The sequence below is a fragment of the Sander vitreus genome, chromosome 20 (assembly GCF_031162955.1).
Source record: "Sander vitreus isolate 19-12246 chromosome 20, sanVit1, whole genome shotgun sequence".
NCBI lineage: Eukaryota > Metazoa > Chordata > Actinopteri > Perciformes > Percidae > Sander > Sander vitreus.
Window position 1 is genome coordinate 19913638 of NC_135874.1, and position 69729 is coordinate 19983366.

Sequence of the window (69729 nt, forward strand, 5' to 3'; positions counted from 1 at the left end):
AGGTTTGCTTTCACAGCTGCATTCATGTCCACTCACGGATGATGATTATTACGGTATTGTTCCAGTAATGTGCGTCTCATATCATATCTATTATCAAACACAAAAAAATACAAAGGCAGCTGTGGTTGTCTGATCAAAAGGTGCTGAGCTAATTCAAAAGAGTCACTGGAGTCTAAAAACACTATGACTCATGAAAAGGGTTACACACATAGTGCAGCCCAGTCTTTTGTTCAAGCATGCACCCTTGCACTCATAGTCCGATACCAGATCAACATGTTTGATCCTGAATGTCTACGATGTGCCACTGCCTATAAAACACTTACTTTGTCTTTGCTCCAGGCGCTGATCTTACCCTGATGACACTGCCTTTGGTGTTAAGGGCAACGGGGCAGGAGATTAAGAAAATTATAGTTTCAGACAGGCTTAGACAAATTCCAGGTGAATAAACTGAACTGAAAGGAGCTGGTATGATTAAAGAAGGATTTGTTTCATTTCATAGTTTTCCTTTTCTTTTGATGCTTTCAGTGATATCTGAAATCTTGATGGTTGGTGTTATCAGTAAAATGCCTCAGGCTGTGACACAGAATATTTCTACCCACCATTTTCCATGTACTCTGTGACAATATAGATTGGCTCCTGGGTAACAACAGCGAAGAGGCGGACAAGGTGTTGATGTTGCAAGTTCTTCATCATGTTGGCTTCTGCCAGGAAGGCTTCCACCGACATTGTGCCCATCTTCAGGTTCTTAATTGCCACTGTTCTTTCATTATTGTAGATACCTGACAAAACACATTTAGACATCAGTGGGTTTCTGAAAGGCATTGATTTAATCAAGATGAAGAGTGTACAGCTATGCTAGCAGCTCTGTGAGGCTGTACTTAGGTTACAATGTTAACATGCTGATGTTAAAATGTTATAATGTTGTAACAATGCTAACATGCTGATGTTAAGCAGGTATAATGTCAACCCTGTCTCCTAAAAATTACATTCCCATACAACGAAACTGAATTCTTCTTCCGACTGAAACATGTTTTCCAGTAAAACGGTCACAGTTTTAAACATGTGGTAATGTTGTGAATTGAAACAAAACTACTTGGTTAAGTTTAGGAATATATATCATGGTTTGTGTTAAAATTTGTGTTTGTTACTTAATTGTAGTTAGTACATATGTAAAGTACGTTACATATGTGACGTAGGTTAAGTGGAATTCAATTAAATAAGTATTTCTGATTTGTCGAAGACAAATGTCATCCAGAACAAAATGCGTTTCTCTCATAACGGAATTGAGAATGCCCTTATGTGTATGAGAACATCATTGTTAGGGGACATTATCACTATTTTAGTTTAGCGTGTTAGCATATTGACATTTTGCTAAGTAGCAGTAAACACAAAGTATAGCAGAGGCTGATGGGAATGGCATTAGTTTTGCAGGTATTTTGTCATAAACTAAAGAATCGAACTGATTGGAATTTTGACCTGATGATGGAACTGGAAGCAAAGTCAGAGAAAGCCCAAAGTCATTGGGATTCATCCTTTTGGGACCATTAATATTGGTACCAATTTAAACATAACATCCAGTAGTTGTTGAGCTATTTCACTCAATACTAAAACTGTCAACCTCCTGTTGGTGCTAGAATAAAAGTCATGCTGCTATAGCTAAAATATATGTTGTACACATGAACTACTACACTGTGTTGAAAGTAAAAGTAAACCTTTCATCTCAGCTCAGGTCATTAATACAGTTGGTTATGAGTTGTGATCAAATATGTGCTAAACTAACAGTTCCACATGACTCTCATGCAAACAGGATCTCATTCCAGATCTGGTACACTAACCAAACTAAGACATGTCAATCAAACCCAGAGCCAACCAGTTCCATCTTCAGTCATCTAACATGTTTAACATCTTAAACCATGCATGAAGCGTAGCAATGGGAAAAGATTACATTCACTATTTAAAGCAGTCCTTCACCTCTTTGTTATCTACAGCGGAAATCTTGGATGGTTATTATCACATATTTTCATGTAAGCTAACGAGAATAAACACTTCAAAGCAAGTGACAGTCACTCCCATTATTCAAGTATGTCCTTGAAGCAATGCTTGGATGAAGACAGAGAAACAAATACAGTGCCCAGACTACATGCAAGAATATACTGTCAATAGAAAGTGGATGTGAAATGGTGACTAGTTCCATGGTTGGCAATGTTTATCTCTAGTACAGTGGTTTGTTTGGGATGTTGAATTGTGCTGGCAAATTAGGATGGAAAATAGAGGGGAAATACCCATTTAATTGAATAATAAGCACAATAATAAGCACTTTAGATAGATTATTTCAGCTGATACTGTTCTAGTTTACTCCACAATGACAATAGACTCAATTCATTCATTCAAGTATTGGTAAGAGACCATTCCTCCAATCCCTGAGCTCTTTGGAAATTTTGATTTATGTTGTTTAAGTGATGTTACATAACAGGGATAATACCTCTCATCATTCTCCAGTTAACCAGCTCATACAGGCCTAAAATTAAGACTGTGTTGAGGAAACTGTTTTGCATACTCTGCAGGAAAAAAAAACCTGGCTAAAGGCTTTCTAGCAGCCCACAACTTGATTGAGCAGCCAGGCTTTGTACATGTGATGTATCTGTGCAAAATGGTGCAAGCTCCTATGTACAAAATAGACACTTTTAATTTAAGAAATCAGTCATAAGCCCCATATCATCTCCTCTGTCACTCACCCATCCAGACTTCTCCAAACTGTCCTGCTCCAAGCCTGCGCTCCAGCTTCAGGGACTCGCGCGGAATCTCCCACTCATCCTGCCACCAGGGCTTCTGTGGTGCCCTTGACTGGCACGGCTTCCCTAACTTTGTGCACAACCCATCTGCGTCACCTGGACGATAGAGAGAAGAGGGGCAGGTTTAGAATCATTCAGATAAAGACCCCACAGCAGTCTTTATTAATCCCTCAAGAGGCTGCACGCACGTGAGTGATGCTGGACGAGCTCTTTCAGCGAGTTGAAGGATATCTTGGCTGTGATGTAGAAGCCACCGCTGTCCATGTTGCGGATTCTGTAGTGCTTGACTCCTTCACCAGTGTCTTGGTCCAAGTCCCTGATTGAAAGGGCGAATGACCCTGGAACAAAGAGGAAGCATAATCTATTGTGAGATGATGCAGATTTCACCTGAAATATTAAAAATCAGAAATCAAATTAGGTTTAAACGTCAGTGTGGGGATCTTATGTGTAGCATATGTATACAGCTTTACAGTACAAAAGAATATTTATTTATTACGCATCTAGTGGGGTTAGCAGTGTTTGTGCTGCATTTCCAACACAAATATGTTCATGTCTAAAAATAAGCAAATGTGGCCAACAGTGGAAGGCCATACTTCTGAGAAACTACCTTGTAAAATAGAAACTTTGTTGAGTGCATAATGAGTCAATGCCATGATGAAAAAAGATCACCTTTGTTTGTTTCACTCTCTCGAATCAAGAAGGAGCCCAATGTATTCCCAGGAGCGAGCAGGATCCTCATGGCTTCGTTTCTAGAAAGATTCTTGAAGAACCACCTGCAGCAAAAACACACAATATGCTTCACACTTTGAGCTAACCACTTCCCTTCCCTTAGGGACACAGCATGCATGATATGAGATATGACATGACGTTGAGAGCAGTTATGTTTCCTGTATGACATACGGTTCAGTCTCCACTGTGGTCATTGCAACAAAGTTGTGTGGGATGAAGCCCTGCTGGCCTGTGGTGAGAGACTCCGCCATATACCACTCTGGATCATCCCTGGATGTCAAAAGACACAGCAATGAGTGAGTTAACAAACCAGAGACTCCTCACAGCAGTCTAGACTTTCTGGGATGAATGTGTTTCAATGAACCCCCCACAGGCAAAAAGGATCTTTGTGATGTACATGTACCACACTTAGCTGCCAGGTACTGAATGTCTTGTTTTACATATTAGCAGAAGAGACAGATGAGAGATGCTCACTATAAGTTACATACAATATTTAATCACATTGAATATTGCTTGTTAAACCTTTGACATTCATCAGAAGAGTAGTCCTCCCTAAAATCAAAATTAATTATCATATTTTCACAGAAATCTTTGTCCAGCCACCAACCAAAAAAAAGATGTTATTTATTAATTTAACTATTCAATTACATATTTTATACTTTTTGTCTTCCTACATTATAGTCTGGTTTAGTTTTGCACAAAAAAACTAACTAGAAGATGTTATAATCTACCTTAGGAAAAAAAAACTGTTATGTGTGTAATCATTACTCCTCTTCATGTAATTGTAACCCCCAAACATTTCCAGACAAACATATTACTGAGGACATTATTGTCGTCAATGGTAACAACCCTGATCAATTGAAAGTAAACTCCAGTAGAGTTTGCTGGACCACCAAATAAAGCAAATATATATATATATATATATATATGTATATATACAGCGAAACGTTTTTGACATGTTTTCGTTTATTGTTGACAGTAGAGAGAGACAGGAAACATTGGGCGAGAGCAAGGGGGATTAACATGCAACAAGTCTCCAGTCGCAACGGTTAATATGTGATATGTGCCTTAGCTCACAAGACCACCGTGAAGACCCAGGTTTGAGTTTTTGGAGCTGTAAATAATACTTAACATGCATTAGGTGGCAAGGATGCACATGGGTTATGTTGCTGCATGTAGTGGTCCGACACTTACAATAAATTCAAATTTCAGGTGGGTGTAAGTTGATAGTATACAAATTAATGTCTGGGGCTGGAATTTTGTTAGAAATCTTTTTTTACCAAGCTTTACTATGTGCTAAACCAGCCACTCTTACTTGTTGATGATCTTGAGTTTGTCTCCCTTCTCAAATCCCAGGTCATGATCATGTGCGGGTTCATAACTGTATATGGCCACCACAAGGTTGTCTGCAAGAGGAAAATTGTAATTTTTAGAAAAATATCAAATGCATACACTAAAATGATTTAAGGAGAAATTAATTAGAAAAGTGAGAAATTGAAAAGATGTGAACGATACATGCAGATGTAAAATAAATGTGTAATTTTCAATTTAATTGGGGATAAAGGAAAAAATAAAAAGCTTTTTTCTTCTTTTTTTCTTTCTTATGTATTCAATTATACATGTAATAATACTTTAACACTTTGAAACTTGTAAATGTCTCACACACTTACTTATATTTTCTATTTGTACTACTACTGCCATTCTGTTTTTCCACACTACTTTACTTTACCACCACTACTTGCACCTGTAGATAATGAAACACACACAGGAAAAATGTTCTGTATCTTATCACCTGGTAAAGGAGATGTAGGAGGCGAATGCTGTGATGGGTAATTGTATGGAATCAGCTGGTCTGTGTACTGGTGAGGGAAAAACAAGGTTAGACTTGCATCTTAAATTCAGCTTGCTGAATAACGATAGAAGATTCATGCAGTAAAACAACGAACTATCACATGTCACATTTGCCGTAAAAAGATATGAACATTTCTGGTTTATGACGCAGATGTCATCGGTTATTTTCCCAGACAAAATGTCTTGTGTATTGTGGCACGCACAGGTGTTTTTCTCTTTTATTTCTTATCTAATGAGACATCTAAGTCATGTAGAGAAACATTGAGGTAATAATTACTCTCCCATTTAATCACACACAAAAGACAACTTCCCTCGCAGTTATTTAAGTTATAACCCTTTTCTTGGAAATGGTTACATAATCTACACAAAATGAAAAGTATGGTGGGACTCCATAGATTATGATATGAGAAGGTGCGAACATAACATGGGCTCTCACCGTGGGAGACCATTTGCACCTTCACACTTGTACGGCAGTCACACTTATATGTCCATGTCCTCCAAGTGGCCATTCACATTCAACCACACTAACAACCAAAAGCCATTCATGTCAAACTCACTTACACACAGACTCATTCATACACTACAATGTATGATGTACTGACACAAGTACATGCCTGCACATACAAAATGTCCATATACACTTACTGGATTGCATGACTGGGGAGGTAAGGGGCAGTTGCAGTGTTCGCAGATTTCATCCAGGTTCTCAATCCACTCGCTGTCTGAATAGTCCGAACTACAGTTACATCCCATCTTTTCTGCAATTTAGAGGTTCAAGTTATTTTTTTGAAGGTATAATGGGCATCAGCGTGTTCATAAAATAATGAATACTCCGTTTTTTTAATAGCTAATGAAAGTATTTTCTTTTTGGCCAGCATCTTAGATAGCTGGTGTCCCCAAATAAATGTAGTAAAAGTATCATGCACTGCGTTTTGAATTATATATAACACTTAATAATTAACAAATACTGTTAACAAAAAAAAAAAAATAATTCAAATAAAATAGCCTTTTAAAGATTTGTAGGTGGAGGACAATAACAGAAGACACAAAAGGTTTTTGTTTCTGAAAACTGCTTCAATCGGATGTGACTGAGAGCCTTGTCTCAAAATGGAGGCTCAGTAATTAATCAGGTTGAAAATTAAGAACCTATCATCTTTAAAAGCTGTTATTTAAGGCACTCTTTTGACACCGTACAAAAGTCAAATGAAATCACATCCAGAACTGTGACAAACAGCTACATTATTATCAACACCTTCAGCATTTTCATGTTCTAATTCTTCTTCAGACTTGAATAGTAGGCTCTATAAAACTCTACAAATACTCATCGTATGTAATCCAATGTGGCATGTTCTGTACTGTGTTTTACACTGGTACACTGTATGAACTGGCTTTCTCAAGTTTACTTAGCTCCCATTGGGCCACTCATGGAATCGGGTCAGTGGGCTAATCGCAGCAGCCATAGTGACCCAAAGGCTCAGAGCCGTGAGAAGAATCTGGAAAGGATTGACCTGGCAGTAACAACCCACCACTGTACAGAACGAATCACAGGAGGACGGAATCACAGGAGGATCACCAGAGTTTTCTTGACTAATCGGCACTCCTACTCCTACTGGCCGGCACTCAGGGAGTCACACAAACAAAGTCAGCATTTTCCACTGAGGGGCTACCCTCTTCTTTTTATGATCTGCGGCTGAAAGCCTTTCCAAACAAATACTGATGATTGTTATTGTTTGCAAAGTATTATGGGTATGTAGAAGGTCGTGTGGACCTGTAAAAATGTTTTGACAATTGTCAGTGAAGATTATTGACTAATAAACTACACCTTTCCAAAATGCAATTGAGAACACCATAAACAAAGAAACTACATTTACAAATAAAAATACATTTTCATGAGGATTTGCTTGTTGTTTTACCTATTTTGTTCCAATTTCAACGTTTCATACTCAAATTTGTTTTTGTGCTTCACATCCAGTCATCATCACCTACATTATCTCTCGCATATAGTCACATTTGTGAGACAGCTTTGTCTTTACAAACACATAAATGCCTGAAGTTTATATTTGATTTTGGATTAATAAGATACAGATTCATATTTTATTTTTTATTTTTTTTGTAATACTGATTTTTATCAACAGTGACGATGACACAACCAGTTGCTGAATATGTTTTGTTATTAGCCTAAACGTTAATATCATGCAACAACTAAATATGGATTTTAGCTAGTTGGCCATACCTTCTGGGTGTGGACATTTTTATTACTCTCTATATGTAAAATTCTTTTTTATATTACATAAAAGTCAAAAGACTCTACCAACTGTGAACAACCCCTGTGATCAATATAACATATTGTATATGATAATTACAGAGAACCGATAATGATAATGGCTGTATCTTAGTCAAAGTATTTTCTTTCTCTATATTCTAAACCTATGTAACACTGATAAACGCACAACTTTGAAACTCACCTCTTGAAATATATGTCTCTTCAAGTGTCCAACAATATCAGATTTCACGTGCCGCCATAGAGATAGTCTTTGTTAAATAGTTATCTTTTTTTTTAAAAGAGCTACTTAGCAATGAGTGAGTTTTTCACCCCTGGAGCCCGGGTGTGAAAATGAAATCGTCCGCTTCTCTTATTATAACTAACTCGATAGAAGTGCTGATGTGTGTCACACACTTTGGAGGAGTGGAGGAGAGCGACTCAGAGAGTTTCCTGTCGTTGAAAGGTTGAGGGTTGCTCTGCAGGCTTCTAACAGGTGCTTTACCATGCAGCTGTGTGTGAGCAGGGGGAACATTATAGGGGTCAGGACTGCTCCTTTCCCAAAGATGTTTCCAATACAGGTAAAAAAAAAAAAAAGAATAAAAAGGAGGCTATGGTAGACTGTGAGACAGTGGTGAGGTTATATTTATATATTTTACTTTTGTGTGTAACAGCTGTGTGTCAGTGAACTTTAAGGTGAGGTGGTGGTCCAGTTAATCAAAAGAACTTACCCTGCAAGAGAGTATTTGATAAGATAGAGGATTTCAAACAGCATCAGGCTGATCTGAGCAGTATAATAATTAATTACAATGTTTACAGTATTATGTATTTATAGTAACACTGCACAAAATACCATTCGTCCTGGTGTACCATTTTTTAGCCAATGTGGACAGTCATGTTTCCTGTGTATTAGTTTCAAGCCTCAGGTTTAGTATCACAACAACAAGGCTAACTTTGCCGATCACACATGTGGTTTGTGTTTGTTGTGTGTGTGGCCAGCGAGCCATTTAAAAATAGACTTTGGCCTTGATTTGCACAACCAAGTCAAAAATTGAATGGAGGCCACACCATGGTCCCATTTAGAAAGGAGACATAAATGAACAAGTCTCTCACAGTACACTTTTCTACACCTTTCAGACAACTCTGCTGTGGGCCGCATCTCTTCTCTTGTGGTGAACGGCTGCTGCTGCTACAGAGCACACACCGGCAGGAAGTCAGTCCAAGCATTTACAGGAAGTGCACAGACATATGTGCTTAGAAGACTGCCACAGCATAGATTGAGTCTCACTTGATGAAACCACCTGAGCTCACTCTTTTTCCGTTAAAGCACATAACTGAGAGAGTGTCAATCTAGGAGGTTGGATGAACTACAAAGTCTTTTAGTAAGCTGGTTTCAAACATTTTATCCGTTTCTGAAGGCAGAATCTCATCATAAAAACAAATTCCTCATTCATATGAATATCATGAATAATACCGTGGATCAACAGGTACATACCTAAAAGAGCCTCACTATTTTTGGAGATCAGCTTTTAGGAGGCCTTATGAGCCTTTAAGGGTATTCCTAGTTTCCCGTTGACCACAGTTGTCGCTACTTCTAAATGTGGTTGGAAATCACATTCTGTTACGCAATCAAATCGAGATACTATCAATATGCAGAAAGTTTTCCGACCCTTCTACCACCCCGCTTCACGATGCAGGTGCTGGCCTCTTTCATTTGAGCGGGTGCTGCTTTTGTTTTGCTTCTAATGCTTACTCATATGCACTCATGTCTTTAACTAATTCAAATATCTTACATTTTTAAGTTTGTTTAGTTTCAATAAATACAGTCTAAAACCAGCGTCTGCTCATATGATGGCAAGTGGTATGATATGGGGGGGAAAGGTCAAGTGAAACTATGTGCAGGGCAGAGCTGAGTGGCATGAGAAACTCTGCAGAGCTTTATTGTAAAAGCATTCACTGACGAATGAGGCCTCAAGGTACAATACCTTGAGCTGTGCATTTTCCATATGATATTCATTTCTACTATTGGGGCCTAACGTCGCACGTGAGGTCATCCGTGTCCTGACGTATGCCACATTAGGATCATGTCAACAGTCCCAGTTGTGCTCTAATTTCACGCAGCAGCTGCACTCCGCCAAGGCATATTTGTTTTTCTGTTTGACTAATTACTGTATGTCCAACAATGTCTGTGGTTCTGCACATCCCTCTGGGGCCCCTTTCTTATGTTTGGATACACCAGGTCATGAATGTATAGTGGCAGGAAAGAAGGGACTATTGTACAGGATGGCTTTAAGACCTAGGATGGATGACGGGGATGGATCTGATTGATAGTAGATTGTGCATAGACACATGCACAGAACCCAAAGTTAGAACCATGAAAAGTTAGAACCATGTAATAAACAAATTTTAAATGCTAATAAAACATAATTCACAAGTGACATATAAATGGCAAAGTCTCTTTAATATTATGCTGTATGTGCATGAAAAAAAAATTACATTTTAAGGCATTTCTCTTTTACACTCATTTGTCAAATACATTCATATTACAATAGCATGATTTAAAAATAAAGCTAATAGTTAGTTTTTTTACATGTTACAGTTGCAACCAAAATATCACTCAACAATAATATCTTATTCTTCCTAGTTGTTACTAATAATATTAAGCTACATAATATGCATTTAACTTGCCCTAAACCAAATACAGTTGGTCACTGTCCAGCCATATATAGTTTCCAATTCGTGCTCTGCAAACAAAATGCTTTAGGCACAGCCTACTGGGTCCTGCCACTGCAGTGGTGAGGCTAAGGAGATATATTTGGTTTGTAAAGAAGAGGGGTAAAATTGCTGGAGGGTGACCTCCCACTTCCTTTGAAGGTAGTGGTAGGGACAGACAGTGCCCCAATGAAGGCTTCAACAGCTGGAATACGTTGCTGTTTAAAAGGACTCTGTTTAGTGTTGTTGAACATTTCCTTTTATCAGACCAGACTGGACCAGACAAGCCATCTTCATACTTTTTTTAATCCATAAAAAATGTTAGTGATGTAGGTAGTGGTTCCCAACCGTTTTTACTTGTGACCTCTTGAAAATGAAACAATGTTTACTTGCAACCCCTCATCACTGGATGTAACCAGTTCAACCAGAGGGCGGAAGAGATGAAATAATTCAGTAATTTGCTTTAAAAAGAAAAAAAGAAGAAAAAAAAGAGGTAAAGACTAGAGAAAATCAGTTTTTTTGTGGTTCCTTCTGATTTAGTTTGCGACCCCTTGTCTGGGCTCTGAACCCTAGATTGAGAACCACTGATGTAAAGTTATCTGACCTGTCTAAAAAAGCTCCCTCCTGTACTGTGACCATCAAGCTTCTTTTCTAAAGTGAGCTTCTTCTATAGCAATTTTTTTAGCAAGTCATTACTCTCCCTGTAACTGTTTTGCACTTCTTTGGCACAAGTAAAACTTTTTGTTTACAATACCAAATCACTGGGCATAAGATATAATGCTCATTCCTTCCTGTATATTTCAGTCTACCTCTAAGCCTTCATCTAGCTACTGTGATTAACATGACATGTAGCAAAGAACAGTCAACAGTAGAGCAGCCCGGGCTCCGTCCAGCAGGAAGGTGTGTCTGCATTAAGGGTATGTGCCCCTACAGGTCTGCACACTGAGGCTTCCTCATGCATGACCAAGGTGCACATTCATTTTCATTTCCACCCAGGGCGCCAATAGCTGGCAGCCACTCTTCACTCTATCAACAGCTCCTGATGAGGAAATAAGCCTAATATCTAGCCAACACAACACAGAGGAGGCCAATGGAACATCCTCAGAAACACGAATAAAGGGTTTTTAACACAGTGAGAAACGTCTGGAGTTGATGTTCATCTTGGTGAGGCCCAGGTGTTTGAGCGGGGTGGACAGGGCGAAGGCAGCCTTCATGGGGATGTCACACAGCAGGTCCGACTCCTCGCCACACTCCTCCAACTCGTATGTGGCATCGTCCAGCATCTCCTTATGACGGCCACACACCTGCTCCACTTTCAGCCTGTGGATCTCCACACGCAGACGGATCAGCTGGCGGGCCAGACGGTTGTCCTGAACCTGCATCTCCCTCTGAGGAGCAAGCGAGGAAGGGAGGTTGAAGAGAAAAGTGAGCATCAGTGAGATATCAGGAAATATGTGGAAGTCTGGATTTGGATTGCTCTTTATCCTCTTATCAAGGTGTGTAAATCACAGTCATGTGGAATGTATAGGGGCTGCAGCCTGAGTGTGAGAAAACACACATCATATTGTTTGTTTAGGCTGTCAGCACTGCTTACAGGCTGTCATGCTATCCCCTAATTTAAGTCAGGCATTCATGCCGAGCAGATCACTGACACCTGAAGAGGTGACTATACCTTAGAGGAGTAGTAGGAAGATAGACATCTGTTTCACAAATATGCATAGGGAACTGTCCACTTTTTGCCACATTATCTTATAAATAGATGGTTGGATAAAATAAAATGCTCACTCACCAGCTCTTTTCTGAGAAACACCAAAGCATCATCAATGGTATCAAAGCCACATATATTGCGCACAACCAGCTCTGAGTTCTCATTTCTCAGAATTGCAGGCATGGAAACGACTTGTCCTCCCGAGTCCGGGCTGTCTGCTGGGTAACTTTCCTTCCACGGTCGACTCTCAACTCTCTCTTGCCACTCCAGATAGGACGGTCTGCGAGTCTGCAACTTCAGCTTTTCTGTTAGTGCTTTCACTCTGTCCAGATCTTCGGTGTCCCCCTCGGAGGACTCTCCTCCAAACTTTTTAAAATCCATCGGCGCAATGATGAACGCAGTCTTTGGGGATTCACGTGATGTTCGCTTTCTGGATTAGCAGTTTGGCGATTGGAGCGCAACAGCTCATTACCTCCTTTTATAGGGAGATAAGCGCCAGTGACCGCCCATACCGCAGAGGACAGAGAGGCTGGGGTTGCCTAACAAGTAACAATAGTGTGGAAATGCTCCATTAGGCTACATGTAAAGGTCCTGCAGAGGTATTATCACCAAAACGTTTTTTTTTTTAAAGTAGCCTATCAAAAGTAAGCTGCATAAGATAGATAAACATGCTACATACAAAACTTACAAAATATGATGCAAAAAATAAACTACACAAGAACAGTAGGCCTATAAAAATAGTTAAATGTAGATACACTGAAATGCTGCTTGCACTCTTGTACATCAGTAATACCAATACAATAACATATTAGCCCATAACCTAGGCTATATCATACTATAGCCTAATACTTTGAAATGGGACATACTGCACGTGAGTGCTTTTACTTTAAAAAGGCTAGCCTACTAGCACATTGTGCTGATGATAATATGTAGGCTACAATTACTAAGTAAACTAACTACTAAGTAAAGTAGTGTCTTTACTTGTATTTAAGTATTTTTACATTGTGGTATTATAAGTCAAATAATACCCCTAAACTATGCAAATTGCTTGGGTCGTGATTTAAGACCAGCTTTCTACGTTTGAGTAGGCTATGCCGCCATCTAGTGGTCATGTATTATATGACAAGCACATTCTTGTCATGTGTCTCTCCCACTCTCCCCCACGATGTGCAAAACTTTTACCAGCAAACTATGTGACACATTTCAGCTCTGCTGCTATCTCTCAGGAAACGTGCACTTCCGTCTTGTGTAGCCTCAAGCAACACATCTTCGTTTCCAGAGCATTCTCGTGCCCAGCCACTTGTGTGAGGGGAAGGTGTAGCAACACAAAGAGTCTGACTATGTTCAGACAAAAAAATGAATCTATTTATATACTCCTTATCGTCGAGTACAACTGCTCTGCTACCCAACTAACTGAGTGAAGAGAGGAGGAAGCTTTCACTTTATTACAAGAGAGACGAGGAAGTGATTTGGCCCTAATTGTGCAGTAAAAGAAGTTCAGCAGCGGAGGGTTTTTGCTTTGTGACGTGACGTGGAGCTGATGGAGTTTTCTGAGCATATCAAGACCGCGAATGTGGAGGATGTTGTGCTCCGACAGCCGCTACACCCGCCGAGCAGAGGCACCCTGTGCATCACCGGCCACCACCTGCTCTTCTCGGACAGGGAGGAGGGCAGCTCTCGGCAGGTTCTGCTGCTCCTCAGGAACATCGATGCCATTGAGAAAAGGTGACCGCAACAAACATCTTATTATCAAGTAGTTTAATTGAGCAGTGCATCATAAAATCAAGATATAAAACAGCAGTTATTTGCTTCCATTTGTTTCCAAATTGCCAAAAACATAACATTTGATTCAACAGAATTCAATTAACATCCTTAATGATGTATTTGATTGCTTAATTAGAGCACTTAATATGGGTTTATAGATCTTTCTAGCACTCACAAACTTGGTCAAACAAAATCACACTACTCAACATGACCAATCAACATGACTGTCAGTGAATGTCTAATTAATGTTTAATTCCATCATCCTCTTCAAATCTTTTTAACCAGTGTGGAAAACCTTTTGGGCTACTCCTGCGTCTTCGCTAATGCAGGCAACAGTCAAAAAAGGTTGGACATCATTTGTGTTGCCATGTATCTGCTGCTCTTATTGCCCACAGTGCTGAAGGAGGACATTTGCTAACAAGATTACAGCATCCTCTCTTTCCTCACCCCCTGCCACACATGTCGTGTTGTGTGTTGCTTGCCACTTACAGCTTTTTTTTAGCTTTGTGAGAGCCTAAGCATTGCTGAAATCCCCTCCATGTATATTTTCGGTCAGCAGCAGAGAATAGGGGTTGCACACCCATTTCTCAGCAAGAGAAAGCCCCATTGACTGGGTTTGCCTTCCTTTTCAGTCAAACTTTCTACACAGCTAGTCAAAACACGGGCTGGTGAGAGGGGAAGTAGACACAGGGGTATTGTTTCAATTGTTTTGCCTCAGAATCATAGTGATGTGTGTGTGTGTGTGTGTGTGTGTGTGTGTGTGTGTGTGTGTGTGTGTGTGTGTGTGTGTGTGTGTAGAATATCTGTATCTTCAGGGACGATTACTATCAAGTGTAAAGATCTGCACGTGCTCCAGCTTGACATCCCAGGCATGGAGCAGTGTCTCAACATTGCACGCTCTATCGAGGTATAAGGAAATCTGTATTTTCTGTCTTACAATGCGATCTTTCATACTTTCTTTGAATACAGCGTTTCTTATTTGTGCTTCACACCTGATAACATTCTCTTTAATCCCTCTGTCTCATTCTCCAGACCCTGTCCTGTCTGGACAGTGTGTCAGAGATGTACCCTTTCTTTTACAGACCTTGTGATGCCAACCTGCCAGACCAGTGGGGTCTCTCGTCCCCTGAAAAGCACTACAGTCAAATGAAGGAACTTGTAAGCAACATATAAGACTCTGTATTTTACAAACTTGTTTCTGCTGCACATGGATGTAATTACACATGGACAAAACATATACACACAGTATCCCAACAGTGATCCAACAACCCCATGACAGGAAAATGCCAGAGAAACTGAATGCAGGGGTCAAGATTCAGGATATCCCTGTTGCTTAGCTTTCATTTGTTTTCCCTTAACTTCAGAATGTGCTGCACACAGCTTGAATTCGTGCTTAATGGACAGACGTCTTCCGCTGGGAATAGCATGTTGCTATAGTGAGGGGTGGAACTTGAGGGCAGCATTGTTGGATATGTTTTATAGGCACAATGTTCCCAGAACATGTAGGATATCTTTAGTTTTCAAACAGAAGAAAATGGTTGGAGCTTGCATGTCTGCGCACATCCGTCCAGCTGATTCCTACCACTTCCATGAGAGTTGAGCTTTGTATAATGTGGTTTGTCAAATAGAGTTTAAAGGCAACAGCTTAACATTTTGGGAAATACACCTATTTACTTTCTAGAGTTAGATGAGAAGATTGATCACCACAATATCTGTCTGTTAAATATGAGGCTACAGCCAAGACATGGTTAGCTTAGCTTAGCATAAAGACTAGAAACAGGGGAAACAGCTAGCCTGGCTTTGTCCAAAGGTAAAACATCTGCATATCAGCACCTTAGCTCACTTACACACTATATCTCATTTGTTTATTCCAAACAAAAATCATATACACAACAAGTTTTATAGGACTCCAACTGGTCCAGAACGCAGCCGCCCGACTCATCACCCGCACCAAATGCTGGCACCACATCACTCCAATCCTAAAACAACTCCACTGGCTTCCCATCTCCCACCGGATCACCTACAAAATCCTGGTCCTACCCTACAAAGCCCTCCACCATCTGGCCCCCTCATACCTCACTGACCTCCTCTCTCCCTACCAACCCTCACGGTCCCTCAGATCCACCTCAGCCAGTCTCCTCTCCATCCACAAGTCCAACCTCTGCAGTTTTGGGGACAGAGCCTTCTCCAGGGCAGCTCCCAGGCCCTGGAACCCCCTCCTCCCAAGAGAGCCACACCTCTGAGTCCCTCACCATCTTCCAGTCCCGCCTCAAGACCCATCTCTTCACCTCTGCCTATCCGTAGCCCCACGCCCCCCCCTCCCTTTTCATCTGTGCCTGAATCTTTTGTTTTGTTTTGTTTTGTTTTGTTCTGATTCGTTTTGTTTTGTTTTGTTTTGTTCTGCTTCATTTTGTTTTGTTTTGTACCCTGCCCTGTAAAGTGACTTTGAGTCCATGAAAAGCGCTATACAAATTCAGTTTATTATTATTATTATTATTATTATTATTGTTAGATTATTTGCCGCACGATTTCTTGGCAGATAACTGTGGCCTCCTGGAGTCTTGTCGTTATTGTGAGGTTGCCAGGCAACAATCAGAGACTCCAGAAAACCACAACTTGTAATTTTTACAGTTCAGTTTTTACATGGGTTGAACCAACACAATATCACATGTTCATTAGTGAGCTTTAGCGTTTTTGCTGGTCGGCAGATTTTGTTTACCTTTACAAAGACACTTGAAAAGCGAGCTGTTTCCTTCTGTTTCCAGTATTTATGCTAAGCTAAGCTAAGATAACTGCCACCTGGCTGTAGCTTTATATGTATTCTACAGATGTAAGAAGGGTGTCGTTTTTCCGATGCTGCATGTTCTCATTCTGGGTGAAAATGTAATATTGCTGTTAGGTTTGGCCTCTTCTTTTATTTGCCCTCTAGGGTTTAAGAGTGAACAAATCAGCAGTGACCAAGTGCTATATGCAATAGAAGGTGGACCCACCCACGTTAGAGCTGTTTTCCTGTTTCCCTTTGGTAACCTTTGACATAAAGCTGTTAGAGTCCGCGCTGGGTCGTAAACATGAATGTGCTGTGTGCAGGTTACATGACTTATGTGTATTAAAGTTCACATTTTCAAAACCGTCAGTGTGACCAGACTTCATTGTCCTCTCTCTCCTCTGTTTGCAGCATGATCGGTGGAGACTAAGCACCGTGAACAGAGAATACTTAGTGTGTCCCTCTTACCCTCCAGCTGTCATCGTCCCTAAGAACATAGACGATGACATGCTGGAGAAGGTGGCCAAATTCAGACAGGGAGGACGCTTCCCTGTCCTCTGCTACTACCATAGGAAGAATGGCATGGTGAGGGGCTTTCATTTGTCTCCACTGCTAGACTGAAATTCATATATGCAACTAAACAATTGTAATCTAACTTGTCAGGTAATTATGCGCAGCAGTCAGCTGCTGACGGGAGCCAATAGGAAGCGCTGCAGGGAAGATGAGCAACTCCTCCAGGCTGCGATTGAAGGCTCAGACAAAGGTTACATTATTGACACACGCTCCAGTCAGCAGGCGCTGCAGGCAAGCATGACAGGCGGAGGGTTTGAGTCCAAATCGTGTTATAGCAGCTGGAAGAGACTGCACAGACAAATGGAGAGGTTTGTGAAAAGTATGGATGAGGCTGTTCACCATTTTATGATGTCCCATTAAACTAACCTACTTCAACTTATTGTCTTTCTATGCGTGTACAGGGGTAAAGCACTGCAGGAGAGTCTAATTAAACTGGTGGAGGCCTGCGGTGACGAGTACCATAATATGGACCGTTGGCTCAGTAAGCTTGAAAATTCAAAGTGGCTGTCTCACGTCCAAACTGCCCTGTCAACTGCTGGTCTGCTGGCGGAGTGTGTGGAGAGGTAGGACTACACCCACGCTGTGTCTCTGTGGTGGGATCATTACAGTCAGTGTCAATTTTATTCATATAGCACTTTTCGTTACACGTAAGCCCAAAGTGCTTTACTTTTTTTTTTGGGGGGCTTTTTTCCCTTTATTTCAGAGTGACAGTGGATAGATAGGAAAGGTGGGAGAGAGATGGGGGATGACACGCAGCAAAGGCCAGCAGGTCGGATTCAAACCTGGGCCGCTGCAAAGGCCTCAGCCTACATGGGGTGCACGCTCTTACTGGGTGAGCTAGAGGTCACCCCAAAGTGCTTTACATTTAAAACAGCATACACATTCAAACAAAGCAGGAATAGAAATAAGAATACACAACAAGTCAATCAACAAAAACAACAAAAAACAAGCTATACAAGTGTGACCATACAAATTCATACACACATACTGTAATTAAACAAATGCCTGAGAAAATAAAAAAGGTTTTGAGTTTGCTTTTGAATGTGCACACAGTTGTGACTGACCTCAGGTCATCAGGCAGCTTGTTCCAGAGAGCAGGACCAAAGTAACTGAAGGCTCCCCCACCGGACCTGGATCTTATTCTGGGTACAGCTAAAAGGCCTCTGCCTGATGACCGGAGTGTGCACTTATCTCTTGTCAAAAACATATTCGGTAACACTTTACTTGAAGGTATCTACATAAGAGTGACATGACACTGTCATGAACACATGACACTGTCGTGACACAGTCATGACACATGAACCCTAACCCTAATCATAACTTGTCATGACAAAAACCGAATGACACTTACTAAAAGAAGCGTTATGTCATAAATAGAGCTGGGCGATATATAGATATTATATTGATATCGTGATATGAGACTAGATATCATCTTAGATTTTGGATATCGTAATATGTCTTTTCCTGGTTTTAAAGGCTGCATTACAGTAAAGTTATGTCATTTTCTGAACTTACCAGACTGTTGTAACTGTTATTATTATTTATTATTATTATTTATCAAAAATCTCATTGTGTAAATATTTTGTGAAAGAACCAGTAGTCAACACTACAATATCGTTGCGGTATCGATATCGAGGTATTTGGTCAACAATATCATGATATTTGATATTCTCCATATCGCCCAGCCCTAGTCATAAACATTTATGACTTGTTTATAATGTTTATGACATGTTCATGACAGTGTCATGTCACTCTTATGTAGATACCTTCCAATAAAGTGTAACCACATATTCTTGTCTAAAGGGACAGTTTGGCACAAGACTTTTTGTCACTTACTGTAAAATTGAAGGGGAAGGAAAGCAAAGTTAAAAAAATAATCAAATATCAAAGACACATCTTACTGATATAAAACCTGTTATCAGCGCTAATAGAGAACTTGTAAATGCTTGAATAAATGCATGTATGACTTGTCTTATACACGTAGAGGAACAGGACTGTACTGTAGCACATCTATTGGTTTTGTCCAGGGACGGTCATTCAGTTCTGGTTTACGGCTCTGAAGGGAAAGACTCCACTTTGCTCATCAGCACTCTGGCTCAGCTCATCATGGACCCATACTGCCGCACCCTGGAGGGCTTCCTGGCTCTGTTGGAGAGGGAGTGGATACAGGTGAGTGTATGTGTGTGTACAAAAATGTCTAATTAGTACGCCTGAAATCATTTTTTGGGATACAAAAAAGCTAATCACATTAAAGGTGCTGTAGGTATGATTGCGAAGATCCAGGACTTAGCCAAAAACATCAACAACTTCTCAGTCCCTCCCCCCTTTCTGCTAAAGCCCAAAACGGTCTCCTAAGCCCCTCCCCCAACAAGGGAGAATGAATGTGTGTGCATGACCCCCCCGGCCCTGATTGGTGCAACTGAACAGGGAGCTGTGCTACAGGCTGTAGGTGGTGCCAGAGGAGCCGGACGTTTTTTTAAATGACCTGCTTAATGTAGTTCTACTGGAACATAGGGTCAGTTTCAGCAAATATGACAGAAAGTTAGTTTTATAAGTCTTATCTACTGCACCTTTAAATAAAGCTTAACGTTCAGGTTAACTCTTTTCAGTAGAATTAAGAACTTAAAGCACGCCCCAAAGTAAGAGCATATTGAATTGTATTACTTTTAACATTCACAGTTTTGCTGCGGGGCTGTCGACTGTTTTTCAAGCACAATCTCACATGTGGTTATGGCCAAATCTCTTACTGAAAGGATATTGCTCTACAGTCTACCCTTAACAGGAAATGTGCTTCAACTCTTGTACTCTGTTTCCAAATGTTTACCATCTCCAACAATTCTACCTCAAGTGCAGCATTTCTCAACATTTTAGGGGTAGCTAATTTTTGTGATCATCATCCTTAAATATTTTATAATGCACAAGTGCTCACTGTTTGGAAGCTTTCATAGCTAAAACAGAATTTGTTTTTTCTACACAATATTTTTCAACAAACAACTGACATCTCATGTTCAGAAGATTAAATCATATGGAGGAAAGTAGCTGTTGATGATTTAGAATTAATTAAAGACTGACAAGACTGAAGTACATTGACTAACCAACTTACAAAGTACAAGTACAAATTGATCAACAAGTCATAAGAGTTCAACTGTGCCCCAGCATGAGCCCCTTTTAATAAGTTGGAATGGCCACAGAAAAGGAATAGGTGTGTACTGTATGCATGTTTATATGAGCAAGTGTTCTTCTTTCCAGGCAGGACACCCATTCCAGCAGCGATGTGCCCACTCGGCCTACTCCCATGCCCGTCTCCAGCAGGAGTCCCCGGTCTTCCTGCTGCTGTTGGACTGTGTGTGGCAGCTGTGGCGTCAGTTCCCCCTGGCACTGGGCTTCTCTGAGGCGCTGCTCCTGAGGTTGGCGACTGAGGCCTATGCGTCCAACTATGGCACCTTCCTGTGTAACAGCGATCAGGAGAGGTCAGTCGCACTTCACAGTTGGGGAATTGATGGTTGACAAAGCTCAACAGTTTCATTCTTACAAACAATCTTTACGTCCAAGGTGACATTTCACCTCACTTTTCCCTCTCAGGTGTGTTCTAGGACTGAAGGAGAACACTCACTGTTTGTTCCAGGCACTGTTGAGGCCCAGGGAGAGAGACTGCTACTCTAACCCCTTGTATGAACACACTGAGCTGGCAATCTGGCCCTCAGTCCACCCTCAGTCCCTACAGCTTTGGAGAGGTGATGTATTCAAACATGATCTCATTTAATTTTTTCTTCCTGTGGTTACTTTCAGCAGAGATGCTCATTCAACATCCTCTAATGTAAGCCCAATGCTTTCATTATTTAGAGTTGTATGCTAACTTTGATCATTCTGGGATTTTACTTATTAAGCGTTGACGCTGACTTAAGCCCATGTTTTATCCTAAGGCTTTTTTCTGAGGCGGACCCCACAGGCTCGTCACCTTGAAGAGGTTCAGGAGGAAATAAGGAACATGGTCTTTAAGTGGGGGAAACTGGCGCTCAGCTGATGCCCTGTCAGTACGTGAAGGAGTCAAGATGTTCAGCCTGAACATGTAGAACATGTTTTTAGGAGGAATGTTTATGTGAAATGCCTTTTGACTCTAGAATTGTTGTTTCAAATTTTGTAACAACTTGCTGTGTTTTAATGTACAGTGTTTTTTTTTTTTTTCTTTCATAACAAATAGTATAAAAAAACATAATTGTTGTCATTTGATGCTGATTAGACCTCTATATTTTCACACCATATGTTAGGGCTTAACAAACTATATTTTTAATGTATGTTTGTTTTTATGTTTTGCTTGATAAAAAAATATTTTCTGACATAATAACTCTCATGGATTTTATGAATAGAAGAAGGTTGTATAACTGACACACCTCCCAGTCCTGTTAAGCTCAGCTAAACTCTCGTCACAATACAAATCCCTGTACACTGCAAGTCCGCATGTTTGCACACGCGGAGCTTTGCAAGCTGGAGACTGTAGTCCTGTTTAGTCAAGAGCCGCGAGTGTACAATGTGGACAAGAACCATGTAGCCCAGCAAGACTTTCCCTACATCTGCTTATTGATCCATTGGTTACTGGGTGAACTGAAACATTGACCAGTTGGACGGTAATCTTTTAATTCTGACACTTAAATGCCTCTTATCAGCTCTTATTTCGTGATTTAGTTCAGAGGAATACTTTTGTTTTACTAACCTAAGTTGCATCGGCTGGTTTTGGACCAAGAATCATCTGTCTGGGATTTCTGATTTTGTCAGCACACAGGTAAAAATGTTTTTTTTTTTTTTTGTCCTATTAAGTTCAATTTGTGTCTGTAATATTATTCTATTCAACTTGTGTATGCCCCCAATGATCACTACCACAATGTAGAAGTTCTGTGTCATCAGTTATGGTTGAATTTAACTTTTCTAAGGACTGCTACTGGACATGCAACCGGGGGTCTGTGTGCCCATTGCGGCTACGCTGGGCCTGTTTTGCCGAGGTTGTCTCAGCAGGGCGCGGAGTTTGCCCGGTCGCAGCATCAGTTGTTTGCCTAGGCAGATGAGCAGGTGGAACAGCCGTGAGACCTGCAGCCCTCCACCTCCTCGGGAAAACCCCCGTGTCCTCATCACGGGTAATGCAAATGCTATTTTCTGTCATGAACGCATAATAGCTAAAGATGGAAAGAAAGGTGGACTTTTCCACAGCTACACAAACACTGAACCTGTGAAGCTGCCATTGTTTTCTACCACTTTCATTGTGCAGCTACTGTTTTGTACTGTTGGCCGCAGAGCAGTTACAATAGGGGTTAAGGTGCCTTTCTCAAGGACATCTTTTCAGGGAGCTGAGAGAGTTATTGACTTCCAAGCAGATCCTATATTTAAATTAAACAATGGCATGAGTGGAATACTGGACACATGCTGTCGTTTTTTTCTTTTCGAGTTGTTTTCACTGTGGACCAGCAGCAGGACCCCATTTTGACTCATCACAATAGGGTGCGTACAGACAGTGCTCGTGACATAAAAGAGCCAATGAGTGACTGTGGGGAGAATAATAGTCTGCTGTCACTTTTTGTCCCAGGATAAAGCGTTGGAACAAACAAAAAGCTGAAGCGTGGTGCACCAAAAACATTGATACCATTTTCATACCAAACTCCAAACGTTGTCTTGTTTTCTCAGGACAGATACACCACCACATAAAACTTTGTCTATGTATGCAGGTGGTCTTGGGCAGTTAGGTGTGGGACTGGCACAGTTACTGAGGTGAGACATGTAGAAATTCCTGAGATATTAAAGTCAAAATGTGTTTGAAATTTTGAATGTCATCATATCTGTATTAATGTCTAGGAAACAGTACGGAACAGAGAATGTAATCCTGTCAGACATTAAGAAGCCTCCACCTGACGTTTTCAGCAGTGGTATGCAAAACCAAATCAAGTTCTTTTCACCTTCAATGTTGTGTTTTACTCACACAATTTACATCCTTCTTCAATTTACATTTAACAGAATGTACAGCTTATTTCCCTCCTGTTTAAATCATTGGTTACTTTCTTTTCATTGGTCTTTCCACCTTCTTCTCTTTTCCTAATAGGTCCATTTGTATACGCTGATGTGTTGGACTACAAACATCTCCGAGAACTGATTGTAAATTATCGTGTCACTTGGCTGATCCACTACAGTGCTCTGCTAAGTGCTGTTGGCGAAGCTAATGTGGCTTTGGCACGCAAGATCAACATCACAGGTCTGCTGAATAGATACACATTTACATGTACCACATTTTTAGGGATTTTTATGTTTAAACTTCACTTTGGATGTTCTGCTGTCCATCTAGGTCTTCATAATGTGCTGGACTTGGCCCTAGAGAACTGCCTGCGCCTCTTTGTCCCCAGCACCATTGGAGCATTTGGTCCCTCTTCTCCACGTGACCCAGCCCCTGACCTCTGTGTCCAAAGACCTCGAACCATTTATGGTGTGTCCAAAGTGCATGGAGAACTGATGGGGGAGGTGTGTCTATCTTACAATGCACATGAATACACATGCACATAGTATCCTGATACATCCATTCGTAAAATGTTAAAAGATCTCAATATTCTTTGTCTATTTCTTTAGTATCTCCATCATAAATATGGTCTGGACTTCCGCTGCCTACGTTACCCAGGTGTGATATCAGTCAACACACCTCCCGGAGGAGGAACAACAGGTATTGCATCACTTCACATCTACACATGCCACATCTATATTCAGTGTAATCAGCTCGATGTTATAGATTAGGCACTCCGGACCTCTGTCTTCACAGACTATGCAGTTCAGATCTTCCACGATGCTCTCAGCACAGGTCACCATGAGTGCTACCTGCGTCCCGACACCCGCCTTCCCATGATGCATATCTCTGACTGCCACCGTGCCACTGTAGAGTTCATGCAGGCTCCAGAGTGCCAGCTGTCTCTGCGTACCTACAACATCGCCGCCATGAGCTTCACTCCAGAAGAGGTGGCCCAAGAAATCCGCAAGCATCTCCCTCACTTCAAAGTCACCTACAATCCCGACTCTGTCCGCCAGACCATCGGTACGAAGTGGTACACATACCTACACACAAAATCTGTGTGAGATTGTACATCTGATTTATCAATGATTTTCTCACTTGTTCAAGGAGCGCTATATCATTCATGTTCATTCATACACAACAACACAGAAAGTACAATCATGAGAAATATAGAAAGACAATAAAACATCCAGAATTGGAAAAGTATTTGATAAATACATTAGGATAATAGGGATGCAAAATAAAATACAATTATGTAAAGCAGTTACAAGTAGAAGTGTGCAGGTTTAAAACCATATTTCTAAATTGTCCAAAAGGCACAATTGAGTTGATTGACTCTGTCTCTAGCTGTAATGACATGTTAACATGTTAAAGTGTGTGGCATTTTAAGAGAAAGCTACATCTGTACGGTTTTTAGGTCTTTTCTTGGATGGAACTGAAAGTAATGAGTTTTACTTTAAGTTGTATCTTGTTTTATTTTTTAAATGATTTGTGGCATTGATATTGCTATCGTTAAATTAGAACTGATATGATGGAAGTAATGTGGTCATCTTGCTTGTCATTTTGCAGCAGACAGCTGGCCCGTGAGGTTCGATGACTCTAATGCCAGGAGAGATTGGGGCTGGGCACCAGTCTTCGGGCTTGACACGCTGGTGTCAGACATGCTGCACTCCATTCGAGACAAGAGGAAAAGCGAGGGTTTGCCAGTCAGCTAGCAAAACCTGCTCCACAAAGACAGACCAATGCCCTACCCTTGACTTTCCTTCAGGTTGCATTTACCAACACTTCCTTTTCCTTCACTTTCACATGTTGTCAACCAGTATCCTCCGTTACTCTGGAACAGATGCTCTCAATATGCAGTGGACAGTGAGATGTCATACACATGCACTCAAACACACACATTTCAGTCTTTTTTAGGGAATAATATACTGTCAAACCTTCCCTCCATCTTTGTTGTTTTTAATCGTTATCATGGTATAAGCATCACTTTACACATGTTGCCTCAGACGGAACAGAAAAAGAGATTTCCAAATGCCATGTTAAACACATCAATGGACACAACGTTACAATGTCTATGGAACTGTCTAATACAATATGGACCAGTTGCACACTTAGGGTAACACATTTGTTGGACACTTTGATTCCAGGATCACCTGGAATGGCTGGCTAAGTTAACTCTGGACTGTAATGACTCACCGCGGATTCTGACTGTTTTTACTGGCAGTCTTTTATAATATAGTCTATCAAGTGAATATCACACACTGTATGCAATCCCATACCCTTGCTGTGGCATCTAATAGGAAGCCTTTATTTTTGCCTTTTTTTGGCCAGAAGTGTTATTTTAAATTATGATTGAGCACCAATATCAAATTAAGCCTTATTTACTGTAGTTTGCTTTGGAAAGCAATGTATAAAAATGCAGTGTATTTTGAATCAGACCTTGAATAATAATAATAAAAAGGATTTACCCAAACAGCAGTGATTATTGTAAATAGTTGATTTCGTATTCTACATAGAATGTGATTTTCCTACTAAGTAGGATGATGTTGAGGATAGTATTGTTATATAGTATTGATAGCATTGATTAGGGTAGTAACTAGATATCATTTTAAGGTAGGCCTACTTGTACTTCTACTCTACTACATTTCAGAGAGAGTTATTGTAGTTTTTAGTTAACATTTATTTCACCAACATAAAATAGTTACTTTATAAATTCTGCATACTAAATACTTCCACAAGTACACTTTGCTGATGATACTTGTTTAACTAAAGTAACATTTTGCAGAACTTTTCAAAGGATGTGGGGAGATCATTGTTTGCTGATGACAGGTTTTGTGGAAAAGAGGGAGAAAATGTTGAATACTTATAGTTAAGAAAATGCAAGAACAAAAGCAAAAGCTATGTTTAAAAGCTATGTTCTTCACAAGAAAGGGAATGTAATTTGAAACTGTATGGAAATAACTTGGAGAGAGTTGAGAGTTTTCGATTTTCAGGAGTGTATTTCGATCTGAGATTGACATGGATATGTAGTCAAAAAATTTAAAAAATAAATAAAAATTGATTGGGGTGGGGAGCTGATTTTGCATCTTTGAAATATATTTATGTAGTCTTAATAAGATCGAGATTAGACTACAGGAGTATATTATATGGACCAGCAGCTTTCTGTGCTGGCAGACCTGGATAGCAAGCTTGGGCTCTAAGATTATGTTTAGTATCAGGATAGAACCTCCCCAGTGTGTGCACCCCCAAGTTGATGGCAGTGAAATGCCATTGCGGTTACGTCAGAAACAGCTAGTAGCCAATTACTGGGTCAATTTAAGGGGACATGAAGATAACCATCCAACAAAAAGGGTGATGCAGACATGGAAGAAAAAGAGGAAATGAAAAGGAGGTTTTGGCTTGACAGGAGAGCAAATGGCAAAAGATATGTGAAGAGTTTTGTGCAACATTGTTGTGGCCTGCAAGACCTGTCTGGGAGTTTAAAAAATATGTCTGTAGATCTGGAACAGGAATAAGACCACAGATTTAAGCAATGAATACTATAGTTATAGGGACCATAAGTATAAAGACAGTGTTCCAATTGTTTACGGATGGCTCAAAAGACCCACAAACTATAAGCAACAGGATCTGCAGTTGGCGTGCTATCAAGGGGGATTTAGCAGAAAACATCAAGAAATGGTGACACAATTACAGAAAATAGGAAGAGTATTATCATGTTTAAAGTAAAGGCTCCATTTTAGTGTGGAGTTAGTCGCCAAGGAAAGAAAGTGTTAGTCTTTTGAGAGTGACTGGTCTGGAAAGAAGATTAATGGAAAACTGAGGGAGAGAGCAAAACCTGAAGGAGGCAGTAAGGCAACATTGTGGATGCCAACTGCCATAAAACATCAAAGAAGAAGAATAACTTTTCACAGTTTTATTTTATTCACAAACAGGTCAGGAGCCAATAAAATCCTGAATGGTGATATTTTTATAAGTTAATTATCTTGTGGAAACAAGTTATCTCATGCGCACAAGATAATTACTCATATTGTTTTTTTTTTTACTTTGTGCGCACAAGTTATCTTGTGGGAACAAGTTGAATATCTTGTACCCGAAAGTTATTTAGCTTGTGCACAAAAGATAATTTACTGATATTTTTTTTTATCTCACAAGATAATGTGTCAGTAAATCTTCGCGCACAAGATAATTAACTTGGTCCCACAGTGTAGCTATTTGTCTTGTGCGCATAAGATACAAAAAAAAAAAATCACCGTTCGGAGGGGCTTCGTAGGATAAAGGCCTACTAATGAATGTACCCCTCTTCTCCTCAAGCAAGTTATTACAGTAGATGTAGTGCTTGTTCTGTCCTGTAGAGGCGCACCCTTCATCCGGCTCGCCAGTACTAATCTCACCGGAGCCACGCACGTCTTTCTCAACACCGCCTGCTAATATCCATTTTCTCCGATAATGGACGCGGGATTCTTCCGCGTAAGTTCTACAAAAGTATTTCTGACTTTTTAGTGTCTTACTGCTAAGTTGCATGGATATATATACTCCTTGTTTTATACATTAATATGCTGTATTTAGGTGGACATACAGTCAGGCGGTAACGTTGTGGTCAGGGCTCCGTCTATTAACTGATGACAAACAATCTTGGATTTCAACAAGAGCCGTGTTTCAACTGGACTATATCCAGAGTTTACACGTCTTTACATAATTTTGTTTGTTACCCTATAGCCTTATGTAACGATACATTGCCTGCACACAATAGCCTTTACATATTCATTTGCAGGAAATAGACGAGCCAACCTAGCTAGCTAACTAGCTAGCTACTTCTGCTAAGATGGCGTCCGGGCGGCCATGGCCATGGTGCACCGCTTCCGTCTCTGTGGAGTACTCACGATAACTACTACCCTAACGTTAGCTAAAATAAGTAGATGCACTGAATAACAACACTAATGTGACTTGTGATACTCTGTCTATGTCAGCGCTGTTGTCGGTCAAGATAGCCTCCAGCTGGTGGCTAATATTAGCCTGTCAGTTTCCCCTGGAGGATTAAGCAGGCTGACTATTAGCTTAGCTAACGTTAGCTTGTTGGTATCATCGTCATATCTGATTCAGTTTGACGGTTTAGATTTAACACGGTACTGTGGTCACGTAAACTGTATTAAACTAATAATAAAATGTTAACGTGACGTCATGTGTTAGCACAAGTATAATTATGTTTTCCAACTTAACTTTAACTCAGTGTGATGTTGATGTAAGTATCACCGGTATGTTAGTACAGTCACGCTTACGTTACACTGGCCAAATACCAAGGAAGTTGTTATGCATCTTAATGAATAATGTGCAAGACATGTTGTAAGCATACGTTTATAAGCGTGTAGATATTATTGCCAACTTAAATTAACCAACTAAGAGTCGATTGTTGATTTTTCCCCAGGGCACAAGTGCGGAGCAAGACAACCGTTTCAGCAACAAGCAGAAGAAACTGCTGAAGCAGCTGAAGTTTGCAGAATGTCTGGACAAGAAGGTATAAGATCATCTACATTTGCATTATTTTTACACTGTCAGTACCCCTTTCTTTCTCAAACACATTTTGCTGCCTTGAAAAGATGTACTGACTAGTTATGTTTGTGATGTGGCAGTCGCTGTTGTTTATGATTGCATGAAACTGTGAAACACAGCCTATACATTGAAGCCTCAGGTCATTTTATTGTCTTTACTAACTGGCTACCATTGATTGCTTGTTTCACCCTTAGGTGGACATGACCAAAGTGAACCTGGAAGTCATCAAACCTTGGATTACTCAGCGAGTGACAGAGATTCTGGGGTTCGAGGATGATGTCGTCATAGAGTTCATATTTAACCAGCTCGAGGAGAAGGTAATGTCTTTAAAGTGTTTTATGTTTTTGTTTTTTTCAAAACTGTCATACATTTGAGGGCATTGTTTAGATAGTAAGAAGGGATGTAAGCAAATCCTAGTCAAATTTGAAATTGAATGGGTAAAGTAACAATTGGTGTTAAACTGATTTATGACATAACTATGTTTTGCTGTTATGTGACAAAGTGCCTTTATTCAGCAGTCTTCTAATGATGATGTGATTTATGATTTAAAAGGCCTGAACCAATATGGATGTTATACCTTGCATCAGAAGTATAGCACCAACACCTAATTAGCTCTCTCCTGAGCCCAAAGTCACTGAGCCCAACTCTCCCTTCATGATGCAGTGTGTGGTTTGAGGTGAGTTATATGCAGGGATTACCAATATCATGTCAGTGAAAGACATACCTGAACAATGCCATAATCATGTTCTGTAGGTATTAGCAGTGCATCAATAAATTGCCCAGATCCCTTTTAAATGTAACTGGAATTATAGGATGAAATCAGGGAGGGTTTAACAATTTGCCACAGCCTAGTGTTTAGAGTAATGGATCTCCTTGTTTACATTCGTTAAAGAGTAACTAGGAGTATTTTAACACCAATCTGAAAAGTATTGTGCCTCTGATTTAAAGTTTTATCTCTTTTGCACCTCTGTTGGGTGTGGTCAGCAGGGTTTTCTGTTGCACTTGTGACTACACCTTACAGGGATGTGAGAGTGCCATGAACACACCCCTGTTGTGTATCTACATCACTGTAGCAAATTGAGAACTTCAACCTCTGGAGGTCAACAAAAACAAGATTTTCATCTGATTTTGAGTTATTCTGTAACAAGTCTGTTAAGTATCTGACAGCACCCAGCATCTCAGTTGCATGTCGTCAGACTTGAGATTTTGAACCACAGGAAACGATACTTTTCTGTTTGGTATTAAGTTACTCTTTAAACTGGAAGGCTATTGAAATATCTGTAGTGGTCATGTTTTTGACCTTAACAAAATCCCTTTTGCCAGTATAGCTGTAATGCTGAGCCCCACTGATGTTATGTAGTTCATTTTTAAATACTAATTGTGCATGTTCTTTATATCATAGGCTATTGGCTACTTTTAGTTAAGAGTATTTAAGTAGGCTCATTGTCCTCAAGAGTTTCCTTTTATTCCATCGTAATGTGTACCCTACTGATATGTCGAACCACTTGTGATGTCTGGGTAATGGGTAATTTCCATTGCACTGGCTTACTTTTGGAAATAGGAAAACAGGGGCAGGATAAGTAAGTAATTTACACACAGTATTCTTCATTATACATTTATTACTAGGATTCCATCCCATAGTATAATATTTCAATGCTAGTTTTGGTTTATAAGCGTATAACCCACATTAATAACTTTCGTTCTCCTAAGACGCCAAAAACCACATGTATTTATTTAATATCTGTGACACCAGAACTGACGCTTAAAAAATATATTTTTTTTGGTTCTTTTTTGTATGATCTTTTGTTTGCCATAGATTTTGGGGGTGGTCTGGGTTAAGCTAAGTTTAAAGGGTACTGTTGCATAATGGTAAGAAAGGGAAATTCAATTGAGATTACGGTATCTCACAATAATTCTATCAGTTGTTGAAATAAAACTCCTTTTTTGTGTAACTGTGTACTCATTATTGCTTGTTCGTCTCTTGCAATTTAGATAAATGATATAACATTAAGCTCAAGGTGGTTGAGTCTCAAGCGGTAGGGAGGCGGAAGCAAGCCAAGGGAGCTCCGTGCCCACTGATCCCACGGGACTCACTGAAGACACCGGAACTGTACTTGCAGTGTTGGGTTTTAATGCACTCTGTATTGTGGCTATTTGTTTAACTCATGAAGTGTAGACTGTGGGGTGACCGGAGAACAAGGGGTGGGCAGGGACACAGAAATGTAATTAGTGGGTATGTTATTGATTGTATATCTGGGGAATAAGAATCAGAAATAGGTATAAAAGCAATATTGCATGCCGTTTTTATATCACTAGATATGTCCCCCCAGCTAGCTCGCATTCTCAGTTTGAGTTTGTGAGTACGATTTTAAATCAATCACACATTTATTATTGATTCAAGTATTGGACCCAGGTATGTTAAGAATTGTAGTCAGTGTCTTACATGTTTTGAGTATAGTTAATTACACAGTCACAGGTATAGTTTAGTGAGGGTTAGAGGGTAGGTAGTCCCATTTGTGGGATCCTACCCTCCCCACCCCCTGATATTTTGCCTTCCATTATTTCAATGGCCATATGGTCTTTTCTCTCCCCCCTTCGTGTGTGTGTGTGTGTGTTGCAGCACCCAGATAGCAAGATGATGCAGATCAACCTGACGGGCTTCTTGAATGGGAAGAATGCCCGGGAGTTCATGAGGGACTTGTGGCCCCTGCTGCTGAGTGCCCAGGAGAACATTGCTGGCATCCCCTCTGCTTTTCTTGAACAGAAGAAAGAGGAAATTAAACAGAGACAGGTGAGCTTCTCCCTGAAGTAAATTTGGCAAAATGGCTCGGTATGCTGTAAGAAAGTCATTGATCTGTGGTTGCTGGACAGTGATTACAAAGTTTTGGAAAAAGCTGGTGTAAATAAGTCTGACTGTTTTGGGTAGAGGCGTATACAATTTGTCAAACACCCTTTTGTAAAATGCCTATAAGACACAGAGACCCTGTTTCCACCTGGTAGTAAAATGCAATCTGAGTGATCGGATCACAAGTGGACAGCTCTAAGTACAAGTGGAAACGCTCTCAGGACACGCATTGTGGACGCATTGAGATCCGATCACTAAAACCCCATTCAGAGGAGGTCGAGGCAGCATATGTCCGCATTCTTATTGCAGTGAGAATGGAAATGTGTCCTGAGTCACATTAAGGGCCTCCTACTCAAATAAAGTTGTTTTTTAGTTTCAGAATTCCTACTCGTACTCGTACGTTAGTTATTTAAAAGGCTGACATTGCCAGACATATCTCCACAGCGCTGCGTTAGCTCTGGAGAAAGACAGCGGATTAAGTAGTCAAACTGCCTCTGGAATGGTTTCATTTCTTAAAAATTCTTCACCACAAAAGTCCCCTGTTATTTTGTTATTTAAATGCTTTCATTATGAAGGGGAAAAATCAGGAAATGTTGGGTCTTCATCAGCAGTAACGTTAACACCACTCCATAAGCAAACATGAAGCGTAAAATAAAGCAGATATAATCTAGAAACTAAACGTCAAACCACATGGATTCAGTTAGAAGCTACATATGTACTGAGAGCCGAACGAACACAGACTTTCAAAAACCTACGGTCTTCTTCACAATAAAATCTCTTTGGTGTCAGCCTCGCCTCACCAGCCTCGTGGTGCATTCAAAGTTATTGTAAAATACCCTTTTCCCATCCAGTGGTTGTTTTTGTCGTTTAACGGGAATTTACTGGTGAAATAGGTTATTACATTTTTAATACATTTTATTTTGACCCTGCGGCCTTGGCAATAAACAAGCCGTTCTTTAATATCGCCGAATGTCATTTTATGCTTTTTTTTTTTTTTTTTTAAAAGCCCTTCTGAGTTTGCAGGTATGCAGTGTATAAATACTGTATTTCAGGATAGAACATATATGGTTGTTGATGGTTATTTGATTGTTTCCCCGTTGTTCCATTTCCGGTAGATTGAACAGGAGAAGCTAGCTTCCCTGAAGAAGGTCGATGATGATAAGAAGGAAAAGGACATCAGAGAGAGGGCTCAGTCAAAAAGCCCAAGGAGGTAAGAGAGAGATCAGTATTGAGATCAGTGGACAGATGTTGGATGTGTGTAGGCTATTTATTCTGTTTGCTACTTCTCTGTCCAGACGGAAGACACGGTCACCATCACCACGGCGAAGGTCGCCAGTGAAGAGGGAACGGAAACGTAGTGCCTCGCGCTCCCCAAGGCGCAAACCCAGTCCAGTTGAGAGCAGTTCACCCCCTCCACCCCTGATGCAGCTGCCCACGAAACCTTTGGAGCAGCTTGTGGAGCCAGATACATTGGAAGGAGTTCTGCCAGAACCAGTCATCCAAGAAACTCCATCCATCTGGTTTGTAAAATACTTTCCTTGTGTAAAACTTTGGCTTGGATTCAGTCAGTACTTATTTGTTCCTAATATAAGATTTATTTTGTTTTAAGTGTTTCATTTTTGTAATTCAAGTCAGTTTTATGAGTCATACTTTCAAATTTCTTTCATGTTAATCCTTTCATTATTAATGGGGGGAGGGAGGGGGTTGTTGCAGTGCATTGGATCAAAAGCAAAAGTAGCATTCATCCATAATTATATTTAGCTTAGAAACAGGCAGTATAGTACTGCAGCTTTGCTTTCACATAAATAATACAAACCTTGGGTTAGAATTTTAAACTTCATTCTGTGGGCTGTAGTGACACAATTGTGGAGGTGGTGAAACCAGACTCTGTGACTGAAGTCAAAGAATCTTCGCCAGAGAAGACTAATAAGAAAGAGGAAAGGCCCAGGTCCCGGGAAAGGGAGAAGGACAGCAGGAGGGAAAGACCTCACCATCGTTCTCGTTCTCATTCCCGCACTCGCAGGCGACGCTCCCGTTCTAGGTAATTTCTGTTTATTTCATTTTAAGTTATTATGGTTTCCTCTGGTCTTCTGTTCCAATGATCTTGTATAAACGTTCTTAAAGAAGAGAAAAAAGGTCAAAGCTTCTTTCCCTATATACCCCATTTCAGATCTTACTCCCCTCGTAGAAGACCGAGTCCCAGGAGGAGGATGTCTCCTCGTCGAAGGAGCCCCCCCAGACGTGGTCCTACCAGCTCCAGACAGAGACACAGACGCTCCCCCGTCCGCAGGTCAGTGGCTGCAGCCTAGTGGTTAAAGGATCAATCTATTTATGTATTAGATAACCTATTATCTATTTATATTGTTTTAGTATTTTACTGGCCGCCACAATTGTGTACAGTAGATCTGGGCCCATTTTTTTGAATTATGGTCTCGTTGATTTTTAAATCGGCGATAAAGCAGGGGGTATTTTAGGGCGTGGCTATGATGTGATTGCCAGTGAACGTAACGTAGATTGTAAGCAGCTCCTCCCTCACTCCTCCCTCTCGTCTAAAATCGTCACATCTGTAACCAAGATGGCTGTGCCTGTAACAGCAAACTCGACGACGGATAGCAGATCAAACCAATGGGTGACGTCACACATGCGCTGTCCATTAATATACAGTCTATGATTAGAACCCAGGCCAATGCCAAGTCACTCACTCTACTGGGTAAACCCCTGACGTCCCACGAGAATACACTTTTAATGTTGTTAATGTGTTTGTGTCCTGCAGGAGGCGCTCTCGCTCCGCTTCGTCCTCTGGCAGCAGCTCTTCCAACTCTCGCTCACCTAAAAAAGCAATGAAAAGAATATCTAACACACCGCCCCGGAAACCGGTCCATCATCCTGACAACCCCATTAGCCCTGCAGGGAAGGACAGACGATCACCATCTCCACGGGCCAGAAGGGGCAGAGGCTCTGCATCGCCACCCAGATCATTTGGTATGATCTCTAGAATTCTTTCATTGCTCCCCCTAAATAATTACGTCTTTATCTCATACTGACAAACACGTGATGCTTATAGCTCCTCTTGTGTTTTAGAAGTTAGATCTCATTTAAAACCGTGTAATGCTTAAATTCCCTTGTTGAGCTTACAGAAAGACAAATAATTCCTGTGCATTTTTAGGACTAGGCTGTTATTTCAAGAGCTATAGTAAAAGAATATGATTATCAAAAGTGCATCTATAATTCTTGTTTTGTCTTGGTTTTTAAGGTTTGAAGCGAAAACCAGGAGGAAGGGGTGATTCTCCATCTGATAATGCCAAGCCCAGACCTTCTGAAGGGTCTGAGTCAGGTAAGCATTACATTGTCTCTTTGAAGAAATATAATGGCCTGTCACCTCACGGTTCACACATTTTGATGGCGGGTCATATTGAGTTCCCAGCCACTTCTACTTGCCCCGGTTTTCAGCAGGAAGGGGCACGTTTGCGCATGTTCATTTACCACATTAGTGTTTCCCATTACAAATTACCCACTTTTAATCATTGTGCCAATGACATGAAAAGGATTATTTGTGAAAATGCACTACAAGCTAAGATTGCTAGGCTAATGGTAGAAGCTTGGTCTACCTGTGCAAAAAGAAAAATGATTTCCATGGGCTTGTGTGAAAATCCTGCTTCCACCTCATGCCAAAATGAATATTCTGACTTCAGTTCAGAAACCAGGTTATGTTAGACAGTAGCAAATGGATCTTTTTTTTTGCGATGTAGAAAGTTGAGTGAATGTATGCCCAAGGACCTCATTACAATGATGCAATATGTTAAGCTGCTTTTGATAATTGTGTATTGAAACCACTTGGGGTATCAAGACAAACGGGAATTAACAAAAACCTCATGAAATACACTTATACTAACACAACTGACAATAGAAATATAAATGTATGTAGGCCTGTAACAAAGAGAGAGGTCACACTTTGGTTTGCATCCATCAAACACGTTTACAAACGGTGTAATGTCCCAGAACTGTAGCTATCCTATGGATTACTACCAGAGGAAGCCCCATCCGCAGTTGCAAGTCATGACGGCTTTTGAATGTTAATAATCCACCGAACCACCTTTGACACGTTTTTAGTAATGTTCGTCTGTCTATTGTGTTTAATCTATCATTGTGCTTTGTTAAATTTAGTTAAGTTACCGGAAATGGCCGTCATTTTTTAACATTATGCTACAGTAGTTCCTCTGGGATTTGGGCTCTTAATTTTCTAATCTGTAAATCACAACTTGTTTGCTAACCTTTTTAAAGGTCCTAAGGGGTATGACTGTTGATGGTAATTGTTGATTTTGTTTAGATGTGCCAAATTGTAATTATATAAGTGGTTATTGGTCGGACTGTTGCGCTAAAGCTATGCTAGCTCCAGCTTGTTGCCATAGCAACTCTAAATATCTCTTAATGCATCCATGATCTCAGCCAGAGAAATCGAACATGCTCACAATGATTAATGCTTTGTTTTTTTTATTGATTATTTTATTTTGTCAGTTTACTTCTTAGGCTGTGTTATTACATTATCTGGGTCACAAAACAGTGATATAACCAAAAGATGTATCCTGGGATTCATTAAAAACTTTCATTTGTTTGAAAAAGTAATAGGCAAATAATTTTAAAATTGACTGAAAGAGACAATTATATCGTTAATCGCAATTATTTCTGAGATAATTGTATAGTAAAATTTTAGAATTGTGACGGCTCCAAATATAGGGCTGGGTGATATGGAGGAAATCAAATATCGCTATTATTTTTGACCAAATACCTCTATCGATACCGCAGCGATATTGTAGTGTTGACTATTGGTGCTTTCACAAAATATTTACACAATGAGATTTTTGATAAATAATCATCAGTAATGTGGATATAATGACTAAGTGGGTAAAGGCAAATAATAGAACAGTTACAACAGTCTGGTAAGTTCAGAAAATGACATCACTTTACTGTAATGCAGCCTTTAAAACCAGGAAAAGACAACACTTATGCCATATTACGATATCCAAAATCAAAGATGATATCTAGTCTCATGTCACGATATCAATATATTGCCCAGCTCTATCTAAAAATATGGATAAATGCCATGCATAGACCTAATAAAAACTCAAGCCACAGGTATATCAGTTTTTCTGTATTAACTTACTTTCCCATGGCAGTCTGTTTCACTGATTTTGCTAACACTGATGAGACACTCAATGCTCTACATTTCAGACGAGGATAAAAATGAGAAAGAGGCAACAGCAGATTCGGTGCAGCAGCGACGTCAGTATCGCAGGCAGAATCGACAGTCGTCTTCAGGTTATAAGCGTTTTTATCCCCGTTCTGTCTTTCCCATACCCAACCCCTCTTTTTTTCTAACCAAGTCTCTGTATATGCCATCTTGCACCCATCGTCTCATGGACTTTTGAAGCTGTGCCCTAACCCCAACCTTGGTGTTTTTTCCTCACCGCATACAGTCAGTCAAGGCTGCAATAAAACAGTTGCTGATGTCCTCTGTCTGTTTGGTTTCAGATACAGGGTCTTCCTCCTCCGAAGACGAGGGGCACAAGAGGCCAGCTACAGGGCCAGGTGCCAGAAATGGGGAAGTCAGGAGGAGGCGCAGCCGCACACCCTCCCCTCGGAGGCGACACAGGGATACCTCTCCAAGGTTAGATGTTACTTAGCACAGTACTTGCACATTATTATCTAACGGTTAACCTTCTGTACCCTCAGGTATTTTTGACAACTCATGGTCCGTCTGGTTTTATTTTCTAAAAAAAAAAAAAGCTTATATAACATCAACCCTGTTGTGCACAGTCAATCTATAAACATCAGAGATTTTTCAGACAAACTGGACTATTAAAATATTTGTGATGCAGTGAGGTCACTTGAATGTAAAAAAAAAAAAAGGTTGTGGGACCATAAAGACAAATAAAACGGAAATTGAATCTCACAGATATGTATTGATATCCCACACACAGCAATAAAAGCTAAGCCAATCTCCAGTTCTCATGTTTTGGAGTCATCCAGTGCAAAAATAAACTTAATGAACATTATAACTCCTAAAAGGACAAACTCTTTACATTTCTTCAAAAAAGGCCCAAATTTATCCCAAAACTCAAAACGGTAATGCCATTCTTCTCTGTAGAACGGTTTAGACCGGTAATAGACTCTTTGGTCACATCTTACTATTCTGATTTCGAGTGATCTCTCCTCATAATAAACAATCTTTGTCCCTCGGATGATGTATTGCTGGCCTCATATGGGCCTAATGTGTGACGGACCGGTCTTCCATTGGTTTACAAGACAAAAACAAGCGTCTCCCAAAGCATCATGGGGAAACAAAATGGATGGTTAGCATCAGAGCTAGTAGCGATCGGCGGCCGAAAATTCATAAATTATGGACATAAAGTGAATCAACCTTGGATGTAAGAGTTTGGATTTATTGCTCAAAGACCCTGAAAAAAGGCACAAGTTCCAGGCTGGATAGAATACCTCCTGTAGGGGCTACAAACCCACCACGGTGACGGCCAGAGTGTTAGCTTCTAGCTAGAAAAGACTGTAAGTCTCTAGCTCTTGTGGCTCTAAAATAAATTTAATAAATTAAAATATGAATCAGAGATGCTGTATTCGCAGTTTTTCCAGCGGATAGGGATAACATGATGATAAAATCAAATGATATGTATAATTTTTTTGTATTTGCATCCCTTCAGGAAAAGACGTTCTCCTTCTCCTGGACGCAGACGTCACACCCCGTCTCCCCCACGACGTCGCAGATCTCCCTCTCCTCCTCGACGAAGGTATAGCCATGTTAATCATTTTATCTCTAGAGCTATAATTTGATAATTAACGGAATAAAAAAATAGGTTTTTTGACAATTACATTTTGGGCTTCCCAGGTCTCCTTCCCCACCTCCCCGTCGTCGTTCTCCATCCCCAAGACGATATTCACCCCCTATCCAACGACGCTACAGCCCCTCACCTTTGCCTCCACAGAAGAGGAAGATATCTAGCTCTCCCACAAAACGCTCTTCTCCAGGGGCCAAGCGACGCCCGTCCAGGTCCCCCAAGCGCAGAAGTTCTCCTGCTCTAAGGAGACGCACTCCTCCATCCTCATCTCCACCCAGACACAGGAGGAGCCCCATGTTGCCTTCTGTCAGGCCAGGCAGGGATACGCGATCCCCTGTTGCAGCAGCCAGCCGCCTCTCCCCGTCCCCTGCAAACCGCAGTCGCGCTGTAAGGGGTTCTGCCAGTCCTCAGGGACGCTTTGAAACCTCCAATACATCTCCATCTAACCAGAGGAGACAGCAGTCCCCTTCACACAGTGGCAAACCCATCCGCAGAGTGTCCCGCACCCCAGAGCCACGCAACAACCAGAGGTGAGCAAGGCAGATGGCACCATCTCATGATTGTCGTAATGCAGTTTTTATCTTTTTGTGTTCTATAACCTGTTATGTACATGTGCCATTGCCCTTTTTGAATGTCACCTTTTGTCCTCTCCACAGACAATCTCCAAGTCCCAAGCCTATGAGGAGAGCATCCTCCAGATCTGTTTCCCCTCAACCTGTAGCTCAGAAACGTCCAGTCCCTGCATCTGCCTCCCCCTCGCCGTCTCGCTCAGCCAGTGGGTCTCTGCCACCAGCAAAAAAAGCCAGCAGTGGTTCTGGCAGTCAGTCCCCAAGCAAGGTTAGATATTTGAGCTTACTGACTAATAGGGTTGTCTTAAGATCGGCTGCATATATACAGGCTCATAATTAGAGTCTTGACTATTATGGGTATTTTTGGACAATCTGCCTATTAAATTTGGCAGTTATTGCAATGAAAGTATGCAGATACTTTACATGTCTGTGTAAATAGACAGGCAGCAAGCCAATAATGTTGTGTATTATTATATTAGCCAGTACTATCTTGCCATCCACCATCACCTCAGCAATACCTTCATCAAGTCGGAAATATACAGTAATGTGAACTTTACTCTGAAGATTAAATATGCAACATCATCCCATCTCTTTAACACTTTTAATTACCTTAAATACTGAGAGTCCGTGAATGCATTCTGAACCTCAAAAATAAAAAGTATAACGTTAGATTGTTAAAAATTACATGAAAATAAATAAGACCCCTGTTGTGGCATAAATCCTTTGTTGGCAGAAAAAAATACTTCAAAAACTATCCCTGTGATGTTGTTTGTGGTGTTATTTAGTTGCATTGTTAACGTTGTCTTCATAAAAATCTGTTCTATTGCAGAATTCCGATGTTGAGGGCAGTGGGAAGAAAAAGAAAAAGAAGAAGGAAAAGAAACACAAGAAAGAGAAGAAGCACAAGAAGCACAAGAAACATAAGAAGGCGAAGAGTGGCGGCACTGTGACTGGAGATGGACAAGAAAACCAGTGTGTGGAGGAGGATGGAGAGTCTAGAAAGGTGATGTCTAGTTTCTGTGATTTTTAGCTACCAAGGCTTTGTGCTTCCTGCTCAACAGGGAACATATAAATAGTGGTTATTATGCGGTTTGTCAGTCACCAGGATTCTGTATGTGTCCAGGTGGCAAGTTGAAAGGCCTGTATTTCATGCTGTTTTTCGTTTAGGAATCAGACAGTGAAGTAGAGGACAGCTTGGATGACCTGGAGAAGCACCTAAGAGAAAAGGCCCTGCGCTCCATGAGGAAGGCCCAGTTGTCTCCATCACAGATGTCCTGAAAAAAAGGGGATTTCTCACTTTTGAATTTTCCACTCACTCTTGATGTTTGTCATCAACCTGGTTCAGCTTTAGAATGTACAAATTGTTAAATCTCGAGTCTTTTTTTGTTTTCTTTTTACTGGTTTGGTACATTCTGAAGAGTGTGTTTCATTAAGTGCTTGATTTGTCAGTTAGTGTATTCTTAACTGTAAGGAAGCTTGTGTCATAATTTTAAATTGTTGAGCAGGGAAACGAGGTTAGAGTTGGGCAGGTATAAGATTTTCCACAGTCTACGATAGATTCCATTGAGAAGTGATTGCATGTGCGATTGTCTCTGATGTGCATGAACCACTGACCTTTATGGAGTGTAGAGAAAAACCAACATACAGTAACGTACTGTTACTATTGCCTTTTTTATTAGTGAAAACTAATAAGTTGCACAGCTGTGTGAACTGTTAGAGGCAGTAACAGAATGTCTTGGCCCATATTGTAACTTAAAAGAGGTGTTTAGCATCATTTAACCTGCTGTTTTTCTGACTTTAAAATGTGTCTTGTTATAAGACTAAAACCATCTGATGTGATAAGAGTATGCTTTAATTTTTCCAAATGGATTAATATGCAATTTTATGTTGACACCCCTGCACCAAGCTAATCTCTGTGGGACTGCTATATGATTTGTATTTAGTACCCCTGGCTCTTGTCATCTGGTTATCCTTTCAGAATTAAAACCTTTTTATAGGATGTGTGTTTTCCTTAATGTTAAGCTTTTGTCATTTCTGTTGTGGATGGGATGTCAAAACTGGCACATAATTTAATTTAGGTTAATGACCTAAAGGTCGAGAGAGGTAGTTAATTATTAATTTGAAATCTTGCCAGATGACTGAAATGAGACATGAGCAACCCACTGGACCCACAATGTCAAAACCAACCACTACACATGCTGCAGCATATTACAGTACTAATTATTGAAATCCAAATTACCAACCTGATTTTGTGAAAGGTAATCACTGGCAATTTGTAATGATAAATATCAAGTAACATTGTGAAAGAACACATGCACTGTATAGAAGTATGGAAGAATAGAGCAACAAATTAAATTAAAAACTCGAAGTAAAGCGAACTGCATAGTAAATGTGTTAATATCCAAAAACGGGTATACTGTAGGTCATTCGTATAATGAAGGAACCAACACCAGTGGTTTTCTCTTGGGTGCACAATTTAAACAAAACAATTTATGGAAATGAATTGAGATATAATAACCAAACGAGATTGCCTGGTATTCACTGGAGGGTAAAACAATTTAGGAAAGTAGTGCTGGTAAGTGATTTAAAATCGTTTTATTTTTGGACAAAAATCGAATTAAATCTGTGGTAGCCTAAACTCTGCTCAGAAGCTCTATGTCTGCAGCCGCAGAGCGGCTCTCAAGCATCCTCGTGCTCCTCCCAACAAGAAGACTCCCCTCCTCAGACACTCCCACATTTTCTCTGTGTGCGCCTCGGATGACATCACGGCTTTAAATATTCCCGTTGCTTCTTCCCACCCGTCCTCATCATCACTACTCAACGAGCATTAGGAGCCTCACGGTTCAACGATGTTATTGTAGCTCAGCTTGGTTTAAGATATATAACTAGCAACGCTGAAACAATTGTATCTGACAACGCCGCTGCCTCATTGTTCGCTTTGCTTATATAGACTTGTGTTTCTAGCACCGGGGTGCTCCTTGGGGAGAAAAAAAGCGCCTACTGGGCTTCAGTGCGGAAAAAAGAGGTGGAGAAGAGGACCGAGCTAAGTCGGGCGTGGTAAAGAAAGAAGAAAAAAAAACTCATCTTTGTTAGCAAAACTTCAAAAAGTTGCACCCACAATGTCGCTGTCGGTACCGCAGAACGGAGTAAAGGCGGATAACGAACCCGTTATCGAGCTGTTTGTGAAGGTAAGACCGCAGCACAAAGTCGCATGGGATAAGTTTTCATTTTGAATAACTTGGATAAACCCAGCCACATCAGTACATTGTGATGAATAATGAGTATGCTGTTCGCTAACGTTATTCAATTTATTTAATTTTTGTACAAATTGTTTTTGTTTAGCTAAGACCGCTAACTCTAGGTACGTTGGTGTTTCACTCACAGGGTTTGCTAACGTACATTTCGTAGAAACACTAGAATATTTCGTGTCGCATTAAATTTAAACTTTTTGGTTTTATGTCTATATCCCTCTGCCATTGTGGCCATGTGGAGCCTGTAGTGTCACTAGCAGGGCGGGTGCAGCTTTCCTCCCATCTTAGGGAAAGAAGAGAAGAGCCTGCCAAGCTGAACGCTGGGCGCTTAATTCGTTAACAAAAGCTCCGTAGTAGTGGACCGTAACAGCCGATTCAACACTGTAACATGTGCTCATTTGCTGCAGTTGCATTTCATGCTCATAAATTGATTGATAAAATGTATAGCTTCCCAGAGTGATGGATTATGTTGGACGTGCATCCATTCTTTCTTTCTATCCAGCCATTCATGGATACTGGGGTAAGACTAAAACCAGCCATTTGAATGTTAAGTTTGGTGTCTAGGTCACCTTGTCAACACTCAGTTTGCCATCAAATATCTCCCAAACTCGGTTTGGTGTTGCTGTTGCAATGCACAACTTTTCCAAAGCTTATAGCTAACTGATACAGTATGAAAGACAATTGTGGGATATTGCTACTGTTTGTTGCAGCCATGTGTCATCATCAGGGGTGTTCTTGACACTGGTTGTTATTTAATGTCATATGTAACTATTAGTATTGCTTTCTGGAAAGCACAATTCATCCCATGTAGATGTGATAATAGATTAGGGAAGTTGATGGATTTTTCTTCAGATTGTATTTTATGATATAGGGTCTACAGCTCTACTGCCTTCCCTAAACCTGTAATCATGTACCAAAATGTCTTCACCTCAGTGGTGATGGTGGAGGGTTGTGAATGGCTGTTTTGTTTTCTTCAGCCTGCTGCTTTGCAGGGCGGGAAAATGGCAGGAGAAAGAAAAGTGTGGAGTGTGGGGCTGCCTGTGACAGGGGGAGTTGGAGGGAGTTATGGGGTCCTGACTGGGAGAGGGTTTTTGGGAGGTGGTGATGTTGCAGTGGGGTGTCACTAACCAGGAGAGTGAACACTTAATTGTGATGGTGAATGCTTGCGGTCCTGTTTAAAAAAAAAAGAAAAAAAAAAAGTAAATGCTACAGATGAGAGTTAATTTGTGGTAAGCCTAATAAATATTATCTACGCATGTACTTTTATTTAAATTAAATCAAATCATGCATGTGTAACCATCCGCCCATTCTCTTGGGCTGGGAGACTGTTGTACTCTTTGGTTGCAGTAGCTGTGAATTAGTCATCCAGTTTTTACAGATTCAGTAGAAATTCAGAAAACAAAAAACCTCTGTCCTACTTGCATTGTTCATGTTGACTCCTTGAAGAGAAGCCTTTTGTAGTGAAGCACTGATGTAGCGGCAGAACAAATCGGGAAAAAAAACAACAAAAAAACTGGCCAGCACCATTTCTCTTAACTACCTCTCACAGCCTACAGGAGAGGTTACATGATCCCCAGGCTTGGAAGGTTTACACATGTGGCCAACTCTTCCCTCTCAGTCCCTCCCTCCTTGGACTGCGTAGCTCGTTGTGCACAGAAGTTTCTTCCGTTGTGTTTCCCGACGTGTCTGTGTGTTTGTTCGTGAGATAGTATTTCGTTTCTATCGCCCTTGCATTGCTCTGTGTTATGTGCCAGCGTCTGACATGTCCACATCTATTATTGAGGCCGTTGTTCTTACTGTGCTGCGTTAAACACAGGCATGGGAGACAATGGCAGGCATGCAGGTTGCTGTAGGCTGGGCCTCTGGGAACAGCTGATAACAAACTGTGTGTGTGTGTGCTCTCTACACACAGCAGTGTCAGATCTGTTAATGCACTGCCACATATCAAAGCTGACTAATTATGCTTCTAGAGCATGAGTTGCCACCGTGTCCTAGCAGTGACTATTATGTTTTGATTGTCCCAGTTTAGAGATACTTTGATCTTGCAACTTCTTGTTTATAGCTACAGTTGTCACATTGCCATGGGAACACTTTACATTGTGCTCATCTGTGAGGGTGTGGACGTGAAGTTTGACATTTTGAGTTTATATTGCTCTCGGTTGCAAATGAGCATGATATGACTTTGTAAGAGGGAAGATCGACCCTTGATCTCGTCACAGTGCAGCAGATTAGATATTGTTTTGCACACATCACTAGTAGCTGGTGTGCTGTAGAGGGTGACTTCCCAGGAACATCCACCCTTGTTTGTTTCACTTGGTATGTCTTCCACACATCACATGGCTAAAGTGGTAACATGAAACCCTAAATCTAATGTATTTATTTGCTGTAAATGTATTACTCTGACACAAAGCCGAAAAGAATGAAAGGGTGCAGATTCCTAATAGTTATATAGAATTATTTTTTACAGTGTTCTTGAAAGCTGTTCTGACATCACGTTGGCGGTTTTCTTGTGTTACTTCTACAGGATGGTGAAGGAGATCCACTGTTAATGTGCATCATTTCCATTAAATCATTGCATTTGGTTATGTTTTCATTCAGTTTTTAAGTTTTTTACAAAGCTGTGTTAATGAGTCATTTTCCACCAGCATATGACCATGATGGTAAACAGAATATCTAGACAAACAAACAAAGAGAGGCTCTACTTGTGTGCCAGTGTGCCAAGGTCACACTACCGGTTACAAAACCTTCTGCTGCCTCCAGACTTCTATAGCTGTGCCAGCAGTAACAACAGAGCCAGTAAACATGTTGGAGAAGTGCTTTTTCAGTCTGGATGGCATAAGAGCCTGTCTGTGTTTGTCTATGTCTTTCAATTCCATGGTAACCCTGGAGATGGAAGCCTGCAACATGGCACGGCAAGGTCCCAGCAAAGCAGCACTAATGTAGGGAATGATCAGGGTCTACAATCTGGGCCTGCACGATTTGGGGAAAAATATGAATCACAATTTTTTTTAAAGAAAATTACTAAAAATTAAATCGCGAACAGGTCAATTGAGATCGCGATTTTATAACGATTTATCATGCAGGCCTACTACAATCTGTAGAAGGAATACATGCTCAACATGCATCACAAAGCCCACTCAGATTTAAGTCTTTCTTTCCTGGACATTAGAAAATATGTTACTTCTCCTGTGTCGCACCCTGAACTCTTAAGGCGCTGACCCACCAACCCAATAATCGGCCGTCGGACAGTCTGGTGAGGTCAGTGACTCGAGTCTGTTCGGTGTGTTCTGTGCCGTCGTCAGTCGGAGGAGCTGTCGCCCTTCATTTGGGCCGATTTGACATGTTGAATCGGAAGGCGGGCAGTCGGACTCAATGGCCAATCTGATTGGTGGAGTGCTAACCCGGAAATGACGAGCGGGATGAGCCTGACTAACGCCTCTCAAAATCTGACGAAAATCTTTTAAACGGACCTTTGTCGACCTGAAATGAAGACCGATTCAGCAACTGCATGGCCTATTTCTCGCTTAAAATGGTTTCAGAAACACGTTTCGGTGAACTATCTTCGTAAAATATGAGATCGTATTCTGAACTAAGTCGCTAAGCCAGACCCACGTGACGCGTTCGTCCAATCAGCTGCCGGTTTTTTGTTATTTTTTGGGGCGACAATACAGATTAGCGCCGCCTGCTGTTATGGAGATGTATTGCGTCTCACACGCGCAGAACGTACGCTCAAGTCGGCGTCGCTTCGGTGTGTTCCGAGGCACTTTTTTGACCAACTTGGGGAGGCAGTCAGTCAGACTGCCTTTTCTGCCGAAGGTCAGCCGTCGGGTTGGTGTGTCAGAGCCATAAGTTGACAGTATATTCTGTTTTTAAGTTTATTCTAAAGGCCTTGGGAAGAGCATGTGACAATCAGACTTATGCCTTGTGTTGTGCTTTTTTTTTTATGGAAACACAATGACCTTTTTCAGCAGTTAGTGCTCTAGGAGGGTGTCGGCAATGGAGTACTGCTTTTTCTTTCTTTCTTTTTTTTTAATAGGAAAATCAATAGTGGTTTATTTTTGCCAAGCATAAAGAAATGCTGCAGTCAGCATCATGAGTTAGGGGCCAAAGATTAATGGCTTGTTACTGTTGCAGAATGCTGTGAGCTGTTGTTTCTGCACTGTTAATTTGCTTTTGCAGCACCTGGCCTGTCTTTATTGCAACGGTCTGGTTGACTGACTCCAAACACTGCCCTAATCGATCTGGCAGTGTGTTGTTGTTGTTGTTGTTATTACACCTATTTTTATAGGCGCTTTAAGATCAAGCTTTGCGTTTTTATGGGACAGCAGATTCAGAAGTTTATTGTCCTTGTCTGTAGAATATGGGCTGGGTACAAAGGCTGGATTGTTCCTGGCAGTGTCTGAATAAAAATGTGCTGTATAAAATCATGTTGTGCCAATATATCCTGAGGAAAAACCTCGTTTGTTAGGAGGAAGAGCTTGTCTCGTTTGTGCTGCCCGACCAGGAAGCCAGTGGCTAATGAAGCATTTTTCCTATGAACAATCAAGGACAGGAAGTGAGGCCACCCTGAAACAACGTGGATCCGAGACTTTGAAGATTTGATCCCAACAGAGAGTATTACTAACAGTACTAACTGAGTTAGTTCATGGATTGGTGTGTTTTACTTGTTAACTAATTGGGCTGTACAGGTTACTGCTCCAATTATAACCTACCGGATCAGGATGCAGAGGAAAAACGAGCCTCAGACTATACCTCCGCCTCTCGGTTACATCATCCTCACTGTCAGCAGAGGTGTGTGACCCCTTAAATGAGGAGAATCTGCACTGCTCGCTACACATGTAACTCGATCCATCTCAACGTGATCCAGTCTGCTTGTGTTTCACATGCTGTGTTCTTCATAGCAGAGCGTACTTCAGTGTATATGGCACAAAGTGTAGTACCAGAACGTGGAGGATTGGATGATCATCATCACTCCATCAAGGTGCATAGTGGAGTGTCCCAAATATCCATCTTGGCTTTTTTTTGTCTTTCAAGGAACCTGGAAGAAGAAGACTAATGGAGCACTTCACTTGGTAACGTTAACGTCTTAATCACGGCAGCTCTGGAAGGGCTAAAATTGAAATCTTTGTATATATTTAAAAATGACTTTGACTAGGCTACTGCAGAAATCCCAAATGCAATATTTCAATAGTGATCTGTTATGCCACTTGATATTATTAGCCTACATGTGGTAATATGATACATATACTGTTGGGGCTGGGCAATATATCGATATATGAGGCTAGATATTGTCTGAAGTTTTGGATATCTTAATATAACGCAATTTGCCTTTGCCTACTTAGTCATTATATCCATGTTATTGGGGATTATTTATCATTGTGTAAATATTTAGTGAAAGCACCAATAGTCAACCCTACAACATCGCCGCAATATTAATATCGATGTATATGGTTAAAAATGTGATATTTTATTTTCTTCATATCGCCCAGCTCTATACGTTCTACACTCTGTAAACTTAAAGGCTTGTGCGTGAGCTGTTCCTCAATTGTTTCGCATGTTTGATTTTTATGATGTAAAAAAGCCAGGCAGCATGTCTCAGACTGGTACTGAATTACAGGTCAGAGAGAGAGAGAGACGCACGGTCTGCTCAGAATTACTGATGAGTGTTTGTGTGGCCTCTGTGCAGGCTTTTTTCTGCCGTGCGTATTATCTGGCATGTGTGGCAACAGCATGCTGGCATTGTGACGGTGCCAAAGGGTGGTTGACAGTTGCTGGGCGAGACATGTGTCCTGAAGGAATTGCTACAGGATTCATTTGGGTTCAAAAATGAATGATTTCAGCCCTGTACAGAGAATTTGATTTTGAAAATATTACTTTTTGGCTACTTTCCATATTATTTCCTATGCAAATGTGCAGGAAAACCGGGAGGATGACGATAAAAGTGTGGGTTTTGTGTATGCGGGTGAGCATGTGTGAATACCGTACATGAGTCTGCCCTAGTCATCAGCCTGGGGTCTATGAATGCGTAAGTTGGTGGAGAGTTGGAGCTGGTGCTGACCTCAGTATGCCGCTCGGTGTTTGTGTTAGACACTTGAAACAACAGTCGCAGCAAGGGTGATTGTTGGTTCATGCTGATCTCCTACACGGTTTGTTTTACCATCATTTTAGAGCTGTATTTGGCTACTTGTCAACAAACGCCAATCCTGTTCATCTAGAAACCTGACTTGGCTGTTGGTCTTATCTCTTCTACACTGTGGCTAAATACAGTCGTTACAACATTATGACTTTGCTTACATCATTGCCGTGGCATGGTTATGCAGTAAGCCTCTTTCAGTCTCCAACTTTGCACAGAAACTGGTGGTTCTCAGACAGCGCTCCTGTGCTCCAGCACAGTAGGCCTGTGTCTGACTGGAAGTCTTGAGGTTTCCACTGAGTGATGTCAGCCAGAGTCAGAGCCACACCAAGGATGTGATGGCGTTTCCATATTCCAGCAGGATCTGACTCCTCTGTACACTCATCTCTCTGAGCGTGGTCTCAGGACTGAGCCCCACCCCGTCCGGCCCTAGTCATGCAGACACACAACCTCAATACATTTTTGACGATGGTCAAAATCTGCCCATAGGAATGAGTATTAAACTGTTGAGTAGGGCTGCAACTAATGATTATTTTCATAGTCGATGAATCTTTTTTTTCTCTCGATTAATCGATTAGTTGTTAGGTCTCTAAAATGTCAGAAAATGGTGAAAAATGTGGATCAGTGTTTCCCAAAAGCCCAAGATGACGTCCTCAAATGTCTTGTTTTGTCCACAACTCAAAGATATTCACTTTACTGTCACAGAGGAGAGAAAAAAAACTAGAAAATATTCACATTTAAGAAGCTGGAATCAAGAATTTTTACTTTTTGTCTTAAAAAATTACTTAAACCGACTATTCGATTTTCAAACTATTCAGATAGCTCATTCTTAGCCTGTTTGCAATTTTCCTTAAACCTGAAATTCTGAATAGGCATGTTAACGCTGAAATTGCATCAGCAGCTGGAGTCAAAAAACATCGTGTGGCATGCAAAACCTCTCGAATGTTTTGCTTCGACAAAGTCTGTAATTCATGCTGACGCCCTGGGTTCTACTGTAGCTACCCTGCTGACATGCCCATGAACAAGTTATCAAATAATTCAGGTGTAGGGCTGCTGTTCTGTAGCTGGCCTTGACCTCTGACCAGCCCCATGATATGACAAGGGGTCATGTGTCTTAACTTATTCAGTCAGCCTGGTTCTGTTCAAGTCGTTTAAGACCACCGGGGGCCGAGTAACCCTGTATAAAACAGCCAGCTTTGGGTTCAACTGCTAAGTCTAGTTACAGTCCTAACCCCAACCCTGGCTGTATACTTGGCCTGCAAACTGGGAGAGGCGTTGCCATGACGTTACCATGGCTGCCCACTCTCGAATGGACATTCCTGCTGTGTGTCAGAGCAGGAGGAGGAAAGCTGCAGCGCTTGTTACATCGTCCGTTCCTTATTCGGTCAAAGTGTGGCTTGAACTTTCTGAGCAGCCCACCCAATTTAGAATATGAAGTGTGTTGGGGAGGGGAAGGCACGGCAGCCATGTTACTAAAATTAGGCTGTGAGCAGCGACTGGGAGGGCCGTGCCCAGTTTGAACAGGATTCCTTGTCCCTGAATGCTGACTACTGTAACTGTGGTCTCACATCACCAGTCGGGAAAAGGAATCTTCTGTCTTAAAGAAATACCTGTAAATAGTTAAGAAAGTGGGAGAATAAAAGAGGTTGAGTTGAACAGCTCTTGCGTTTTATGTGCCTTCTTGTAAAATGTTATAGGACTGGACTTGTAAAGAGGAAACCTTTTGTGCCTGTTAAAAGTGCACATACCTGCAAGTGCTTACATAGCCATGTTATGTTCAAGCTAATTAGTTAAGGCCTAGCATCATCCTCATTACTGCCGAGATGTGTTGAGTTGGTCATTAATCAACGGCTAGGTAGCATAGTAGTCATAGGGGAAGTGATAAAGGTGTGTGTGAAAAAGTGCTTTAAACACACCGCTGGTCCCCTTGCTGACTGAGGTCTCATTGTTCTGCTGCAGGGCCACGCTGTCGTGTCCTGGATGACATCCGACTGTTAAGCATGACTCACACTCGCTACTGGGCAGCTGTGTGTGTTTGGCATTAAATAAACAAGCATCTGTTGACTCACATCCATTCAACAAAGCTTGAGAGTCTGTTAGCGGAGTAGTCAGCTGTCGCTGCTTCTGTGCCCTAGACGTTGTTATAGCAGTTTCATATCAGGAAATCTCTGTGAAAGATGGTGTAACCGTCTGCAAGATGTGAGTCATTTCTGACATTGGAGGCAAAATAGCAGGCTACACACTGGGCACTGCTCAGTGTTTCTGTGAATGCTGCTTGTGTTTGGAATCAAATCGCTGCTTTACTTCTTGGAAAAAGGGGAATTTTTTTCAGTTGATGTGCCTTGCCTTATAAGGGCCCACTCAAAATAAGTTCTTGCCTTGCTTGTATCTTTTTATTGGGGTGTTTTTTTTTTTTCCCCTCCCCTTGCTAACTGGTGACGTACCTAAAAGCTTTACAAACAAAAAGTGCATTGTGTTGCTGTTTTAAAGGTTCTCCAGACGCCCTTTTCTGAATGTCGCACTGTAATAGTGGCACTCTGGAAAGTGTTAGTAGGATGGAGGACTATGCTTTGAGGGGTGTCCTGAACCTTCATACTCGTTTTGGGCCATAGCCTTCATAAAATCTTGTTTTTAATTTTCATCGATCTCCTGAGCTTATTCTCTAAGGCACTACTTTGAAAGGTTATTCGGCACAATTATTGCTGAAGACCACCTCACTTGGGTCCATACAGTGAAACAGCTAAGCAGTTCAAATGTCACAGGCAGTGGAAATGCAGCTCCACCGGCATCATCACTTACACTAAACAAAGCACCCTCTTCGGCGGGAGTAACGGGACATTTCTGGAATAGTTTCTCCCTCCTCCCCAAATGCCCAACCCCCCCCCCAGACTCCACAGAGGGGCCCAGGATAAGGGGAGAAGAATAAAGGCGGAAGGGGTAAGAAACAAGAAGCGTGCCAAACGGCATACAGCCTCTGAAGCTAGCCATCTTTTCTCTTCCTCCCACTTAAAGCTTCCATTACCGCTTGTTCTCCTTCGTCATTCTCCTTTGTCTATGATCCTTAATTTCCTCCCTGTTTACTGTAATATATATATCTCTATCTGTTTGCCCCTCTCTCCCTATTTACTGTAATCTCTCGCTCGCTCGCTCGCTGTCTGCAGCAGATCCCTGCTGTCAGTATCTTTTGGCAGAGAGCTGCAGTCTGCTCTGCAGCAGACACCAGAGGGTAGGAGCACAGCCATGGCTCCTTGGACAGACCGAGAGAGAAAAAAGTGTAAAATGTATTTCTCCGCTTAAAAGCAGCTCATTGTGTTGAAGTACAGCATTATAAGTCCAGCAACACATTTTGATTTACAAATCACATTGCGTCGTGTGGTTTGAATTTTTGTCCCTACAGAAAGGGGGCTCACTTCAGACGGTTTACCTGTAAATTGGTCCACACTGTGTGCTCTGCTGTCCATGTCATATGTGTCTGGCCATTGCCATGGGAACAGTTGCTGTGCTGCATTGCCACCCTTGATCCAGAACTGAATTGTTCTCTGTAGGTGTAGCGCTGTGAGGCAAATGGAGTAATCATCCCACTGATGTCTTTGTGATTCGCTCAGGATCAGCAAATGCTAGTGTAGTCTAGTGATGGCCATCTTATCCCCATCACTTCATGGCCGAAGCTTTATTTTAGAATTGAATCATGTAAAGTGAAAGGAGGACTTTCATTTGCTGAACAAAGGCAGTGATCTAAGCCAAGCTTTTCAGATATTGAATTCAGAGGGGGGGAGAGGGAGAGGACAGCCGCAGTACAATGGGAGCCAGCAGGCAGATCAAGCAGAGCCATCCCACTGGGCGTCACACGGAGGACAACAGCAGCCAGCCTGTCCACACCAGCAAGGAGCTGCTGGACTGACTGAACCCTTCAGAACAAAGTCCACTATTGAAGACAGCGCAGAACCTGCATCTCGGATAATAAACCGATAATCTTCTTAAGATAGTGGTTGAGGTAAAACTGATTTGAATCGGATTTTTTTTTATTCAGCACTCTTTGCAAGTCTTTGTGAAAACAGTTGATTTGTGTCCATCTTTTGCATTACACACACATAGTCACACTTTGAATATCACCTCAGGACAGATGCAGAAGGGAATGAGGAGTGACTGACGAGGCAGACAAAAACCCAACAATATTCAGCAGCTTACAGAGGCTCTGCTACAGTAATACACTGAATGAAGAGGTGCATTCCAGAGCACATCAAATGACCTCCATGCTTTGTGAATACATGAATAAGGTGGATTCTTTTTTTGGCCTGCCTTGCCTGGATAATGGCATACCTCAACAGAGCCACGTAGCTCTGAACCAAGTCTATGGTAAAGTTTGTAATATACAGTATATGCCTGGTGGCGCATTTAAGAAGTAACATTTTTTGTCAGTGCACCACGAATGAAAAGGAGCAAATGAGAACAATATTGGATTTCAGTTTCACAGTGATTTCTTCTTAATAAGTAGTAATAGTAATTTTGCCATTACGTGATTTAAGTAAAAATGAAAATGAAATTTTCTTGGAACAGACATTCACTGTGCGGCAATCGGCTTTGCAGATTTCATTAAGATACTACGTAAACCTCAGTTAATCAAATGAAGTGCTTATTCTGCCTCCTGATGTAGAATCCAAACCATATTTGTCCTCTGCTACACCCTTCTCACGCCATACGTGGCTGTGGGTTGAGAAAAGCGAGCGATAATTTAGAGAGTTGGAGAAGCGTGTGACAAGGAGATGTGTGGGTGTGGAGGTACTTTTTCTCATTCTCCATGGAGTGATCAGACTGTTCTGTCAGTGCTTTAGCTTACCAAAAAAAAAAACATGCATGTTGTGTTTTTAAATCTCTTTTCAAAACTCAGTCCTGTTTCGCTCTGGTGCTAATGAGCGTCAGTCATTAATTTGGAGGACATGCGCCACATTAATCCAATTCGCATAGCCACTGCTCAGTCTTGTGTTTGTGCAGTCTTGCATAAGAGGAAACAAGAGGCGGTCCGAGTCTTAATCACGCCAAAAGTTTCCTCTTTCTCTTGGACAGTAGTTCTTATTAATGGAGGGGGAAGTGTCCTGAAGTATTTAAGACAAGGGGGTCGACTCTCTCCACTCTTTCCCTGCTACTTCATTTCGAGGGCAGCCTGTAATGTGCATAAAGAGTCATTGTCTGAAATGGGCCCTCTCTGCGTGAGTGCAGTAAAACGCCCTGGGCCGTAAACAGAGACGTGATCTCTATCCAGATTGTCAGGTTGTTGACTCGCAGTAGAAACCCATTACACATGTTTTTAAGATCTTTATCTGCTATCTTGTGTTTTATGCTTGCAATAATTCAATCTTGGACGTTTCCTTCCTGTGTTTGAAAGATAGAAACTGGTGCCATCGTTAGTGTACTCTTTCTTCAGGAATGATACAGTACCTGAAACGTATTGCTGATAGGTAATCTACTCCTATTCTAACTTGCTATCTGTGTGTTTATTTAAGGCGGGAAGTGATGGGGAGAGCATCGGGAACTGCCCTTTCTCCCAGAGGCTCTTCATGATCCTGTGGCTTAAAGGAGTCGTCTTCAACGTCACCACAGTGGACCTGAAGAGGTGAGTCCTACTCCCATTCCCCATCCTCCGCTGTCCGCTGTTTCCTTATCGTCCTCTACTGCAGCTTGTTCTTCTTTCTTCGGTTGTTTAACCAGGATTGAAACAAATCCTCTTTTTTTTTCTTTTTTTTTTTTCCTTCCTTTGATAGCCTCCTACAGCTTTTCTGGGCGTTTTCACAAAGGCCTTGGCGGCTCTGTAATGCTTTGATCCAGCCCCACCTCTGACACACTCGCTGCTTCCCCACTGCTTATTTGGTTTTCCCATGACCCTTTCTCAGGCCGGAGAAAATCGGAGGAAAAATAAACATACAGACTCTGGAGAGGCTATTTAAGGTTCCACTCACTTCCTGTCTAGATTTTGGTGGGCCAATATGTTATTTTTCACCACAGGCATCAGAAAACGGTGGGGTGTGTGTGTGTGTTTTCCACTTGCTAAGGCAGGACGAGGCAAGTGCCAGATTATTTTCAGACATGGTCAGATGAAAGTCTGGTTTATATGCTCTTCGCCATGTGTGTTTGACTCAGAGATTTGAGAGATCGGTGTGGCAGCTGGTTCCTCACCAGGCGTCTCCTCCTCTGGGACATGGAGACCACTGCTTGCTGACAAAACACAACAGAGATGTACTTAATAAATACTGGGCCTCTTTTGTACAGCTAAAAGAAGGAAAGAAGTGTCCATTTGACTAGACATTTGGTGTCCGCACATTCAAGATGACTGCATAGGTTTGGGTATATTTGCATATATTTTCCCTAGCAGAAGGCGCGTTGCATAAAATATAGCATGCTGATATCCTGTAAAAGGCAATGTAGGATGTCCGTCCACTTAGCAATGTCCGTTTACCCTTTGTTCCGCTAGAGTGACTACTTGGTGAGGTGCTTTACTTTTTATTTCTTTCCAGGGGAACAGGTGATCCAGACTCCATGCTATATAGTCTCTGTAACCTTGAGTAAACATAAAGCCTCTGTGTATTGCAAAAGAAGCCGTGTTTGCCATGTTTATGGCTCTTTATTGTATTATGTTTGGGTCAAGGCTATCATGTTAAAGGGATAGTTCAGAGTGTGGTTGTATGAGGTACTAATTCAGAGTCAGTGGGCCTACTTTTTTTTTTTTGGGTACAAAATACGTTTTGCTGTGTGTCCCCATACTGCTGCCCGCTTCTCCATACATGTGGCATGCCGACTGCTATCTACTGTAGTTAATACACTGACTATGGAGTACCTCATACAACCCCACCTCAAAATATCCAAACTATTTCTTTAATATTTGTTTCCGTTATAAAGGCCTGTGATTCTTAAAGCAGTTTATGTGCGCCTCAGTGATATCACTGGGTGAGGGTGTCACTTCCCTTTTGCATGCCAAAGAGTTGAAGTAGTTTCCTGTTTTTTTTTTTTTTTTTGTCCTCAGATGGCTTGTCCTTTAAACTCAGCCACCATTGGGAACATTGTCAAAAACCTGGACCACTTAAGCGTCTCTATGGATACATGTTGCTAGTTACATTAGAACAAAGAGGATTCGCACAGTCTGCTGGCTAACACCAATCTGTTGGGCTCTAACAGACACTGATGTGTGTTATCTTGTCTATATACTGAAGGGATTTAGGCCAGTTGTGTTCACACTACTCATTCAACACATGCTCATTTTTTTTCATGTGTCAGTGTCATCTGCCTGCCAGAGACATCTGGCACAAAATGTGCTGGTTTGAAGGCTGCAGGGAGAAAGGGACAGCCAAACACACTCATGGAGACAGACAAACGCACACTTACAGTTAAAGACTGAGCAGCTATAGTTGGAGAAGGATGAGGGCTGGATGGCTCTAAAAAAAAAAAAGTGGTTTAGGTGCAGCAGGCTGACAAAGAGCCACAGCACTTTCAATTGCTTAAACTTGCTTGAAATATGTGTTTTTAAGCAGACCATTATGAATCTTGTCTCATTCACAGTTCTTTTATATCTTAATTCTATGTGGGAGGGAAAGTTACTTTTACTTGCTAGATCCACATGCATTATAAAAATGTTTAAGTTGGTTGCGTGGCTTTGTTCCATTTAGTTCTATCCACTAAAGTTGCTTCACTTCTCTTCCAGGAAGCCTGCAGACCTCCAGAACCTGGCCCCCGGCACACACCCACCCTTTATCACCTTCAACGGCGAGGTCAAAACTGACGTCAACAAGATCGAGGAGTTCCTTGAGGATGTCCTCTCCCCACCCAAGTGAGTGGCTTCTCACCTCTGTGGCAAGGCTTTGACACACTGAAACTCTGAACGCTGCACTACTGTCATGAGCGCACTGCTTTTTAAATGCTCTGTTAGCATGTAATAAACGGTAGGTACCAATGTTTTACTTAAAGGATAAGGCTTGCAATATTCTATACTTTTCTTATTGTCCCCAAATCCCATGAAAAGACCAAAACCAACAATGTGTCAGTAAATCTCTCTATGGCTCTCAAACCTAAGCCCATTTGTTCCTACTAGCTTAAACAGCTAGGCAACATAGTTTTTAGCAAACATTATTTGGCGAATAATACACATTTGGGGACTCAAAATAAACTACAGTGCCCATGTTCATGGTAATTCTCGGACAACAGTGGATGCCTGTGGGACAGAGAAATATGCTATGCTGTAATATCAAGGTTTGGCTATACAGATAATACTTGTTATTGGGCTCAATTCATTGCTGGTTTTAACAGGGTTTGTTACTTGTATGTGTGCTTGTGTGCAGGTACATCAAGCTTGGTGCAAGACACCCCGAGTCAAACACAGCTGGAATGGACATCTTTGCCAAGTTTTCAGCATTCATTAAGAACTCAAAACCAGATGCAAATGAGGGTAAGTTACCTGTATCTGTCTTTGACGCACGCGCGCTGGTTAAGTGATCCAGAAACCACCTTATCCTATGTGTAGGGAGAGCTCTCTGGTTGCTAGGCGACATTGATGGCCCTGCCCTGATTGGTGGTTTACAGCCTCACTAGGAACACAGAGCTTTTGTTCCTCTTGTCCTCATGCTCCCTGTCTCACCTGGTGGAGCTCTCTGGAAAACCACAGAGCACCTATCCTGAGAATGAACTAGTGCTCACAATCTCATCCTTCTTGTTCCTGACTCATGCACCCCGGACCCCACTGTACGAGAGGGGTCATATCACAAACTTCACATATACGGTTATTGGAATATAATGTCTCCATAGATATTTTTTGCGTCCTGGGTGAAACCATTTCTGGAATTGTTTCCCTTGAAGGATGTTCAGGGTATTCACAAAATACCAAGAATTAGTATTGTATTTTAGTTGGCTGTTCTCTACCCTAGGAAAATATTTAACCATGGTGAGCTGGATGTGGAAGCCAAGGCTGTGTCAACAGAGTTTGAGACGGAATCTCATGGTTCAATGATAAGTGCTTTCCGAAGATAACCGGTCAAGTCTACTGTTAAACTACTGGAACGAACGGTCGTTCAGTCATATTTTCCAACAATGGAATGAATTGTTAATGAATGACGATCGATAGATGAATAGAAATGGGGTGAAGAAAAAAAAAAATATTACAGCTGTGCAATCAAATGCAATCCATCGAAATCTGTGGTGGGTAGTAAGCTTTTAATAAGATGGTATTTGTTACTTAAGCATACCATTGTATCACACAGGTGTCCATGATGTGTTTTGTTTCCTACATTTCAAAATGTACACAGTGTACATGCACGCAAGGGCTTGTCTTTTGATGAAATGCTGCCCTCATGTGGCTGATCAGCACATGGGCGTAGCAGCTGCAGTAGGAGGCCTCAGTAAAAGCCATTCAATTACATAAAAACGTATTAAAGTAGATTATTTGCTCACTGAATGTATAATTAAACTTTTTTTATTTTTTTTATATCTCTCGCGTTTCCTTGCAGCTCTGGAGCGCGGCCTCCTGAAGACACTGCAGAAGCTGGACGAGTATCTTCACTCACCACTGCCTGACGAGATAGACCACAACAGCATCGAAGACGTCAAAGTGTCCAACCGCAAATTCTTGGACGGTGATGAAATGACCCTGGCTGACTGTAACCTGCTGCCCAAGCTGCATATAGTCAAAGTGAGCAAGGGTGCATTTTGAACATCACTGAATCATTGTCGTGTTAATTGTGATATCGTGGCGTTAATATGGCACACCCACGGAGCACCCACACAGGTGTTTTCACTTAAGTTACCTAATTAGGCTTCTTCTTAGGACTGTGTGGGAACACACAGACTGTACATCTCCCTCGCTCTCCTGTTGCACCTGTCTGGGTGGAACAAAGATCAACCGTGAGATTGGTGACCTCATGTCATTCCCAGCAAGGCTCCACCCAACTTCAACCTAAGCACTGGGCTAATCAGCCAGGGGAAACGCCTGTATGGGTGGGCAGGGTCTTCACAGGCATGAGGTCAGCGAACTTCATGAACCACTAAGAATGATAAAGGAGGGACTTTTCCCACTCATACTGGTGCAACAAAACTAATAGCAGGAGAGAGATAGCAGTCAAACTATCAGAATCAGAAAAGTTTTCTTTGCCACAATAAGTACACTTACAGTATGTGGAATTTGCCTTGGTGAAAGGTGCATACATGAAACAAAACACATTAAACATGAATATAAAATAAACAAATACAGAAAAAGATATATATATATTATACTTACAAAGTAACTGTAAAAAAAGTGCAAAATGATTGCAAAGAATATAAATCGATCAAATCCTTACACACCAACATGCTCTCAAGAAGGAGTTTAATTAGGAAAGGAGTGGACAATGGGGATGTAGAATCTGTTTTAAGTTTGGCATAAGGGTGAGACTAGTTTTTAATTTCAGTCTTATTGTGGGTGCTAATGTTTCTCAAAACTCAAAATGAACAATGTCCTGTTGTTGCAAGGATGTTGATACAACTCTGTAAGGCTGCAACTATTGATGATTTCCATCGTTTATTTAGCTTGAAAAGAACCATTTTCTCAATTAATTAATCATTTGGTTTATATAAATAAATGGTAATAAAAAAATGTGTTGCAAGTCAATGATCTTGTTTTGTCTAACATCCAAAAAACTGAAAGATATTTAGTTTACAATCATGACAACAAAGAAAAGCAGCAAAATATTCATATTTAAGAAGCTGGAGCTAGTGACTGGTTGGCCTTTTCTTTTTCAGTATTGACTTAAACAACTCTCCAAAAAAATTCATTTCCCATTGAGCAACAATTTTAAAGTAATTCAGTGTTAATTACGAACAAATTACTTTTAAAAAACTGTTGCAGCAACAGTCGTTTTGTAATTTAATCCAACTATTAAACAAGTTTAATTTCCTGACCAATAATTTTTGTCGGATTAGGTTAGCTCTGAACTGATGCAAAGAAATGACAGTATAAACTGCATCACAGTGTTTGGCAAAGACTGGAACGGGCTATTTTGCTGGCGCTCCGAGTTTATGAAAGAGTTCATCGCTCAATTGGTGAGATTTATAACTTCTAATACCTTCCTCCAGGTGGTGGCCAAGAAGTACAGAGGCTTTGACATCCCCAAAGAGATGACCGCCATCTGGAAGTACCTGAACATGGCCTACACGCGCGAAGAGTTCACCAACACCTGCCCCAGTGACAAAGAGATTGAAATAGCCTACGGAGACGTAGCCAAGAGGCTGGTCAAATAAGCTCCTCTGTCCTGACCTCCTCCCTCAGCCCCTAACCCCCCCACACACACACACGCGCGCGCGCGCCTCCCCTCCCCAGTTCTGGGACTGATGTGCTCATTCACGAGAAAGAAAAAAAACTCTGGACTTCTTTTCCTTCTCTCCTCACCTACAGCGACTCCCAATGCATGAACCCTTTTTTGTTAATTTTTTTCCAAGACCTTTTTTGTTGATTCAGCAAAAGGTCACCATTGTTCCACCTTTCATCGTTAATTGCTTTTGCTTTTCATTTGCTGATGAGTGCTGTGAGGCGCCGGAGAAGCAGCCTGACACGTGTATCAGTGCTTATCAATGTCGGGAGCGTCGTCAAACACGCTCCCTGATAAGTGGCCTTCAAGCAGACCTTCCCTCTGCGTGCAGGGGAACGGTCACAAGCTGTTTGATTCTGTTGTCTGTATAATATTGAAATAGCTCTTTCTAGGATTGCTTTAAACTGAGACACAGTTTTCTTCCCTGTCTTTTGGCTTATTAAGAGGCATTGTAAACAGTGTAGAAGCTAATCCAAACCTGAGTGATTGACATATCAAGTGAGAGATGCTTTATATTATTGTTGAGCTGCTTAAAATAAATCAAAAATAATTGTAACTGCAGGTAAAGCTACCTGGTATCCATGCTCTGATTTCATCATTGCCTCAAATAGGCAAAAGTCTGGTAGCTCAGTAGAATTGTAGGAAATTTCCTGTACTGGCTGCAGAAGTAACAACTCAGGACAAATCTAACCTGAGGTCTAAGAAATATTTAACCACATGTAGCTTACAGGCATTCGAGGAGTAGATGTCTAGACTGGCCTTTTGTTAATCGCCACAAAAAAAGCTTGCTAACTCTTTCTTCTCTTGTGAAGCATGAAGGAAAGACTTCGGTCCTGCTGACCGTAGCTGTAGTTTGGATTGCTCATGGCGGACCAAAAGGGGCACATTATACTGGTCTCACTGTGGATAGGATGACTCCGGCTATGTAAGAAATAAATAAAGAAACCACACTATTGTTTCCTTCTACATAGCATACAAAATGAAGGACACAAATGTGCAGTCGTGCACCAGGAAAGACGACTTGAAGATATTTATGACAAAACGAATGAGGAGAGTAGCAATGAAACGAATACCTTTTTCTCTTCGGTATGTTGATCTCTATGGTAGTGAATGTATGTTATGATACAGTAGCTCCAAAAGTGCTTTAGTGCGGAATAAGCAAAACCTGTTTTGTTTTCTCCCGTTTGCCATGTGTTTTCAAACATTTGTTATGACATACATTTGATTAAAAGGAATTGTAAATATTTGTTTGATCGCTCAGAATTCAATGTGTACATTTTATACATATCTGAATTTTGAGAAAAATGGGCTAATTTCTTGCCTGCTTGGATTTTTAACTCTAGATAAACCATCTCCACTTTGCCTTACTTGTTTTTTTTTTCTCTCTGCGGATGTTTTGCAGAACAGTTATTCAGAGATCATTTCATTACGACGCAAGTGTGATGTACAAAGAAAATGTCCAAGATATGTCATGGCTTTTTAACAATATTGACTGAATTAAAATAAACTTATTGGCACTTGACTTTGGCTTTATATAAACTTTAAGTGTTTTGACAGGTTTGCCATTTACTATGAGAGAGTGGATTGCTTTTGGCCCTCAATTCTATTTACTGCTTTCATGTTTTTAGATTACTGTTCATAACCCATACCAATATTCTTCACCATTCGGAACATGTTAGAGCTGGGAAATATATCTATTATATCGTGATATGAGACTAGATATCGTCTTAGATTTTAGATATCGTAATATGGCATAAGTGTTGTCTTTTCCTGGTTTTAAAGGCTGCATTACAGTAAAGTGATGTCATTTTCTGAACTTACCAGACTGTTGTAACTGTTCTATTATTTGCCTTTACCCACTTAGTCATTATATCCACATTACTGATGATTATTTATCAAAAATCTCATTGTGTAAATATTTTGTGAAAGCACCAATAGTCAACGCTACAATATCGTTACGGTATCGATATCGAGGTATTTGGTCAAAAATAAATCGTGATATTTGATTCTCTCCACATCGTCCAGCCCTAGAACAAGTTCTCCCTTCAAATTAAAAAGAAAATGGTGAAAGACTTAACGACCAAGATGTTAATGTGTATACTAGTGAAAAACTTTGACCCTTGTCATCAGTCCAGTGGCTCATAACCAGCCTTTTATCTATAGTCTTTAACTTCTGTACGGTAAAGAAGGTTCTTTCTTGATCTTGGAAAACGGCTTGACAAAAATAATTCTCAATATGGAGTCCAACCTACTTGTTTTTCAAAGCTTTTAACTGCTTCTTGTGGCCCTCCGTAGGCACAATGGAGATGACAAATGAATAACAACAAAACGTGGTTGGACACGCAGTTAAAAAGTACTTGTCAACATTCTTAACGGTTAGTTTAAAGCCACATTGTACTGGTCTGGACCCTGAAACAGAATCAGAATTTATAATGTAATATTTAGTTTCATTTGGATTTGTTCACACTGTCTAGAAAAAAAAGCAGATCTGTGTCAGTTCTTTCAGGGAAAAATCCATATTTAGGCCAGTTTACCTGGAGAGTAAACGCATGGAGTACCCCACAGAGGGGTCCAGGGACCTTGAAGGACCTTAAGTTCCACTGCAAACGGGAAAATAATTGTCATTCTTTAAAGTCAAAATCAATTGAGAAATGAATGTTTTGGGGAAGCTTTTGCATTCCTGTGCTATATCATCCTTATTGAAAACATGTCATATTGCGTCTCTCTGTTGTTAATCTCTTAAATCGCTGATACAGAAATGTTTGGGAACCCCTGCGCCAAAGCATGTTTGTTTACAGCTCTCTCCCTCTCCGAAGAATGTCTCATGTGGGTGTCCAGCCACTGTGGGCGCCACCTCCCCATGAAGACACCCTGTGGTTGTCAGCTTCATAGTGTTTTTCAGCCAATTCCCTACTGTTCTGAAGCACAAACAAGTCTATTCTGCAGAGCTGATTGCAGCAAAAGTTTCGCAAGAGATTGAAAAAAAAGAAAAGGTGTGTGGGGGCGTACAGTCTTTGGATGCTCTCCAGATCATTAAAGTGTCATGTTTCAGCCCCAGACATTCTCTACTCCTTTACTGGTGAACACTGAGACACATTCTCCACTTGTAATTCACAGGGAGGAAAATATACCCATAAGTAAACAGACGTGTCTGTGTGTGTGTGTGTGTGTGTGTGTGTGTGTGTGTGTGTCAGTGTGACGTAAGAGAAGACACAACAAGACTGGCTATCATTCAGACCACACACTCATTACAAGCAGGATGAGTGTATTAGTGTAATTGGGTAATGAAGGTGACGCCAGAAGGGGCCGAGTATTGTTATTCTCAAACATGTTGACAGGGCTATAATACACACCATGAGAGGGAGCCAACAAGTCAGCTAAGCTGGTTGCAGACGTGTGTTTCTTTGGATTTTTCTTTGTTAGGATGAGAAAAACGTGTAACCGGAGTGCAATTTCTTTACCCTTCCTTGATATACATGTTTTTACTTTGACAGGTAAATCAATCAGCTGTGTATTTTTCACTAGTCAACATGCTCTGCAGTCTTTTTTTTTCTTTCTGTTTGGCATTGACTCTTTCTCTGCAGTGCCAGTTTTACACAACACCCATTTATACAGCTGGCTAAATATTTACACTGGTAAAGTAGCTCGCTCAAGGGTACACAGTGATATCCCAACTGGGGTTTGGATCTACAATGTGTGAAAACCCTTCTTTGCATATGGACTCTGTGCACCTGACATTTGATGTGGCTACATAGGTTGCTTTGTATTTGGGTTACGCTGTTGATTGACAGCACACAGACCTATGTGTAGAAAATCCATGGCTGAAAGAATATTAGGATTCTCACAATTTAAAATTATAGTTATTGTTGTTAAAAATGTTTTCATTTTTAATTTGCCTATAATATTCTTATACTCTTATTCTTGGGGCTTTTCCCTTTATTTTTTGGTAGTGACAGTGGGTAGACAGGAAAGGTGGGAGAGAGATGGGGGGATGACACGCAGCAAAGGGGGTTGGATTCGAACCTGGGACGCTGCAAAGGACTCAGCCTTAGTGGGGCGCACGCTCTAACTGGTTGAGCTAGAGGTCGCCCCCTGTCTATACTATTCTTGTCATTGACATTATCTAACATTCTATAGTTACAGCTAAATTAAAGAAAAAAGATAAATGTCGTTTTTATTGCCAGTTTTCAAATGTCACTGTGGCAAACACGTAAGGCCTGCCATTATCAGTATAAGATATACAAGCTGTCTTGAGGCTGGGTTTTATAATGGTTGTAGAAGGTGGCAGACAGGAGGCTACAAACAATACTATCAAGTAGGTGTGTACATACATAAATCTTACATTTTCTTTATGATAAATATATCATAAAAATAAGTTATTGATGGCTAAAAGTATTAGCCTAAGGCAGTGGTTCTCAATCTTTATGTGGCCCATTATAATAAAGCAGAGTCCACTATAAACCAGTCACATTGGTTTATAGATTATGACCAAGTCAAAGAAAGAGTTTTATTTGAAAAATGCTTAGAGACCTATAGGATATATTTTTATTCAGTCGTTAACAAGAAAAAACACAATATTAAGGAAACTGAATAAAATGTTGTGTAGCATAATAACTGTTTCTGCTCTTCTATCTTGCTCATCATTGCATGACCCCTCAGATTTATCTTGTGACAGCTTGTGGGGTCCCAGCCCCCATGTAAGGAACCAAATGCCTATAAGGGACACTAAAGCACTGGTACTATATGGTGATTACCATAATGATGATTATGTGGCCATGTACACATTAATTTCCTTTTTTTTGTTGTAGTTACAGCATTCAGCTAATTGAAATTAAAATTAGGAAACATATTTGTTATGTCAAGCAGCCAGATGCCAAGCGTGTGCTTCATGGCACGCCTTCAAGCTAAAATAAAAAGTTTCTAGCTGTTTAAACACAGTTTAAAAGAAAAACAGTTTCACTTGTGTGACTTGTAAATTAACTAATTAATGGCTGTTTTCCACTCAGGTGTGCCAGTGTAAGAGTTTTGGTATTGTACATTCTGGCTCAGTGGCAGGATACTGGCACATTTAAATGGAATCAACCCATATTAAATGTTATAGTTGCACCTGTGCTTTCCCTGCAATGAGAACTAATAATTATAGCTAGTAAGAAATGTCTATAAAATATTTTAAAAGAATTGATATGACACCACTGTAATTGCCTACATGGCTGCTCACCACAGTAGCTTGTTAATATTCAAAAATACTGTTATGTGTCAACAGGTGTGAATCACTGGGTATGTTAGCACAGCTAATGAGCCAATCAGAGCCACGCAGCAGAAGTGAAAACACAGCGGTTGCCAGTATGGCCAGACCACACGGTGTGTTGTTTTTGGCTAGCGGTGAAGTAGGCATTTCTGTCAGAATACTACAGTGCTGTAGACCTCACCACCCCCCTAATGCCTTCTATGCTCTTCACTGCGCCTTACATCTTCAGTAATGTTGGCTTTTATTCAGAAAATATATTGGCATCAGCTCGCGACCTTTAAAATACTCGTCGTCTGCGACTGGTTAGCAAGAGCGCCGAGGCCTATGTCGATGCTCCAAAAAGGTGCGTTTTTCTTGCCAAACTTTAACTTGTACAAGCTGTCATTGACCCATCATCTTGTAAGTCATTTCTGGCAGCCACACAGGGGGTTTTGTCTGGTAGGCATATAGTTACTAATAAATAGGCCTCTGATAGCTCTGAAAAACACATCAATATGCTAAGAGTGATGCAGAGTGGCACACTGGAGGAAAGTATGAAACTCGAGAATATTCCTTTTGGTGCGTTCAAATGCAATGAATCTCAATAGTTTGGCAAATTATCCAGTGCCAAGACTAGAATAAATGGTGAACGCGTTATTAGATGTGTATTTTAAAGGTTCAGTTCACCCATATTACAAACATATTTTCTCAAGTATAGTTGTAGACTCTGAGATGTCTGCTGCCACTCCTAAACAATGCACGTGACCGTGACCTTGTTAGTCTGCGCAGTCCACAGAACTGTAAACATCAGTGGTGGAGAAAACCTTAAGATCTTTTACTTAATTTGGTAGAAAAACCACACTGTGAAGCTACTCTATCACAAGTAAAAGTCCTACATTTAAAAAGATACTTAAATCAAGATATTTAGTATATGCAAAATGTACACAAATAGAAGTAAATACTCATAATACAGGAAATTACTTATGTGAGAGTCATACATGTTATATTATTGGTTTATTCTTACTGATGATAAAGTGTGTATGAAAAATGTTATTGTTGTAGGGGATCCAGGTAGAGCTGATTTTGTATACTGCTGGGCAGTTTGATTTATAACAAGTATACAATTTATACTCCAGTAAAGTAACAACAATTCAGTGCTGGAGTAAAGATACTTACATTCTACTACTGGTGAACTGTTTTCATGTAGATGTGTATGTGTAGTTTTTCTTTGAACAGCATATTTAAAATTCCACTCTCCTCCTTTGTGTCAGGGTAGATGCAGAAGTCTCAGATTAATATCTCAAACCTGGGCAAAGAAAACCTACACTACAGTATCTGCAAGGTTAGATACCACACCGTGTGAGTGAGAAAATGTATTAATTTGTAACTTGGTTGAACTGACCCTTTAATTGAAGTTGACCACAGTTTCAAAGGTGGTCAATTTCAGTTAAAGGGAGCTTCTACAGACTGTTCCCTCAGTGTGTATCCTCCTTAAAAGCCAGTCTTCCATTGGGTGCACACTGCCTCTGCAACAAACACAATCACTCATTATTTGAGTGTTGTAAGGGTCCAATGTTGCCATACAAGTGGAGTTCATATTGGAGTTAATTGTGGCATCAACCACCCCATCAACTCCCAGACAACCAAGTAACAGCCCAGCTTATCTGCCACACTCCAGTGCCTGCAGTCAACCAGTCAGGGTGGGTTTTCTGTGCTCACATTGTTTATTTTAGCCCCCATTAAAATGTGGTGGGGTGGCTTTCTCTCTCCGGGGCTCGGTGGCTACTGTGGTGGCCCCCCTTGGGCGGCCCACAGAGCTTGCCACTCACCCCATCTGGGTCCTGCAGTCACACCCTGTGGCAGAGCTGCGGTTAACTGCGGCTGTTGGCTGGTAAAGAGGCACAGTGAGGGTTCAAGGATACAAAAATCAGGAAGGAGAATTGCCATTCATCCTAATTACCACTAGAGGGTACTCAGCGACAGTGAGCTAAAAGAGGGTGAACTCTCAAAGCTATAGGGACTATTTTTTTCTTATCTCCTTAACATGGTCAGCACTTTTTCACAGGAAGCGTGTGTGTGTGTGAGTGAGATTAGGAGAGATGTGGGTCTTAAAGTAAGTGGTTTTGAAGAGAAAAAGGGCAACTATGAATCCTTGTCAGTTGTGTACTTGAAAGACACTTTGTGACGTCAGGTATTTTAATGCCTCCAGGGGCCTTTGTCCAGGTTGTTTAGTCTCTTTAAAAGACTACAATAGTGGCCTGTTTTATTTTGTCTGTGACGGAAAAACTATCAGACATAAAAGACTTTGCTCTGTCAGCAGCCACGCCCCCACCTTAGCTCCACACAGAGGAAGATTTACCTCGCAGTTTGTTATGTTAGTGTGTCAAAGCCTGCTGCAAATATCTGTCTGGTATGTGGTAAATTATTTCTGTCTGTGTGCTTGTGCACTACCTGTCTACATGTGTGAATTCTCATAACATAACTATCCTACTGTTGTTCCTTTTAAAAGGAATCAGGAAAGTGTGTGTGTGTGTGTGTGCGTGTGTGCGTGTCTTTGTGCTAAAGTGAACTAGCAGGTTCCCATTCAGAACCATATAGCACATCTAGGGGGAAAGAGAGGAGGTCTTTGAAGTTTTGGTTCTGCCATCCGTCTCCAGCTAACTGACTTTCTTTTCATGCCAGCCATTGCAGAGGCCAGGCCCGTTGAAAGAGAAACGCCCCAACTGGCTTCTCACTGCCATGTCGCCATGGTGAAATGACAACAGACTACACTCACGTGCCCCTACTGACAAAAAAGCTCCTCTCTGTTTTGATTTTGGCTTTTGTCCTGTCTGTGCTATCTTAAAACTGACTAACCGTTCAACTGAGTAGAGAAGCCTAGAGTAAAAAGCAATTAAACTTGCTGCCGAGGTTAATGGACATAAGCGCCCACTCTGCAGGTGCTGGCCCTCCTTCCCTGGTTTCTCTCAGATCTAAACAAAAGTGTCTCCTTTACTCGCCAGCAGCCATAGAGGATGATATGACATTTAGCTTTAACACTGGAGGAGGATAGGAGGAGGAGAATGAGGGGAGATAAATTGATTGCCCTTAGCTGCTCCTTCATAGCCTGTGTGCATGGTTTGTGTTGGCTAAGCCCTCTAGCCTAATGGCTTTTAGACATCCATTAGTTTGCTGCATGCAGCGTGGTTTAAGTAAGTAACAAAAGGCTCTGTCAGAATGCTTTAAGCATTAATAAGACAGTCAGTGTTACCTCTCCAGCCTGTCAGCTCATCAGGAACGCACAAGTCGAGATCACAACGCCAAAAGGCTGGTTTACTGCTGTGATTTTGAGAGTTTCTTTGGCTACGCTGTTTTTGGTTAGCCCTGAGTCGGATTAGTGTTTGGTCTTTTGGGAATTTGTTTCGATTGAGCAGTGAAAGCTGTGGCTCACTCACCCCGTAAACTTGCAGCGTCCCTGGACTTGTGTGCAGTAAAAGTCCCGTCTCACACTGACAGACATGTGAAGAAGTGCCAGGAGTTCTGAACATTTGTACGGTTCACTTAACGAGGAGAGACCTATGGCTCAATACTGGGAAAGGGGCTCAATAGGGATGGGGTTAGAAGTGCAGTGTGTTTGGTGTTATATGGCAACGGAACCGCAGGCCTCGACCAGCATGAAAGGCAGAGTCTGTTGGGTTTTGGGGAGTTTTTTTTTGTTGTTGTTAAGCTGTTTTCTGTTCTGCTCCTAAAGCCATCTTGTTTTTATAAAAGTTGTTTATTAGGAGCAAGGTCCTTCTCTTTTGCAGAGAAAGGCGCTGTGGCCTACACGGTTTCAAATCCTGTAATTATTGGGTTCTTCTGTCTTTGATGGTGCACACACTGCTGGCATTATATCTAATATGTGTATGGGTTGTCACATACGTCCAAATACGTTGAAATACATGCACATATACACTTACTTCTGAGCGTGGATCACATTGGTTTTGATTCTTTTTCACCAGTCTGTGTGAATGCTTCTGCGGTGACCCATTTTGCCCAACAAACTCTTCTGCTTTCTGGATATTGTGTGGTGTGTTTCCCCCTGGTCTGTCTGTCTTTAATGCCACTGTGTCCCTGCAATCCCTCAAAATCCTGGGCTTTAATGCATCGGTTACCATATTTTTCCACCGAGATGACTGTCGCTTGCCGGGAAGGCATCACGTTGTGTGTGTGTGTATGTGCGTGCGTTCACTTGTGCCATTTTTGGAAGAGTCCCTGTGTTCTCTCTGCACCAGCGCTACGGAAGCCTCTTGGGTACGTTTCTGCTGCCCACATACACCCAAGAACCTTGCTTTGGTTGGAAGTGTGTCTGTTTTTTTTCCAGCCATCATAAAGAAGACAAACTCCTCTACTGTCTCCCCATCCTATATTAACAAGCTGTGTTTGGCCCTGGACTCACCATAACAGGTCCGCTCTGGGTTGCCGCTGGCTACAGTAAAAATCAACACCTCCTCTACCCCAGACTGAGACTTTTCAATGTGTAGATCCAGTTTCCCCCCACAAATCTGTAGTTTTCAATCTCAATTGCTTGGTAGTTAGCTTGATCCAATTTGATATTATGCAATAATAGACTGAATGTTATTATGCTTTGGCACCGTCTAAGCTTCCTCACCCCCGTTTCATCTATATTCTATGCTTATAGCAGTCCATTTGTTGGCAGATATTTTCCAAGCTTACCCCCTTCACCATCAGTGCCACCTGAAGAATATCTTAGAGACGAGGACAGATCTAGACTGGCTTCTTATGGCTGGCTGCTCTCTGGTCTGCCAACCAAGCAGGAAACAAT

At 41.1% G+C, this 69729-nt stretch overlaps 6 protein-coding genes across 13 annotated transcripts in view; 4 read left to right on the plus strand and 2 right to left on the minus strand.

Annotated features, from left to right (window-relative positions):
• Positions 1 to 8092, minus strand: part of lck (LCK proto-oncogene, Src family tyrosine kinase) — a 13241-nt gene extending 5149 nt beyond the window's left edge. Inside the window, exons 1-9 of the mRNA XM_078277506.1 lie at positions 7838 to 8092; positions 6018 to 6130; positions 5314 to 5380; positions 4837 to 4927; positions 3693 to 3791; positions 3462 to 3565; positions 2981 to 3130; positions 2736 to 2888; positions 600 to 779 (exon numbers count right to left, since the gene is read on the minus strand). Coding sequence (XP_078133632.1) covers positions 600 to 779; positions 2736 to 2888; positions 2981 to 3130; positions 3462 to 3565; positions 3693 to 3791; positions 4837 to 4927; positions 5314 to 5380; positions 6018 to 6125 — 952 coding nt within the window. The 5' untranslated portion in view covers positions 6126 to 6130; positions 7838 to 8092. The remainder of the gene's footprint in view (positions 1 to 599; positions 780 to 2735; positions 2889 to 2980; positions 3131 to 3461; positions 3566 to 3692; positions 3792 to 4836; positions 4928 to 5313; positions 5381 to 6017; positions 6131 to 7837) is intronic.
• A 1982-nt stretch (positions 8093 to 10074) lies between these two features.
• On the minus strand, positions 10075 to 12522 carry fam167b (family with sequence similarity 167 member B). The gene is made up of 2 exons (XM_078277510.1): positions 12134 to 12522; positions 10075 to 11732 (listed from the first exon to the last, which is right to left on the minus strand). The coding sequence occupies exons 1-2, from the start codon at positions 12431 to 12433 to the stop codon at positions 11469 to 11471; spliced, it is 564 nt and encodes a 187-aa protein (XP_078133636.1). The 5' UTR covers positions 12434 to 12522; the 3' UTR covers positions 10075 to 11468.
• On the plus strand, positions 11704 to 21432 carry LOC144535187 (myotubularin-related protein 9). Of its 5 annotated transcripts, none has more exons than XM_078277503.1 (11): positions 12999 to 13777; positions 14102 to 14161; positions 14615 to 14723; positions 14899 to 14974; positions 16992 to 17165; positions 17244 to 17461; positions 17555 to 17716; positions 19181 to 19322; positions 20403 to 20623; positions 20736 to 20887; positions 21077 to 21432. In XM_078277503.1, exons 1-11 carry the CDS (start codon positions 13624 to 13626, stop codon positions 21175 to 21177), a joined length of 1569 nt encoding a protein of 522 aa, XP_078133629.1. In that variant the 5' UTR covers positions 12999 to 13623; the 3' UTR covers positions 21178 to 21432. The 5 variants fall into 5 exon arrangements, with proteins under 5 accessions (XP_078133631.1, XP_078133629.1, XP_078133630.1 ...); XM_078277501.1 differs by having other exon boundaries at positions 13015 to 13777; positions 14849 to 14974; positions 21077 to 21431; XM_078277505.1 differs by lacking the exons at positions 12999 to 13777; positions 14102 to 14161 and adding an exon at positions 11704 to 11840 and having other exon boundaries at positions 14849 to 14974.
• A 172-nt stretch (positions 21433 to 21604) lies between these two features.
• Positions 21605 to 25663, plus strand: tdh2 (L-threonine dehydrogenase 2). 2 transcript variants are annotated; one of them, XM_078277509.1, is made up of 9 exons: positions 21605 to 21933; positions 22082 to 22282; positions 22868 to 22910; positions 22995 to 23065; positions 23239 to 23388; positions 23479 to 23651; positions 23757 to 23847; positions 23944 to 24213; positions 24760 to 25663. In XM_078277509.1, exons 2-9 carry the CDS (start codon positions 22096 to 22098, stop codon positions 24903 to 24905), a joined length of 1131 nt encoding a protein of 376 aa, XP_078133635.1. In that variant the 5' UTR covers positions 21605 to 21933; positions 22082 to 22095; the 3' UTR covers positions 24906 to 25663. The 2 variants fall into 2 exon arrangements, with proteins under 2 accessions (XP_078133635.1, XP_078133633.1); XM_078277507.1 differs by having other exon boundaries at positions 21605 to 22282.
• A 1884-nt stretch (positions 25664 to 27547) lies between these two features.
• On the plus strand, positions 27548 to 40995 carry srrm1 (serine/arginine repetitive matrix 1). 3 transcript variants are annotated; one of them, XM_078276908.1, is made up of 17 exons: positions 27548 to 27657; positions 28613 to 28702; positions 28932 to 29054; positions 31358 to 31528; positions 32698 to 32792; positions 32878 to 33102; positions 33438 to 33623; positions 33753 to 33872; positions 34356 to 34564; positions 34836 to 34916; positions 36812 to 36898; positions 37112 to 37247; positions 38293 to 38379; positions 38478 to 38957; positions 39084 to 39264; positions 39826 to 39999; positions 40164 to 40995. In XM_078276908.1, exons 1-17 carry the CDS (start codon positions 27637 to 27639, stop codon positions 40272 to 40274), a joined length of 2577 nt encoding a protein of 858 aa, XP_078133034.1. In that variant the 5' UTR covers positions 27548 to 27636; the 3' UTR covers positions 40275 to 40995. The 3 variants fall into 3 exon arrangements, with proteins under 3 accessions (XP_078133034.1, XP_078133035.1, XP_078133036.1); XM_078276909.1 differs by having other exon boundaries at positions 40171 to 40211; XM_078276910.1 differs by lacking the exons at positions 27548 to 27657; positions 28613 to 28702; positions 28932 to 29054 and adding an exon at positions 29291 to 29413.
• A 781-nt stretch (positions 40996 to 41776) lies between these two features.
• On the plus strand, positions 41777 to 60053 carry clic4 (chloride intracellular channel 4). The gene is made up of 6 exons (XM_078277526.1): positions 41777 to 42184; positions 53882 to 53991; positions 56071 to 56196; positions 56705 to 56811; positions 57866 to 58047; positions 59466 to 60053. Exons 1-6 carry the CDS (start codon positions 42116 to 42118, stop codon positions 59628 to 59630), a joined length of 759 nt encoding a protein of 252 aa, XP_078133652.1. The 5' UTR covers positions 41777 to 42115; the 3' UTR covers positions 59631 to 60053.
• The last annotated feature ends 9676 nt before the right edge of the window (positions 60054 to 69729 follow it).

Excerpts from the sequence above, each read along its gene's own strand:
- clic4 (XM_078277526.1), top strand. The coding sequence starts at position 42,116 with ATGTCGCTGTCGGTACCGCAGAACGGAGTAAAGGCGGATAACGAACCC. Across the intron at positions 42,185-53,881 it reads TTATCGAGCTGTTTGTGAAG|GCGGGAAGTGATGGGGAGAG; the intron begins GTAAGACCGCAG and ends TGTTTATTTAAG. Across the intron at positions 56,197-56,704 it reads GATGTCCTCTCCCCACCCAA|GTACATCAAGCTTGGTGCAA; the intron begins GTGAGTGGCTTC and ends GCTTGTGTGCAG.
- srrm1 (XM_078276908.1), top strand. The coding sequence starts at position 27,637 with ATGGACGCGGGATTCTTCCGC. Across the intron at positions 28,703-28,931 it reads CAGAATGTCTGGACAAGAAG|GTGGACATGACCAAAGTGAA; the intron begins GTATAAGATCAT and ends TTTCACCCTTAG. Across the intron at positions 32,793-32,877 it reads CAGTCAAAAAGCCCAAGGAG|ACGGAAGACACGGTCACCAT; the intron begins GTAAGAGAGAGA and ends TTCTCTGTCCAG.
- tdh2 (XM_078277507.1), top strand. The coding sequence starts at position 22,096 with ATGCAACCGGGGGTCTGTGTGCCCATTGCGGCTACGCTGGGCCTGTTT. Across the intron at positions 22,911-22,994 it reads GGACTGGCACAGTTACTGAG|GAAACAGTACGGAACAGAGA; the intron begins GTGAGACATGTA and ends ATTAATGTCTAG. Across the intron at positions 23,389-23,478 it reads ACGCAAGATCAACATCACAG|GTCTTCATAATGTGCTGGAC; the intron begins GTCTGCTGAATA and ends CTGTCCATCTAG.
- LOC144535187 (XM_078277501.1), top strand. The coding sequence starts at position 13,593 with ATGGAGTTTTCTGAGCATATCAAGACCGCGAATGTGGAGGATGTTGTG. Across the intron at positions 14,975-16,991 it reads ACAGTCAAATGAAGGAACTT|CATGATCGGTGGAGACTAAG; the intron begins GTAAGCAACATA and ends CTCTGTTTGCAG. Across the intron at positions 20,888-21,076 it reads GTCCCTACAGCTTTGGAGAG|GCTTTTTTCTGAGGCGGACC; the intron begins GTGATGTATTCA and ends TTTTATCCTAAG.
- fam167b (XM_078277510.1), bottom strand. The coding sequence starts at position 12,433 with ATGGATTTTAAAAAGTTTGGAGGAGAGTCCTCCGAGGGGGACACCGAA. Across the intron at positions 11,733-12,133 it reads TGTTTCTCAGAAAAGAGCTG|AGGGAGATGCAGGTTCAGGA; the intron begins GTGAGTGAGCAT and ends CTTGCTCCTCAG.